The 72,089-nt window shown below is 35.3% G+C and overlaps 1 protein-coding gene and 1 pseudogene across 1 annotated transcript; both read right to left on the reverse strand.

Moving 5' to 3' along the window:
• Positions 1 to 16,772: 16,772 nt before the first annotated feature.
• On the reverse strand, positions 16,773 to 18,190 carry LOC143640933 (arylsulfatase D-like; annotated as a pseudogene).
• Positions 18,191 to 25,937: 7,747 nt separating this feature from the next.
• LOC143640934 (uncharacterized) lies at positions 25,938 to 27,740 on the reverse strand. Its single transcript, XM_077108447.1, is given in 3 exon segments — positions 25,938 to 26,194; positions 26,197 to 26,273; positions 26,275 to 27,740. Coding segments are annotated over 3 exon segments (1,800 nt in total).
• Positions 27,741 to 72,089: the final 44,349 nt, after the last annotated feature.

A 72,089-nucleotide genomic window follows, 5' to 3' on the forward strand; every position in this document is an offset into this window, starting at 1 on the left:
TTCCCTCCACTGGGTATAATGTTGTCTATAAATGTATAAGAAGTCACTCTAAAACTTACTAGTTCACATTTGGATTGAACTGCATTCATCTGCAATATTTTTGCTGCATATGTTTAGCTGTTAGGATTACTGAACTTCAGAGGGTGATCTGGCTGCCAAAAACAAAGCACCTTGAATCTTCTTCACATGATATCTCAGAATCTAATAAATTAAGGTGAGCTTGGTCTCATTGAGGAGACAGTGTTCTAAAAGCAAAAGCAAAAATATTAAAAAAATATTTCCTGACTAGGTACCTGACTAGTACTCTTTCATAGCCACAACTTTATAAAAGCCATAAAAGAAAGAAGAGCCCTGACCCAAAATTTGTAGAATGCATTCTGTATTTGGCTAGAGTAGGAGAAAAATCGCATTACCAAATTTCTGTACACAGATAAGGCTAAAGGACCCATGATATTATGTCACTAATTCTGCCTTTTGTAATAGATGAGATTTATATAGCTGTTCAGTGTCAAAAAATATTTTCAAAATCCCACAAGTACTGTGTGTGTGTGTGTGTGTGTGTGTGTATGTGTGTGTGGGAGTGTGTGTGTTTATATGAGTGTAGTGCTGGTGGTTAAAATGAGAGAATTAATATTCCTGAGCTATATCCTCAATTTTTTTCTTTTTTTTTCTTTTGAAAGAGGATCTTACAAAGATGCTTTGTTGTGTGCCCACAATTTTTAAGTACATATCAAGATCAAATATGCCTGACACAAATGCAAAACTTACCTCCTTCAGAAGCCATGATTCATCAATATTTTTAAGTAGTGACATTTTTAAGTAGTGACATTTATTAAAAAAGGGGAGGGGGGTTACACACATATGTGGCTCATGTCAGCAATCTTAATAATTTGGGAGACTTAAGCAGAAGAATCACAATTTTAAATTCAGCCTAAATAATATGAAAGGGCCCTAAGAAACTAAGCAAGATTTTGTGTGAAAACTAAAAATAAAATAAAATACAATTTAAAAAGCCTGGTGATATAGGGATTTAGGAGAACTACCCTGGGTTAAGTATTCATTCCTCTCCTGTTAAAAAAAGAAAAGAAAGAATAATAAAAAAAGAAAAAGCAAATGTTTACATCTGATGAACTTTTTATTCAATGGGGATAATATGTTTGAGAAAAACGTCTAAAGCTTATAGCAAGGATTTAAAATAAACTTGAGAAACTGCTGAAAATTGAATTGAAAAATCAAGAACAAGCAATATTTTTTAAGTTTCTTATCAGGAGAAATTTGAAAACAGGCATTTTTCATTTCAATCATGATGAAAATGCAGGATGCTATGGAAACTGCAACAAAAAGACTATATCTGTATCACAAAAGTTTTGTAAATGGAGAATATGAAACATTGCATTAAAAAAGTGAGGGTTAGACAACATTAAGGCCATATGTGTAATCTAAAATAAATAATATACTAAATCTCCACTATATGAATTTTTTCTGGGAGTATGTCTACAAAACAACACAATACTCCTTGCATAAAGCAGCAGAGGATTTGTGATAGTCTCAAATTAAAAATGATTTCACATCTGTGGCTGTTGTGCAGGGGCTTATATCAAAAAAGCAAGGTTTGGGGCTCAAGCAGTTGAATGAAGATATGAGGAACTATTGGGATGGTAGGCATCCTACTTTTGAAGGCAGAAATAGCCCATAACCAAACTCTAGCTTCTATCCCTCAGCCCCCCAAATTATTAAATATAACTATTTTTATGCAGGTCAGACAAAGAAGGCATATCAACAACATTTTACTGATGTAAGAGCATGCTTACAAACAAATGTTTTTGACCTTGAGTACATAGATTGAATATGTGTGTTTATGACCTTGGTTACTTGCTAAAAATACAGCCCTCTAGGAGCCTGGCCAGGTACTAACATACTTGGTCTTTTATTGTCCTTAAATGCCTCATGGAATTGAGCATTTTACAACTTCTACTGTAAGGAGCAATGCTAACCTCTCCATTCTTAAGGTACAACACAGAATGCTGTTTATCTCTAATTCTTACAGACAAAAAATAATACTCTTGCTGTCTTGCCACCTGGGTAAATTATTTTTTAAGTCCACCAGTTCTGCTTAACAGGTAAAATGGGGTAAACTTGGATACCTGGGCTGGCCATGCCAGTTGTTCACTGGAGCCATTGGCTGCTGTTGTTTCATTTTATGCATCATCCATTGACGGGACTTGAAGGCCTTTATCCTTCTTCTTCTCCCCAGACTCAATCATCACAATGGAAAAGGTTGATGGGTATTTTCAAAATACAGAGATCTTACTCTACTGGATATATTTTGGATTCCTATACTTCTTGATTATCTTGCAATTTCTCATTCTGGTAGTCTCTCCTACACTTGCATCAGTTTTTGCTGTCAGATCCATAGAAACCATTCATCCCATGACCACAGCAGCTGCACATGACTCATTTGACTAATTCTCCAAATCATCTATGCCATTGCTGACACTTTTTTCTGTGGCCAGGGGCTAGAGCCTGGGCTTCAGCAATTCATTGATAGCTCAACTTCCAAGGTTCATGTTTGCACACAGTGCAGTCAGAATCCTTATTTCTGTTTACAAGGAACTAATCCCATTATGTCACAGCTTTCCACAGGAGTTCACTGTAATTGGACTGAGGCAACAAAGTGTTGTATGCTTCTTCGTGTTCATAGGTGCCCTACTCCCCTAAAAATCTCTATTAATCTATCAGGACTGTGATATCTCTCACCTGCAAATATCCTAAAGACTATGCAAGTTGCTGTGTGTGTGTTGAGACCCAGGATGTAAAATTTTGGTCTCTAGCTATTGAGAGATGTGAGGAAGAGTTGGCATAAGCATAAGTGTAGTCATGCTTATGCAGAGGTGACATTAGCTCCCAGGTAGCCCAGAGCATTCAGCCCTCAGAATCCTGCATCATTCCATAGGTCTTTTCATATATAGGCCAGAAAATGAAGGTGTGTGATAAATATTTTACATAGTGAATACATGCTCAGAAGAAAATGTTTATGACAATGAATGTATACACTGAATCAAGGTATTATTACTTAAATAAATGATAATAATAATAATAATAATAATAATAATAATAATAATAATAGTAACAGTAACTTGTTGGAAGCATCAACAACAGAGTAGTTATAGCCATGTTTGGCCTTTCCAATGATCCACCCTTATAGGTTTCATCATCAAAAAATCTACACACCTGAAGTCTTCTGTAAAGATCTATTAGCAAGGAGGTAAGAGCTCTGCATCCACAGGCCTCAAAAAATGTTCTGTATTGTGATATGACTAGAACATAATCCCCCTGTCTAGCATTACTAAAACCCATCTCCAGATGGTATATAGACAAGCTCATCATTCTTGCAACTTATCATTGATCAACTGCTGTGTGGCTGCATCTAAAGATATCATATGTATTGAAGTCATACTGATATTATTATATGGCAGAAACCCATTCCTATGCTGCTGATAACAAACCAACTGCTCTGTGATTTTGCACCACAACTTTTTGTATTTGATATTTTTCTTTATTAACTAGAGTTAGAGCCTGCTTTGTATGATTTAAGGTTTGGCTGTGTACTCTGTATCTTATTCACCAATGTTACATAAAAATAAAGAAAATACCTCATCTTCATGAGTTTAAAATTTTATCATATAGTCTTCTCTTTAGCTATAACCACACCATTATTTTCCAAAGGCTGTATGGTTTGAACTTAGTATCCTAATAATGCCAAAAGAAAAACCAGAAGTTCAAACATATTGAGTAACATTTTCAAATTAAATCAATGTTTAGGCAGTAAAAAATTGTCTGGATAAAATGGAGATCAACAGACTGTTGACTATAATAGGTAATGTTACCTTCAGTATACATTGAAATATGAGTTTCACTATTTAAACCTTAGGAATTAAGCCAGAATTAATAAAGGGGTGATTATAACAGCTGCTTCTCTTCTTATTATTTCTATTTTGCCTATTCATTAACCAGTAAACAAGAGCCATAATTGTAACGCATGTCTGTAATTTCAGTGACTCAAGAGGCTGAGGAAGAAGGATTTTAAGTTCAAGGCTAGACTCAGCAACTCAGTGGGTACTTAAGCATCTTAGTGAGAACTTGGCTTATCTTCAAAAACAAATGGGCTGGAGATGTGATTTGTGATAAAGTGTTCTGAATCCAGTCCTTGGTACAAAAAAATATTCTGCTTTTTCGTGCCACTATCTAACTTCTAAGAAAATAATGAAAGATTGATAATTCATGTAGTCTAGAGGATGTGAGTTGTGGCTTTAAGGTCACAGAGAATCGATCCTGAATTCCAGTAAAGTTGCTTAATATTCAGGAGACCTTTGAAATATTCTTTCACACTGAACAGCTATGTAAACCTCATCCATTACAAAAAGCAGAATGATACCGAGTGTCAACATATTAGCGATTCTTTAGCCCTATCTGTACACATAAAGTTGGCAATGTGTTTTTATCCCTCCTTTAGCCAAAGTGCAGAGTATATTTCCCAAATTTTGGATCTGAGCTCTTATTTTTTTGTGTGACTTATGTAAATCTGTGACTATGAAAGTGTATTAGTCAGGAAACATTTTGAATATTTGTTTTTACTTTCATAACACTGTCACCTCCATGAGAATGAGCCCACCTTAATTTATTTGATTCTGAGAAGAAGGGTGCTTTTTTTGGCAACCATATCTCCCTCTGAAGTTCAGTAACCTTACCAACTATCACCTAATGCAGTAAAAAGATCCCATATGAACCCAGCCTTAATTGATGATAAGCCCACACTTGAGACAATAATTTTTATATGGTTTCTTTTTATTCAGTGATAGATATCTAATTCATTAAACATGGGCCAAATGCCAGGATTCAATCACATGTGGAACAGAAGTTATGTGAAAAACATATTGTGCCTTATAGGTACTGGTTAAATTTTTATTAATTTAAATTTAAACTTTAATCTCTTGACAGTCTTTATTGAATTATATGGAAATATGTGTATACATCTATGCCTTTAATATTTGATAATATTCTCAGAGTTCCCCATACTAAAGAAGAAAATTGAAATTACAACCCTGCATTAGGCTAAAGACAAAACTCCAAAATATTTTTTTTTAAATGTTTAGACTCTAGTTTTTGGGTTACTGATGATCTGATTACCTAGAGTCTTCTCTCCAGTGATATCAACCTCTTTTGGTTAAAGTATGATATCTAAAATGAAAATGGATCTGTGCCCAGCATCCTTTGAGAAACAGTTTCCACTTTTGTACACTTCTGAGTTGTAAATGGCTTCTCTCTCAAATGTGCAGAGTCTCTCCTGTTCTTTGGCCATAAGAGAATGTTGTTTGGTATGTTTATTCCATAACCTATGGCACAGAACTGAGTTCTCCATTTTTTTTTCAACTTGCTGAGGTCAGGGTATTTATGGATCTCAAACATGGAATAAAGCTTTGGTGAACATAGATATCCCTGAGACGTCAAGAGTGAATTTTAGGATGAAACTTGAAGAATACATTTATTAATTAGTCAAGTTATATTTTCAAAAATAATAATCTTTTGGATATAGTGGTTTTAGTTATTGAATTGATTTAAGCTGTCCTTCTTAATTTTTATTATGAATACTATAAATTTTTAAATTATACTAATGCATTATATTGTTTTTCCCTCTGGGAAAATATTAATACCTTAGGACAGCACAAAAGTTAAATAAAATTTCAAAGTAATTTTGATAAAATTTTTATTCATAAAATATATATTTTGGGTATGTGGGAGACCTTGCCTCTTGGTTTTATTTTCCCAATTGGGTTTCTCCCCACTGAAATTAAGTTTTCATCACATGTGAAGAACATCACATAATCTTTTACCTTTCCCCCTCTCACTAAGGTGTGGCTGTAGAGTTTAAGAGTGGTGAGGATAATACAAATGAGGAAAAGTGATGAGATGTCATCCAAGACCTCATCAGCCTCCCCAGCTCAAGTGCATTTTTTATTGAGCTGGCTGAATATCTGTTCATTTGCTCGAATCTTTATACTAAATTTTGCAGCTTTTTTTTTACCCTTTTTTCAATCCTTGTTAGTTACCACCAGATTTTTCCATGACATCATTTACTCTGGGGCCAGAAACATCTGGTCTGGTGGTCTGCACTTTGGTCTTCTCACCCTTCCCTCTTTTTAGGTGAGGAAAACCTGCCAGAGGCCTCACTCTGTTTATGGTGAGGGGAAGTGATTTGTTTATGTCTGTAGGCAATACTTCAGGGCTTCTTTAGGCATGCCTGGTGAGACCGCATGTTTCAAACTGAAGTTTTTAAAATGGAGTTTTTTAGGCCAGGCCTAAGGCCATCCTCACAATAGTGTAGTTAATTTGTCTAAAGTTAAGGTGTTTTTTTTGTTTTTTTCTTTAATGTATTTGTCCTCAATTGAATTTTTTTCATTTTATTCTTTTTTTTTTTGTAACAGGTATTTAAATCAGGGGCACTGAGATACATCCTCAGTCCTTTTTTTAAAAAAAATTATTTAGACAGAGGGTGTCACTTAGTTGCTTATTGTCTTGTTTTTGCTGATGGTAGCTTTGAACTCATGATACCCATGTATAATTCTTCTGTGCCACAGGGGTTATGGACTGTGCCACCAATTTGCTTTCAACTGAGTTTTTAAATATGTAAAACAACTTTATTAAAGTGACATTTAGAAGCATTCCTAATATTCAAGCAAACTCTTTGTCCTGGTGTGGCAGGAAATAAAAGTGGAACTGGACTTTAATTTAAATATCAAGAAAGTTGAATTGCAAGGGCTTAATTAGAACACAGATAATTAGAAGGTTACAGGCCATAGCACTGTTGTACTTGTTTAAAATATTTTTTCTTAGTTGTGGATGAACAAAATATCATTATTATTATTATTATTATTAATGTGGGTCCAGTATCAAAGAGACTGCCTCATGCATACTGTCCAAGCACTCTACTACTGAGCAACAATCCTAAATCCTTTCCTGGTATTTTTAAAAATATTTATTTATATTTAATTTATTTATATGGGGCACTGAGAATTAGGCTCATGGCCTCATGTATGCTAGGCAAGCACTGTACCACTGAGCCACACCTTCAGCTCTTTCCTGGTACTTTTTAAATACCCATTTTACATAAATTTTAAATAGTAGCTTTAACCATTTTCCAATATCTGTTTGGATTAAATCAATAACCTAGAAATCAGTGAAGCAAACTCTAGTTTTATCTCAAACTCTGATTTTACTTCCTCTTTCTTCCCCAGACCAGACATCTTATCACAGTGTCTGAATTAAGATTCTCCCTTGAAGTATTTACTGTATTTTGTCCACATTCCAAACTCCAAAATGTACCTATTCCTTAATTTTGGAAAGGTCTTAAAGGATTCTTCCAGAGGTACCAAAATTTCTTGGAATACTCAGAAGAAACCATATCTGAGTCTTGCCTTTTCGGGAGCAGTTTGAATTATAAGTATGCAGCCTTTAAGGCAAGTAGATGGATGATCTGCAGCTGGAAGAAAACTTTTCATCAATACCTTGCATCTAAAAGGCATTTCATTTGATTCCCTTTTTTAGATACTGTGAATAAACCTACAATAAAAATGAAAGTGAAGTAATATCTTTAACAAAAGTTTTTCAATTTCTTTAGATATTTATCCAGAATTATAATTACTGGGTTATAGGGCATTTTTAAAGCCAAGAATTGTTATTGTTATTTATTTTTACTTATTTAGGCACTTTACCACTGTGTTACATTCCTATTTTTTTTAATAAGACAGGATATCACTGAGTCACTTAAGCCATTGCCAAGTTTCTGAGGCTGGTCTTGCATTTAAGTTCCTCCTGTTTCATCCTTCCAAGCCACTGAGAGTATAGACATTCACAATGATATCCTGTTTTAAATAAAATTATTATTAGTGGATTATATGGCATTTTTATTTTGAGCTCTTAAGAACCATTATAGGGGCTGGGAATGTGGCTCAAGCAGTAGTGCACTTGCCTGGCATTTGTGTGGCACTGGGTTTTATCCTCAGCACCATGTACAAATAAAGATGTTGTGTCTGCCGAAAACTAAAATGAATGAATAAATATTAAAATTCTCTCTCTCTCTCTCTCTCTCTCTCTCTCTCTCTCTCTCTCTCCCTCTCTCTCTCTCTTTAAAAAAAAGAAACATATTTTTTTTCAAAAGTATCTTTATTAACTTTATATTGTAACCAAAATTTTTATCTATGCATATACACCTGTACTCTGGAGTCTCTACTATCTTTCAGATATTTGTTTAGTTTGGTGTGGTTTTGTCCTATGAATTGAACTCCGTGGGTTCTTACCACTGAGTTATGTCTCCAGCCCTTTTTTTTGAGACAGGTGACATATCACTAATATCTCAATAAGTTGCTTATAGCCTTTCTATGTTGTTAAGGCTGTCTTTCAAGTCACAATCCTCCTGACTTCCCTCTCCATCCTCTAGTATATTTGCCACCACACCTAGCTCATTCATATTATTATAATAACCTTTTCAACAGCACTGCCCAGGCTACAGAAAATCTCTTTGACTGATGCATTTTATCCCTGAGGAAAGTTTATATGAAGTAGCCAATGTAGGACTATTCTGTAAAGATTTGTTGGAATAAACAGGGATCATTGTTTTTTAAGCTACTTTCTGAACAGCTGTTTGGTATCATAGTTCATAAAAGTGCTTTGAAAAAGGATGTAAATTTATTTGTTCAAAATCTACAGAGATTTACATAAGCTCAATCACCTTTTGTTCTAGAGATTGGAACTTCAGGACATAGTAAGGTAAATAAAATATGTTAAGGTTGAGATATTCAGTACACACATCCACACACACACACACACACACAAAAAAAAAAAAACATTGTAGGAGCAATTGTTAGTTCTGGCATTATTACTAGTGTATCAGGGACATAGTTACATAAACAAAATATGTTAAATGTGAAACATTCAATACACACATGCACACACCCCCCCCAAAAAAAATTTTTTTTTTCTCGGAGGAATTGGTAGCTCTGGCCTTATTACTAGTGTATCAGTGTTGGGCAGGATTCAGAAAGTGCTAAAATCTCACTCAGGCTAAGAGTAGTTTACTGGATTCCTCCCTATTTCACCTATAATTCAAGCTACAGTGAACTTCATCTGTCAGAAACAGCAATTGGGAAAATATGCTGGCAGATTTTTTTTTGAGATAAATTGACAGCTTGGATATTTGATATTTTTGTGTCTTGGTCACAGCTGATGAAACACTTGTGAAAAATTTTATGGCTCCTAGATATCACCATTTTTTTGTATCATTTTTTTCATATTTCCTTCTTTTTTTTTTTTTTTTTGGTGCTAGAGATTGAACCCAGGGCCTTGTGCATAGAGGGCAAGCACTCTAATAACTGAGCAACATCCTCAGCCCCTCTCTCACATTTCTGTTCACTAGAGGTGATGATGGTAATTGGAAATTTTGTCCCAAATGTGGTACATTTCTTAAGACCAGACTAATATTCAGTGTATCTAAATCTCTCTACTCATTCATTATATTGCAAAAGAGAAAGTCACAGTAGTTTTTTTCCATAAATTTATCTTTAGATGGAGGGAGAGTGTCTCATTTAATATTCTGCTTTATTTTCAACATCATTCCCTCCTAATATTTGCTTTTTAAAGTGTTGCTAAGTTTGGACCTGACTATCTTGCACATTCTGCACACACACCAGTGAACTTTGCCTCTATGTCCCATTTCTAACTTTAGGTTAGATAGATTCATTCATTCACATCTAATGTTATTTTTCATATGGTCGGTTTTACATATGCCTTTCTATTGCTCTTAACAATACTATTGATCTACATATGGTTTCAGATTTGATTTATATTATGATATATTGGTCTGTATTATTGAAAAATAGTTTCATAATATACATTAAATGTGTCTCATAACAATAACTGTATTATTTGTTTTTTTTATTAAAGGTTTTGGGGTATTTTACATATATTTTATTTCTAAGATAATTTTTTTGGTCCCTTCTTTTCTTTTCTTTTATTTGGTACTTGGAATTAAACTCAGGGGAATTGAGCCACATCCCCAAACATATTTTGTATGACATTTAGACACGGTATCACACTGAATTTCTTAGGGCCTCACTTTTGCTGATGCTGGCTTTGAGCTCACAATACATCTCCCAAGGTACTGAGATTACAATTGTGCACCAACAGGTCAAACTCTCTTCTGGTATTTAAAGAAAAACGTGCTTAAATTTTGATAGGAAAATATTATATGTTAAATTGAGTTAAAATAGTTGTCTTTGTAATGATTAGTTTTATTTACACACATGCTATTTTATGTGCTTTTGTAAACTTTTATTTTGTTTGTGATAAGTTTCACATATTTTCCTTGAAATCCATTATACATGTGATGCATTTAACAGATGAAACTTCAGTATAATACTTATATGGTATTTTGTATTCTAATTAAACCAAAAATCTTTCTGGGCTCCAGAACCATTTTTTCTCAAATTTTATTATCTTTATTTTTCTGAATCACCTCCTCTTTCCTCCGAGGCTGCACATTTCTACTGTATTGACAAGTATAGCTCTAGTCTTATGCTAACACATACTTGTACACTGTCATTGTACACACATATACTATAATTTCTACAGGTCTAATCTGCTTGGTGAGAAATATACATACAGTTTTCATGATGAAATAACAGCAATTTCTACTCCATCTTTAGTTCATGATAATTTGTTCTGTGTCCTCATCAATACATTGTATTTTTTTTGTCATTGTTTCTTACTGAAAATTTAAATCAGGGGCACACAGAGACTGGGTCACACATAGTTGCTTACGGCCTTGCTATGATTCTGAGGCTGGCTTTAAACTCAGGATTATCTTGCCTTAGCCTCACAATCCATTGGGATTAGAGGTGTGTGCCATGGAAACTTGTTCTATTTTATTTTTATATTGAAATATATATTACTTCTGAAAATAATTTATTCTTGATATTAAGAAAGCATAGAATACCATTTCCCCCCACAAATAACTACCCCTTTTTTTTGGAAAAGATGTCAATAGTGCTATATGTATAATTTATTAATGTCTAAATGGCAAGTTTATTATTATTATTATTATTATTATTATTATGCTATGTATTAGTTAAAAAACTTTATCTGTTCATATTATTATAAGGTATATACTCTTTTCTATAACTTTATAGCATACATCATTGTGTATCAAAATGACCTTTTGGGGTTTGGGAGGTGAGGGGGACGGATCATGGGGTTAAAAATGATGGTGGAATATGATGTATATCATTATATAAAGTTTATGTATAAAGAAGTGAATTCATGTAAATATAACTTGTATAAAACCAGAGAAATGAAAAATTGTTCTCTATATGTGTAATAAGAATTGTAATGCATTCGGTTGTCATATATAATTAAAAAATATTTTAAAATTAAAGATAAATGATGGCATTATGTTCTTACTGAAAATAAATACTACTTTTAAAAATTGAAAAAAAAATGTCTGTTGGTGAGTTTTAAACTTTATGAAGTACAAAATGTATCCTAAACATTTGGTAATACATAAACCTAGATGCAGGTATTTATACTGTTGTCAGAAAAATTAAATAAATACCAATGAATTCATTTTTGCAGTGTATACTCATAATTATATGAGATGCATTTTGTACATATACATGTATAGTACCATTATATATAATTAATAAATGATTACTACATCTCACATTAACTACATTTATTTCAAATTAATTTCTCTTTTGAAAGCACTTATATATGACACTCTTTCATATGTACCCTTGGTGTGTCTTCAAATTTGTCAACTTTATATATTATGTTCTTTTCTTTATTCTCCTTTTTATAGAATTTCTTTTTCCAAATTATTGAGATTAATAAATTTTTAAAAAATTCAGTAGAACAGTGCAGTCTGTAGATATTCTTTTTGAACCTAAGACAAAATACATCCCAATTTTAATAGGCTTATTTTTATGTAAATGACTTTTTAAAACCTGCATATATAACATCCTAATCTGACCTTACTCTGGACTATTGATATCTGGGTGGAGGGGATCTCAAAGTGATCCATGGAAAAGGCAAAACAGGGATGGATCAAGATGTGACCTTGGTGGATACTGAGTATGTAGTAGTGAGTATTCATGAAAAAGTATTGGTGGAATAGGTACAGGTAGAGAAAAAAGTGCTGTGAAGGAAGGAGGGAAAGAATGACCAGCTCAAGAGTTCAGATTTAAAAAGACTAATGGTGGATCAATGGTAATATGAGAGTAAAGGGTAGTTTCTTTGAAGGCAGAAATAAGGTAGAAGTGAAAGTAAAAGGTAACTCTGGCACAGTCCCCAAGAGAAAGAGTCAAATGAACACTACCCTCTCTCTCTCTCTGTCTCTCTCTATCTATGTGTGTGTGTGTGTGTGTGTGTAGTGTGTATATATATATATATATATATATATATATATATATATATATATATATATATATATATATATATCATCATCTCTCCTCCTCCTTTTCATCTCTCCTGCTCATTATCATCTCTTCTCCTTCTCCTCCTCATCATAATCATTCTCCTCTTCCCCCTCATCTGTCCTCCTCCCCCTCATCATCATCATCATCATTATCTCTCCTCCTCCTCTTCCATCTCCTTCTCTTCCTCTTCCATCTCCTCTTTCTCCATCTCCTCCTACTCTTCAACCTCCTTGTCCTCCTCCTCCATCTCCTCCTCAACCTCCTCCCTCTCCTTTTCCACCTCCTCATCTCTTCTCCTCCTCATCATCATCATTTCTCCTCCTTTTCCTCCTTCTCTACCTCCTCCTCATTCTCCTCCTCCTCCACCTTCTCTTTCTCCTCTTCCTCCTCTTGATCCCTGACCTCCTCCTACTCCTTCATCTTCTCCTCCTCTTCCTCCTCCTGCTATTTCTCCTCGTCCTTCTTCTATCACCTCTTCCTTATGCCTCTTTCTCTTTCTTCTGCATCTCCTTCTCCTCTTTCTGCTTATTATCCTCCTCCGCCTCCTCTTCCTCATCTCTTTCCTCCTCCTTCTCTTCTTCCTTCTCCTCCTCCATCTCCTCCTCTCCTCATTCTCCATCTTCCCCTACTTCTCCTCCCTATCTCCTTCTCCTCCTCATCATCAATATCATCTCTAATCCATCTCCTTCTCCAAATCCTCTTTCATCTCCTGCTCCTTCCCCTTCCTCTTCTCCTTCTCCACTACTTCTCATCCTCCTCCTTATCTCTCTCCTCCTTCTCCATCTCCTTTTTGTCATGCTCCATATCCTCTTTGTCCATCTCCTCTTCCTTTTCCTCCCTATCTCCTCCTACTCCTTCTCCTCATCTCTTTTCCTTCTCATCATCATCAACATCATCATCTCTACTACATCTCCTCCTCCTCCTCCTCCTCCTCTTCCTACCACTACTTCTCCTCCATCTCCTCTTACTCATCCTCTGTTTCCTCCTTCTTCTCCTCCCTCTCCTCCTCCTCCCTCACCACCTCTTTCTCCTCCCTCTTCTCCTCTTCCTCCTCCATCTCCTCTTACTTCTCCTCATTCTTTTTCCTCCTGCTCATCCTCCTCATCTCTTCTCCTCCTCCTTCTCCTCTTCCTACTCCTTCTCCTAACTCTCCTTCTCCTCCCCCTCCTCCCCCTCCTTCTCCACCCTTTTTTGCTACATCTCTTCCTCTTATGTCTCCCTGTCCTCCTCCTCCTCTTCAACATTATCATTTCTCCTCCATCTCCCTCTCTCTCTCTCTGTCTCTCTCTCTCTGTGTGTGTGTGTAGTGTGTGTGTATATATATCATCATCTCTCCTCCTCCTTTTCATCTCTCCTCCTCATTATCATCTCTTCTCCTTCTCCTCCTCATCATAATCATTCTCCTCTTCCCCCTCATCATCATCATCATTATCTCTCCTCCTCCTCCTTTTCCATCTCCTTCTCTTCCTCTTCCATCTCCTCTTTCTCCATCTCCTCCTACTCTTCAACCTCCTTGTCCTCCTCCTCCATCTCCTCCTCAAGCTCCTCCCTCTCCTTTTCCACCTCCTCATCTCTTCTCCTCCTCATCATCATCATTTCTCCTCCTTTTCATCATCAACATCATCATCTCTCCTCATACTCCTCCTCCTTGTCCTTCTTTTTCATCTTCTTTCCTCTTCTTCATCTCCTCCTTCTCCTCCATCTCCTCCTCCTTCTCCTCCTTCGTCTCCTCTTCCTCCTCCATCTCTTCCTCCTTCTCCTCTTCATCATCATCCTCCCACCCCCTCCTTCATAGTCTCCTTGCTCTGGGACCTCCAATGCAGACTTCTATGGCTCCCTGTCTCTGTTCCTCCCCGTGGCTATCCCCTCACCTCTGTAGAACCCGTTGCACCCACCCCCCGAGCTGCTGGTATTTGTCTGTGGCCTCCAGTAACCCTCCATGATTGGAGGCGAAATAGGTGAGCATGGAGTTCTTCAGACCTTTCTATTCAAGGGCATGGAGGGCTTTACCTGTGGAGAAGGTGGAAGGTGTCAGAGAGAGCACTCACACGGGTCTCAGCTGGGGGCATGTGCTTCCCATTCTATGTACAAGCCACCTGGTTCTGGACAGTCACAGAAAGCATCCCGTGCCCAGAGCCCACAGGGACACGTGTGATCACGGTGCTGAGACTGTCACCTCAAAAACCAGAATAGACTTGCAAAGAAATATCCAGGATGTCACCAGCAGGCATGGTTTCGATGTGTGGTGCCTGTGGGGTCAAGTGCCCTGATAAAAGGGTGAGAAGGTGGCCCGGGGTGGGGAAAAGCAATGACAGATTCCAGCCCACGTGGAAGGAACCACAAGCAACAGCACTAAAATTTATGATGGCCATGATCAGCAGAGCAGGGGACACCTACAAACTCAGCAGTAGCTCCCTGCACCGTGGAGACCAGTGGTCCTTTCCACCGCTGAAGGCACAAAGGCCAATTCACGAGGGCATGTGAGCTGCTGTCCTCATTGGGGATATCTGCCTTTCACGTTGCTCAGATGTCAGGATATTCATGCAAGGACCTGACCTGCGAGGGTTTCCACGTCTCCAAGAAACCCTCGAAGATGGAAGAGTCTGCAAGTTCTTGCTTTTCTTTAGCATGTCCCCAAGCCCTGAAAGCTGAGCCCTTTTCCTCCACGATGCTGAAAGCTAACGTTGTCTCTCTGCTTCCGGTAACCACTAAGGGTGATGCTGAATGACAACTCCTCACAAAACTGATTGCCAATGAAATTATTGGTTTTGTGCAAAATTAGAGTATCACTGGAAATAAATGAACAAACAAGGGACATGAGTGGGGTGTACTCTCCCCCATTCTTGATCTTGACTTACCTAAAAACCAGTCCATCTGTCCACGTTGTTTCTGTATAAACCGTGGTGGCTTCTCCTGAGGAAGGCTTTCAAGGTCACCAGAGGAGTGTGGAAGTGTGGCAGGAACACAAAGAGGAGAAAGGGCCTGTCCTTGTTTGTGAAAGAAGAAAACCACTTGAATTATGGACGGGAGATGATGGCGTTCACAGTGGACCTTAAATGTGCTGCGTCAGTGACCTGGGTTCACCTGCTGGGATTTTACTGTGAGGGGTCCCCCACAAACTCATGGGTGAGACCATGCAAGAAAGTTCAGAGGTAAAATAATTAGATTATGAGAGGTGTGACCTAGAAGTGAATTAATCCACTTGGATGAACTAACTGGGTGGTGACTGTAGCAGGTGGGGTGTGGCAGGAGGAGGTGATCCCTGGGATGTGCCTTTGCGGTCTCTATCCTGTCCCTGGGGAGAAGAGCTCTCTCTGCTTCCTGTTGCCCTGTCCTGAGCTGCTCTCCTCCTCCAGGCCCTTCCACCATTTTGTTGTGCTCCACTTGTGCCAGAGCCAATGTGTTGGCCAACCATGGACTGAACCTTGGAAACCATGAGCCCCAAATAAACTCCTCTAAATGTTCTTCTTGGGAACTTTGGTCACAGTGGCAATTTTGTCTGAGTAAAACAACATCCACTGTCACTATAGTACAGGAAGATATTTTGAGAGGGAGGGACGGGACACCCCGTTGACCCACCCTGTGTTACAGAACATTGCCATAATTATTATTTTATAATTAGGTGCTTCTAATTTCTGACTTTCCCTAATTTATATGTTATATATCTTCATAGGTATGTATGCATAGGTAAATAGGTATATATTATAGTATATATATTTAATTATTACTTATATAAGAATGGTTGGGTACTTTCCAGGGTTTCAGACATTCCCTGGCCTTTGAAAGGATTCCCTGATGCATGACCAGTACTCGGATACTTTCCAATGCAGCCCAGGTAACACAACGCAGAGACCCAAGTGTGGAAACCAATTTATAGAAAAAGGTCAGACCTTTCTTTTTTCTTCTTGTTTTTTTTTAGCACCAGAGATGGAACTCAGGGGTACTTCACCACTGAGTCCCTTCCACAGTCCTTTTGATATTTTATTTACAGACAGAGTCTCACTGTGTCTTTTAGGGCTTCACCAAATTGCTGAGGATAGCCTCCAACTTGCCATCCTCCTGCCTCAGCCTCCCCAGCTGCTAGGATGACAGACATGGGCAAAGTGACTCCATAATGAAATCCTTCATCATATACACTGAGGAATACTATGTAGCCATGAAGAAGGATAGCTTCCTTTCATTTGTGAATGAAGTGTATGGACCTTTTCAATGCACCTGCTGCTATGGAACCCCAGGGTAGCTCATGGCTCAGAACATTCCTCCTCCAGCATAGTGAGGGTCCCCAGTTTGGATGTAGGCCGTGGCTTCCTGCATCAACCATCTGATGGTGCTCCCCACATCCATGGGCTGCTTGGTGACCTGGTGGTTCTGCATGAGCATGCAATTTCCAGCGTCGCAGGAACCAACAGCTGGAGAAGCACATGGTGAAGAAGAGGAAGACGAGGCCGGCTGTGCCCCTCTTCGGTCCAGGGAACCAAGAGGAGGCCGCTGAGCTTGGCGGCTGCGAGAGTCAGGACGCCCAGAGCCAGGACGCAGGTGTAGCGGCTGAACCGGGCAGTCACGGTGACCCACAGCTCTGGGGGCCTGTTGGGGTCACAGTCATTGACCAGGGTGATGGGCAGCCTGTAGAAGTAGTCGAAGCCATGTTTCAGCGGGTGGTGGCAGTGGTCCCCATGGGATGCGCACCTCACACCCTGGTGCCAATTTGCTGCGAGCAGGGGTGGGTAGTAAGCCACACCAAGGGCGCACGCATTGCCTGGGACAAAGAACCCCGGGGGCCATTTGGATGCAGTCAGGGGAAAGAAAACCTTCAAAGAGCAGATCCTGAATCAGCGGAGGCCATGAGTGACCTTAGCCAGGACTTGCTTTTGGTTTTGGGTACCAGGGATTGAACTCAGGGCCACTCGACCCCCAATCCCCATTCCCAGCCCTTTTTGTGTTTTATTTAGTGACAGGGTCTCGCTGAGTTTCTCAGGGCCTCGCTAAACTGCTGAGGTGGGCCTCCAAATTGCGGTCCTCCTGCCTCAGCCTCCTAAGCTACTGGAATTACAGGCAGCGGAGCCAGGCTCTGAAGAGCTTTCTGATTCCTTGCGGCTGAAGAAGATGGACAGGTCCAGAGAAGGAAAGAAGGCAAAATATATATCAAAGAACCCCAAACCTCTGCAATGGGGAGAACTTCTAAACTGGAAACCATTCGAGAGGGCCAGAGCAGGGACAGGTACCAACTTCATCATATACAGGTACCATCCTCCATCATATACACTGAGGAATACTATGTAGCCACGAAGAAGGATAGCTTCCTTTCATTTGTGAATGAAGTGTATGGACCTTTTAAATGCACATGCTTTTATGGAACCCCAGGGTAGCTCATGGCTCAGAACCTGCCTCCCCCAGCATAGTGAGGGTCCCCACCATTGGAAGTAGGCCGTGGCTTCCTGAAGCATCCGTCTGATGGTGAAAGATGAAAGAATATTTTTTTTCTTTTTTCCTCCAGAGGAAAATTGGTCCCTCGAAAATTGGATGGGAGGGCCATCAGGTGTCCGCATACCTACGAGGCCGGTGGTGTAGCCTTGCTGATTTAGGATTTTTGCAAAAGTGGTTTCGTTGGCAGGAAGCTTGCCTGAGCCCGCATTCCAGTAAAGGACCCGGTACTCATCACTGCCCATTTCTGCAGAGCCGACAGCACAGCAATGTTCACGTTCCCTTTGCCAGGAACAGGTCTTAGCAAAGGGATTCTGGGCACCAGGGGACAGTCAGCAGGAATCTGGTTGTCAGCACTTGGGTAAGGTGGGAGGTGATGCTCTAAGTAGGGAGTGGGTGCAGATCAGAGAGGCTGTTAACTGTGCTATTGTGCACAGCATGACCCCACCACTGAGCATCATCCACCCCAATGTCAGCTGTGTAAGTTGGACACATTTTGCCTATCATGAGAACCGACCCAGTATCTATCTATCTATCTATCTATCTATCTATCTATCTATCTATCTATCTATCTATCATTACCTATCATCCAGGTATCATTACATCACAGATATCCCCTTCCTATACACACCTCATTTATCTGTATTATGCAGTGACCCAGCCCCTAGAGCTCAAGGAATTCCCCATGCACTGTCAGATGACAAGTGCTAGTCTCTTCCCTTCTACCTTGGAGGAGGCTGCATCTGGTGGGAGCTAAGCTATAAAAGCTCAGACCTTGTTCTTTATGCTCCTAAAGCTGACCACCTCAGTGGCCCCCCCTAAGAAGAGGTTTGCTCCCCTGAGGACAACTGGGAAAGTGCAGAGACACTGGAGGTATCCCACTTTGGAATGTGGTGCTATTGATGAGCAGCAGGTGGAGACCAGAAATGTTATTCAACATCCTACAATGCACATGATGGGCCCATCACAGAGAGTGATCTGGGTCAGTGTATCAGTAGGACCAAGGCTAAAGAACCTTGTCAGTCCTTCCATCCATCCATCCAGCCAGCCACCCATGCACCCATCCAGCCAACCATCCCTCCACCCATCCATTCATCCATTCATCAATCCACTCACCCACCCACCAAGTCATCCACCATTTAACCATCCATCTATCCATTCATCTATTCACCCATTTGCCCATCCAACCACCCATCTGCCCACCCATTCATCCATCCACCCAGCAAGTCACCCATCGACCTATTCATCAATCCATCCAGGATACCATCCATCCATCCATCCATCTATCCGTCCACCCACCCACCCACCCACCCATCCATCCATCCACTCATCCACCCATCCATCCATCCATCCACCCATCCATCCACCTACCCACCCATCCACCCATCTATCCACCCATCCAGGCAACCATCCATCCATCCATCCATCCATCCATCCATCCATCCATCTATCTATCCATCCACCCATCTATCCACCCACCCACCCATCCACCCATCTATCTATCCATCTATCCATCCAGGCAACTATCTATCCATCTACCCATCTATCCATCCACCCACCCACTCACCCATCTATGTATCTATCCATCCATCTATTCACCCACCCATCCACCTTTCCCCCATCCATCCACCCATCTATCCATCCATCTATCAACCCACCCATCCACCCATCCACCCATCCACCACCTATCCACCCACCCATTCATCTAACCATCCACCATGGGTGGATGGGCAGATAGACCAATGGATGATGCCTGGTTGAAAACACGGACAGATGGGTGGGTGGAGGAATGGCTCATTCATAAATGGATACATAAGATTCATGCTGATGGATTTGGGGTAAAATTCTAGTGAGTTGCTAACCCTGAGAATAATGGGCTCAGAACAGAGTTCATTCTTACAAGCCTGTGTGTAAGTAATCGTCTACACAGTTTAGCCAACATAAGAAAATACCCCACACTCTCTAATATCCTCTGGCCTCCAAAGACCCAAATTCAGACCTTCTCCTTGTTGATTTTAAGTGAATTATTTCACTAAACTGCACACAAGGCACCACCCCACCACCCAAACTGCACTCTACCTTAGTGTAAGGTTCCCATAGCAACCAACATCCCAGATGCCCAGAGCATCTACCATGATCAGCAGGATGTTTGGCTTGGAGGCGTTCAGTGATTTCTGCTCACAGGTCTGCATAAGCCAACATATAAGGAGGAGAAGCAGGGTGGAGTCCCTGCAGAGGAAATAAATGTACAGGATTTGGCATGCAAAGTATAGACCATGCATATGTAGATGTCAGGGGTCTGATGAGGGATTGAACCGAACTCCAATGATGCCAACTGAGCCCCAAGAGAATTATCCAGTTTTGAGAAGCCTCTGGTTTTGCACGGAATCCAACAGCCCAAAAAAAAACCCAGGGAGAAATCCCTATTGCTAATGGCCAATCAAGACCAACGCTGGGAGAGGCCCATTTCCTTCCTGCACCCAAACTGGAGATTCTCAGCAAGCAATCAGAAACTGAGCCATATAATAAGAAAGTTTCCTCCACTTTAACCCCATGCAAACATCACAGAGGTCCCCTCTTTATCCTCTGGGGACACATTTCCAAAATCTCAGAGGATGTTGAAAGTTCAGCTAGTACCTAACCCTATTTTGACTATACTTTTCCAGTATATATAGATGCATGTCATAACTTATAATTTATAATCTAGGCACATCAAAGGATTAACAGCAGCAATCATAACAAAATAGTTGTAACAATGTGCTGTGACAAATACCTGATTTACAAGTTTTTCACTTTCTGTTTATTCTCCCCTTTTTGGACATTGGGCAACTGAATCCTGGGAGATTTCTGAGTGCATTTGTGGTGACCTTTTGTCGCTACCAACACCCCAGGGCGATGCTGGAAACACCCTTTCTTGAGAAGTCATGGTCTCTTTCAGTTTGTTTTTTCACTAAATGGTTCCTCTGTTTTAAGGTCATTTGAGCTCAACTCAGTAAAGCGCTGGCGAATGTGGCAAGATTTGGGGTCCAGAACCGGGGCCTGCCGTTTGGGGTCCTCGGCGGGTCAGGAGGTGGCTGATGGTTGGCAGGCACCTTGGCCCACAGTGCTCAGAGCTCCAAGGCTGTACTAGTGGCAGGCCGGCAGGGACACTAAGATTTTAAACCACAAATGGGGGATTCAAAGCAACCCCAGAGACACAGTGCAGCCAGCAGAGAAGAGAGTCCCTGAGCGTCTGAATAGGGGGCCAGTCGCCCCACCGCCCCAGCGGCTACAAGGAGCGTCACTGCCGGGTCCTGGGCTCCAGCCACCCCAGGACCCAGAGGGACTCAGCTGTCCAGGACGCCCTGGGGGTGGGGCAACCGGGGAGAGCAGGCAGGGCAGAGTCACTGTGATGTCACAGTGTGTGGGGAGGAGGGTAGCCTGAGGGAAGGGACGTGGGCTGCCATAGATCTTGTGCGCCCTGGGGGTGGGGGACCAGAGGGAAAGCAAGGGTGCAGTGGGCGGAGTAGAGGACCCAGAGTGGGACTGTTGTGTCCTAGCACTGGGAGGGGGTACAAAAGGCTCATCTAGAACATGCTTCACTTCATACAAACACTAAAGGATTTTATAAAAAATGCAAAATAACTCAAAAAGAAACACGTGAAATTATAACTAACTGTTCATCATGTGCTCCTTTTAATATTCCTTACTGTCCTCCTGGCGTTAATCCAAGGGGACTCCATCCTATTGCTCTTTAACAAATTGATGTTGTTATAATTCAGTCATTTGGACAACTAAGATATATACATCATACTATTGACACTCATACTCATTTTCAATGGACCACAGTTCATCTTAAAAAAAAAGCTAATGCAGTAATTTCTCATTTATTATCTTGTTTTACTATCATGGGAATTCCTAAAGAAAAACTGACAATGCACCTGCATATACCTCACAAAAATTACATTCTTTTTTTGCAAAAATATGACATTACACATACATTTGGCATACCTTGTAATAGTCAGGGTCAAGCTATTATAAAAATGGCAAATCATACGTTAAGAAAACATATACTAAAAATAGAAAGGGTGGATATAGCTATGGCTTATACACCTCAAAATAGTCTTCATAAAACTTTATGAAGTTTTAGTAAACTTTAAATTTTTTAATGTCTGGTCAACTTCTGAGGTTCCTACATACCAGCAACATTTCTCTACATTTAAATCTCAGCCATTATTTCTAAAATTGGAAATACCTATGTGGTACAGGGTTGAAAATAAAGAATGGATTTCTAGGTTGTTGCACCACATGGGAAGGGGGTTTGTTCTTATTTCTACAGGTAAAACACCTTTCTAGGTACCTTCAAGACTTATCAATTTCAGACAATTTCAGGAGCTGGCAATGCAGAGAACTTCTACGATGGCAACGAGAACAGCAAACCCCCCAACATGAGGACAGATGAAAAACGTGACTCAAGAAGCTAAAAATATCCTCCAAAAGGCAAATCAGCCTTTAAATCCTGTTAATCTTTTTTTAGCTATTCTTACAGTTATTAATTGCCAGGTAAGTTCAGTTGATGCTCATTCTTTTGCTTATTGGGCCTATGTTCCTAACCCTCTGTTGGTGTGCAGTGTTTCCTGGGAGAATCTAAAGTTTGTGTGTGTACTAATAATACTAATTTTCCCCCCTCCTATGTGTGGGGGAATTGAAGATATTTCATTCCATAAAAATCTGTATAATACTTTTAATATAACTGTAGCTTGTAAAGGAGTCCCATTGTGTATAGGGGCTCGTCCTTTCTGTTTGCCTTTTTTCTTAGCACATAATGACTCTCTTTCTTATACTACTTGGGGCGTAAATTATCATAGTTATTCTTCTGCTGTTTTTACTTTCCTGATACCTTCCTGAGGATTTAATACCTCTAGTATGTATGTTAATCAATCAAGGCTCACATCTGAAGAATGTATTGTCAGAACTCATCTTCCTTTATGTTCAGCTAAATATTTTAAAACATTTTTAATTCATTTAAAGTGGAAAAAATGTCATGATCATCACCCTAAAACAGTAGTCAAATATCAAAATATCACTATAGTTGATTGGAGTCTTGATCATTCTGAATTTATAGAAAGTTGGTCAAATCGTACTTTAAGATGGCATCGACATAATGGGACAATAAATGCTTGGAGTAGTGAGACAATTAAAATGCAATATTATGCTTTGGTCCCCCCAATGTTACAGCATATAAAGTTTTCCATATTTAAGGGGATATTATTGTTAAAGCTCGCACAGAATTATGGGTGCTTGTTAACTTGACTCGTCCTTGTTCTGATTCATTGTCTATTACTCATTTGTACAATGCTCCTGAAGTTTTGTTACATTGCTCTCGACGATTAATAGGAATAGTTATAGCTTCAATCCTTGCAGTTGCTTCTATAACTGCCACTGCTGCAGTAGCTGGCATTGCTTTATATCAAGGCATTCAAACTGCGGATTTCATGAGAACATGGAATCAAGATGCTCATATATTATGGCAAGAACAAAAGGACTCAGACTCTCAATTGGCTACAGATGTGATCCATTTACAACATATTGTTTCCTGGCTTGGCGATCAAGTGACTATCTTGGCTACCAGAAGTGTACTGAAGTGTGACTGTAATTCTTATAATATTTGTGTGACTCCTGTGCATACAATACCAGTGATTCCTGGGAAATTGTTAAAAGACGGTTAAATGGACATCATAATTTAACTTTAGAAATTATGAATTTGGAAAAGACTATTATGGACACCTTTAGTAAGATATTACTTGAACTAACAGGATCTGACATTTTACAAAAATTGTCTTCAAGTATTGCTAATTTGAATCTTTTAAGTCATTTCTCTACCTTGCTGTCAGCCTATTTAGGTAACACTGGAATAATTTTTATTTTGTGTTTTGTTTTGTATATAGCCTTCCAACACTGGAAAAAGCAAAGTCAATTGAAACATGTAACCTCTCTTATCATTTCTATTATGGCTCATTTACAAAAACAAAAGGAGGAAGATGTAGAGAATCAGATGTGACTGCATTGCTATTACTGTCCTTGATGGAGTTTACCTGCAAACAGGATATTCTGTCAAAGTATAGAAAGGCAACAGTGGACATGCTTGAAAATGAGGTGTCTGCTGTCCTTGGGAGGGCCTGCTCCTAAACGAGAAGCTCCTTCAAGGTTTAGATAGGTAACAGCGGACATGCTTGAAAACGAGGTGTTTGCTGTCATTGGGAGGACTTGTCTGCAAATGGGATGTTCTTCCAAGTGGGCTAGGAGGGCACTGAGAAAAATTTTATTATCTGTTCTTAACAAAGAGCAGAGCTCAGCATACTCCAGGCCGAGAATAGATTAGCCATGAGAAGTGGGTCACTTCTGCTGAGAGCCATAGCTAAGTAAGAATGACGCATGGCAATTTTCTTGTTAGCCTACCCCATGTTGCTTAGAGGGAGGACTCTGTATTGTGGAAATGGCTTGCCTTGGACCCAGGTCATTTGCAGTGACATTGCATGAAAAGTGACCTTGCTCAAGGACCAGGGCAGATCCGAGTTTAGGGCGGATCTGGGTTTAGGGTGATCCGGGTTTAGGGCGATTCCAGGTTTAAGGTGATTCCTGCTGGGAATAGGGCATATCCTGCTGCCTCAGGCGCCCACCAGCTCCTTGATTTCCTGTTGAGTTCTTACGGGATTCAGAGAGTCTTTTGGGATGCAGAGCCCAGTGGAAGGGTTGATTTCCCCAGAACATGCGTGTAGAATGCCAGTGACGGTTCGGGAATTAATAATTGCTGTTTGAATCTACAAGGCTGTGAGTGGCTCGTGATTTTGTGCCCAGCCAGACTGCGGCACACTTCTGATTAAAAAGTAAAACTTCTGTATGCTATGTTTAATTAGCTGAAAGACCTGATTTATTGCTGTTGGAAGGCTGTCTTCTTTGTTCACAATACTATAAAAAGCTTGCTTGGACACAATAAAGGACTTTTTTTCTGCTGCTGCTTTGCTTGCTCAGGTTTTTCTTTCTTTTCCAAGCTGACCTGCAAGTGAATTACTGCAACAATGTCATTTAACAACAGGAGGCAAAACATGAGTGTTAACATATAAACAAATATTCAGTTATAAAGATATATTGCATAGGTAAGGAAATATATGATATATAATTTAAAATGTTTCTACTTTCTCTACATTTAGATGTCTTCTTTCCAAAATAAGTAGCTTAGTGGTGAAAAGAATTGATTTCTTAATAAAAGCTTTGCTGCATTGTTTCAATTTGTAGGGGTTGTTTTCTGTATAAATTCTGTTGTTAATAAGGTTTAGTCTTTCTTTTTTTAATGTTTATTTTGTAGTTGTAGTTGGACACAATACCTTTATTTAATTTATTTATTTCTATGTGGTGCTGAGGATAGAACCCAGGATCTCACACATGCGAGGCTAGCACTCTACCACTGAACGACGCCCCAGCCAGAAGGTTTAGTCTTGCTTTAAAAGTATTATCACTTTATTCACATTTCACATTCACCAGGATGTCTTCTGCTGTGGTGAATAAAGTTTTATTTTTTATTAAAAGCTTTTCCACATTATTCACATTTGTATGTCTATTCTCCAGTATGAGTTCTGTTGTGGTGAATAAGGCCTGTTTTATTGCTAAAAGCTTTGCCAAATTCCTTATATTTGCAAGGCTTCTCTCTAGTGTAAATTCTTCTGTGGCAAAAAAGGGGTAAAATTTGAGTAAAAACTTTGCATTTGTGAGGTTTCTCTCCAGTGGGAGTTCTGTTGTGGCAAATAAGGTGTGATTTTTGACTTAACGCTTTGCCACATTCTTTACATTTGTAAGGCTTCTCTCTAGAGAGAGTTCTTCTGTGGCAAATAAAGCCTGTTCTTTGAGTAAAAGCTTTGCACATTGTTTGCATTTGTAGGGCTTCTCTCCAGTGAGTTCTGCTGTGGTGAATAAGGTCTATTTTTGACTAAAAGCTTTGCCACATTCTTTATATTTTTAGGGCTTCTCTTCACTGTGATTTCTCCTGTGGCGAATAAGGCTTGATTTGTGACCAAAAGATTTCCAACATTCTGTAGAGTTGTAGGGCTTCTCTCCAGTGTGAGTTCTTCTCTGGCAAATAAGGTTTGATTTTTCATGAAAAGTTTTGTCGCAATCTTTACATTTGTAGGGCTTCTCTCCAGTGAGAGTTCTGCTGTGGCAAATAAGGTGTGATTTTTGACCAAAACCTTTGCCACAATCTTTACACTTGTAGGCTTCTCTCCAGTGTGATATCTGCTATGGTAAATAAGGTCTGATTTTTGATGAAGAGTTTTGCCAAAATTGTTACATTTGTTGGCCTCCAGTGTGACTTCTCCAGTGGCAAATAAGGTTTGATTTTTCACAAAAGTTTTTGTCGCTATCTTTACATTTGTAGGGATTCTCTCCAGTGTGAGTTCTCCTGTGGCAAATAAGGTGTGATTTTTGACCAAAAGCTTTGCCACAATCTTTACATTTGTAGGGCTTCTCTCCAGTGTGAGTTCTCCTGTGGCAAATAAGGTGTGATTTTCGACCAAAAGCTTTGCCACAATCTTTACATTTGTAGGGCTTCTCTCCAGTGTGAGTTCTTCTGTTGCAAATAAGGTCTGATTTTTGACCAAAAGCTTTGCCACAATCTTTACATTTGTAGGGCTTCTCTCCAGTGTGAGTTCTTCTGTGGTAAATAAGGTGTGATTTTTGACCAAAAGCGTTACCACAATCTTTACATTTGTAGGGCTTTTCTCCAGTGTGAGTTCTACTGTGGCAAATAAGGTGTGATTTTTGACCAAAAGCTTTGCCACAATCTTTACACTTGTAGGGCTTCTCTCCAGTGTGATATCTGCTATGGTAAATAAGGCTTGATTTGTGACAAAAAGCTTTGCCACATTCTGTACATTTGTAGGGCTTCTCTCCAGTGTGAGTTCTCCTGTGGCAAATAAGGTTTGATTTTTGACCAAAAGCTTTGCCACAATCTTTACATTTGTAGGGCTTCTCTCCAGTGTGAGTTCTGCTGTGGCAAATAAGGTGTGATTTTCGACCAAAATCTTTGCCACAATCTTTACATTTGTAGGGCTTCTCACCAGTGTGAGTTCTTCTGTGGTAAATAAGGTGTGATTTTTTACCAAAAGCTTTGCCACAATCTTTACACTTGTAGGGCTTCTCTCCAGTGTGATATCTGCTATGGTAAATAAGGCTTGATTTGTGACCAAAAGCTTTGCCACATTCTGTACATTTGTAGGGCTTCTCTCCAGTGTGAGTTCTCCTGTGACAAATAAGGCTTGATTTTTTACCAAAAGCTTTGTCACAATCTTTACATTTGTAGGGCTTCTCTCTAGTGTGAGTCCTTCTGTGGCAAATAAGGTGTGATTTTTCACCAAAAGCTTTGCCACATTCTGTACATTTGTAGGGCTTTTCTCCAGTGTGAGTTCTGCTGTGGCAAGTAAGGTATGATTTTTGACTGAAAGCTTTGCCACATTCTGTACATTTGTATGGTTTCTCTCTAGTTTGAGTTCTGCTGTGGCAAATAAGGTGTGTTTTTTGACCAAAAACTTTGCCACAATCTTTACATATGTAGGGCTTCTCTCCAGTATACATTCTTTGGTGATGAACAAGGCCTGATTTTTTATATGATTTCTGGTGTTCACTATCACTTGTAGTTTTCCATGTTTTCTTTTGTGATAAAAAGTCAATATTACAACTTCTGTATTTTGCATTTATCACTTCATGAAATATATGTTTTAGGCACGTTTCTGATGAATATTCTTGGATATGATTAGGATTCATGGCTGAAATAAACAAAAATTTAAAAAAATAATCATACCTATTAGACTGGGATAAATATATCTTGCACACATGAAATTAAGGTAAAATAAGTACATCAGGATTGTAGCAGATTAGTAAATCCAAAGTCACCATAAAGCCAAAAAAATATATCAGTTCAAAAAAAAAGGAAAGAAAAAATTTCGTTGAGAATATTATCCAAATTCGTGTAGAGACCACAGTATCCAAGAGGAGTACATCATTAAGAAGAGTAATATAATACAGAGTAGAAAAGTATCATTATTAGCCTTTGGTGCTTCATATGATAGTATTGTGTATTTAGGAAATATCTACCAGCTACCTTCACTGTCAGTAGAATATGAGAAATGTAAAACATATACAAACATTTCTGGCTTTTTCAAAGAGTGTCTAAAAATGGTTTTTGTCTACCATGACATAGAAACATGAAAATAACTAGTAGATTTTGCATGATAATACCATAAATATACAACAAGGGTAAAGACGCAATGGACTCTTAAAAAGAAATATGAACAAAAAATTTACTAAGAAATATGCACATATATGTCTATAGAATTTTTTATAAAAACATTTTAAAGGACTACAAAAACCTTGCATATAGCCTATGGCCATAATATTTGGATGAATTCAACACATGACAATCAAGTATAATAAATTGATTTTTATTTTTTTACATTCGTGTGATGAGAATTTCCTTTATTGACAAATACAATTTTGTTGATTTATAAATATGTCATGGTATTTTATACTAAATATACAAGGTAAAATTACTAAGTAGAATGAATAAACAAAATAATTATTTAATATAATTATCAATTTTGTTCTTACAAGGTATTATATTCCTTCTACTAGTATTTATGAAGAACATAATACACTCACTTATGTGGTAATATAAAACTTTTGGCCCTATTACGCTCAATAAAATAAAAATATGGAGATTTTTACTATAATATCAACCCTACACAAAACACAATACCTGGTGAGCAAAATTTTGCTCACTAAATTTCTTTCTTCCACATGTGAATCAAATGCTCCTACAACTTAATATCTGCCTGCCACCTTTCACTTAATTCAAAGTCCTGCATAAATTTCTTATATCACTTTAACAGACAAAATATTTTATAACTAAATAATAATAGTATATAAGAGTATATTTTTAAACATATGACTTTGATGTGCATACACATTGAGTCCCTAGCTTTAATACTGAGAAAAATGTTGGCACTAAACACAAAAGCAGAGGAATCTCTTCAATTTTCTGATTGAATTGTTCATGTATACATATTTAGTACTGGCAATTCTGGATCTTTAGGTCATCCAACTTTTAATGTTTCATGTGTAATGCTTGAGATTACCCCAAAAATTCTATATCATGAACTAAAACACAAGTCTTTTTAAAATAGTTTGAGCCATGCTGTTTCTAAATTTCTGTGACTTCTGTAAAACATGGTGTACTTTTGCATGGCCTCCCAATTAGCAAATATTACAAGGATGCAGCACTGTTCATGCCTATTTTTATTTATTTAAAAGTTTTTATATTTTCTCCCCAAAATGGACTATATAATCTATTGAGGGCTCCTTTAATGAACAAATAAAAAATAGTTCAGCAAATATAAACAAAGAGAAGCGTGGCTAAATCCAAGTGACCAAAAAAAGAAAAATAAAACATTAAGAATTTAACATTAGGACACTGACAGTTACGAATTACTCCAAGAACACTAAATAACTATTTTTAAAAGTTTAGAGACTGAAATTGAAAAATATTAACATCAATTAGCACAATGTTTTGGAATAATTCTTTACAAAAAAATAAGAGGGGCATTTCTAGTATGCATATCTGAAATTCTACAAATATGGGAGAGGCTTTTCAAGCAGTACCAAGTTTAAGACAAGTCTAAGCAACTTGTAAAATACTGTAAAAATTAAAAATCTATAGGATATATAAAGAGAAGTGGGATATATATATATATATTTACATACACACACACACACACACTCACACACACTGTGTTTTGTGTAGGGTTGATATTATAGTTAAAGACTCTCTCTCTCTCTCTCTCTCTCTCTCTCTCTCTATATATATATATATATATATATATATATATATATATATATATATATATATATAGTGTGTGTGTGTGAAAATATGGCAAGCATGCCACAATAAAAAAATGATCCAGAAATTAAAACACTAATCAAAATAAAAAAATATTAAAAATTACAAAGTAGAAGTATAATGATTTATTCACTCCAAAATTTTTATGATTACTAATGCATTATTGCAAAATACAAAACAAAAGAAAAAAATTTACTAACAGTATTGAATCTGAAAAAGAAAATGTCAAGTAAGTTCAGCAGAGAGCATGGAAAGAAGCCAAGCATTATCTGCTTCTAGCGGCCCTGTTTGTTTAAAGATGAATAATGCTCCTTTCTTTACATCTCATCTTTTTGCAAAATTTTTAATCAATGAGATGTGGTTTTAAATTATGAAATTTCTCACGATTCTTTTAGACAAGCTTTTGTTGAGTGAGCAAATTGTATCCTAATACTTGCCTTTTAAAACAGAAACAAAGATCTTGCCTCTCTTAAATTAATATGCATTAAATCCTGTTTTACTTACAGTTAATGTGCTCAAAATACAACATAAAGTTAATACTCAAAATTGGTCATCTGCATTGAATAGACATTTTATTCTCAAACAAACATTACTTAAAAAAATTATGTAATATATGAAGTTCCACCTGAGCAGCATTACAAGATCCTATGCCTTTGATCATGTGGGGAAAAGCATAGATTGCTACACTTATGCCAACATGTCTTGTTTGGACTCTAGCTTCATGCATGAAAAATAGCAATTATAAATGTATACCAGGGACTTCACAAGCTGATTTCTAAGTTTCATTTAACCCTGGAAGATAAGAGCTCATCCAAACAAGAGAATAATCATTCTTCTCAAAAGAGGAGAATCATTAAAATAGGACCCCAAGATACATGAATTATAGTTACTGTGGGGGGATATAAAACCATTAACAGCCTCAGCACAACAGGTGTTTGCTAAAATGGGGTTAGAATGTACTCTAGATAACATTGTTACTGCTTTGATTGCTAAACTCACACAAAACTCTGTAAATCCTTTGGTCTTATTAACAATTTTGCTTTCTTTCTGTACACCAGCTCTGGGAAATTCAGTACTGTTACATCCTGGACATCTAGAACCCATTACAATATCTTGACTCACTTGCATAAAATTGTTATATACCTGCAAAAATGTCTCATGGTATTAATTGTTGTCTTAGAAGAATAATGTGTCCTTACCATCCACATAATATTTAGTAGGTCACAATCCTGTGCAATTTATTCATATAAGGTCTATTCCTCTTGATAAAAACTGTGATGATTCAGTGAAGCTTCTCTCTAAGGCAGAATTTAATGCTTTGACATTCTCCTTAGTGGGTTTACCTAGACTATATCTATGGGCTTATAAAACTTCTATGAAACTCGCCTATGCTATCATTAACAGTATTAATCATGCCTCCATGGATGTAAATATGCTTAATGAATAACAAAAACAACATTGTCAAGCCATACTTGACAATCATGCTGCAATTGATGTCTGTAATTGTTACATCATAAAGGATATCAGAAGTTTAATACCATGTGTTCCTTCAATTTAAGTTATAATAGTAATTTTATTTCAAAAGACTTAGATTACCTTAAAGATATCATTAATAAAGTTTAACAAGATGATTGATTTTGGACTTGTTGGATTGGTTAACTTCATGTTTACTCAATTTCATCTGGGTAAAAAATATTCATAGGTGGATGTTTACTGATGTTGGAACTTGCTGTTGTCTATGCCTGCCCTATTTTTTGCCCCCACCAGCAAGTTAAGTAATATTATTAATTAAAAAGGCCTTTAAAAAGAGGGGTAGTATTAGGTATTCTGACCTGGGAATAGACAGGAAAGTGTTGGAGTGATTGTAACTGGCACTGTGAGTCTTAAATTTGTAATGCCCAGCAGTTTCTCCCTGAATCTATTAAGACAACTCTACAGGTGCACTATCTAGTTTCTGTGGTAATGTCCTTAGGGAGAAGGGGCTCTATATTTGTATTAACTGTTCCTAATCTTGGTTAGCTAGTACTTGGGGTTAAAGAAACACTGGGTTAGAATGTATTCATGGTATAAGAAGCTATGTAATTTTGGAGCATTATAGGTGCAGCTGTTAAGAGGGGTGGCCAGTTATTTTTTTTTCACTTTGTGTGTGTGTCTCTCTCTTCTGTTTGCTTCTTGAAAGGTTTCCTTACAAGAAGATTTGAAACAGATCATGCTGGCCCTCACAACAAAAGGTAAGTTTTGATGGTTAATTTGAATAAACTGGGACATCACTAAAGAAGAAAACAGAGAACAACAAGGAATTTGAAAATGTGATAAATATAGGGCAGTATGTGTTCAATGATTACAATTAAAATAAATAAACCTAAGCTTCTGAAAATTTCTTCTGCTGGATAACTACTCTTTCAACATTTTTCAGTTTGGTTTTCTCCTTGAAATTTGAATGACTCAACTGTGTCTTCTGCTATGTGTAGTCTACAATAGTTTACATCACTAAATTATACTAGGTACTACTTATCTAAAGTGAAGGATGTGTAACACACAAAGAAAGAAACAGATTAAAGAGTAAAATTATATATTTATGAGAGAGAGAGAGAGAGAGAGAGAGAGAGAGAGAGAGAGAGATCTGTACTAAAAATTCCCTTTTTCTTTGAAACACAAATCTGAAACTCATTCCTATAGAGAAATTCCCAGAAGATACTCTGCAACAGAAGTAAATGAAATAATAATTAGTATTTAAAAATTTTAAAGGGAAATTAAACTTACCCAGGAAGGCAAAGTTTCTATAATTCTCTAGCATCACATCTCTATATAAATTTTTCTGAGCAGGCTGAAGGCATTCCCACTCCTCTTCAGTAAAATCAATGGCTATATCCATAAATGTTAACAGTTCCTAAAATAAGAATAGGTAAATAAATAACACATAGACCACATGAACATTTGCACAGTCTGTAATGTAATTAAAGTTGAAATGAGTGTTAGCAGACTATCATGTACGTAGTGTTTTGGAACACAATGATACTATTATCTACTTCTGCAGAAAAAGTGATTGAAGTTCAAAATTATACATACTCCACATTTATAAAACACAATATAAAACTCAGGCATTATCACAAAAATATATATTTTTTAATTTTTTATATCTTGATCTAAATTATGCATATTTTTCAGATGAGAAAATCATGGTAATTAAGAAAGGAAATCCTCAAATTTTAATTGTATAACCACTAATCAGAGATTTAATAATGTGTAGAATATTATTTGTTATTTCTCAGATAGAGCTGGCTATTCCGAATGTGTAGTGAGATTTCTAATAACTCCAACATGAATGGTATAAGAGAAATTTTGAAATGTAACAAGGTAACAACTTATTGGAAATATTTAATAGTTTATTTATGTTCAAACATTTTATGGTTTTATGTATGTTATTAATATAAAAAATAGCAACAACAATCCTGTTTGAATTTTCTTTTTATAATTTTAACATACAAAATTATATATATATATAAACTTTGATCGATGTTTATATTGTATGATATTTATAATAGAATATACGTATAGCTCTTAAAACAAATATAATTTTTTTTTTAAATTTTATTTGCTTTCTAGTTCTACCTGACAGTAAAATCGAGTTTTATGGTATTATGCAAGCATGGGATATATCTTATCCTAATTAAAATACTGTTCTTGTTGGTGGTTATGATGGTAGAATTCACTTACAGATATGTATCTTTTATATTTTTATTCTTGTCACTTTTATTTATTTATTTATTCATTTATTTATTTTTTGTTTACCATGTGCAATCTACTGATCTTTTCTTACCCTTACCCACTTAATGAGCTTTAGATTTTACATATGAGCAATAACTTTCAACTTTTAGTCTTAAAAAGATGGTTTGTTTTACTTAGCATAAAATCTCCAGATTCATCCATTTCCTTGCAAATGTCATAAAGTCATTCTTCTTTATGACTAATTAATTGTTTATTGTGTACATAAGCAACAGTTTTTTATCCTGTCATCATTGAATGGACCCATTCATCATTGAATGGTTGGTTTTATACCTTAGCTATTGTGAATTGTGCTGCTATAAACATGAATGTCGCTATGTCAATGTAGTATGCTGATTTTATGTCCTTTGGGCATATACAGTGCAGTAAAAAAATGGGTAAAATTGTGGTTCCATTTCTTTAACAATATCCATACAGGTTATTATGTTTCACTTAGACCTCCATACAGATGGAAAAAATGGAATTCATCTATACCTGAGGTGAAAATAAAACATACAAAAAAATTTGTAAGTCATAAAATGACTAGAATTTATTATCAAATCATCCATCCCAATAAAAAGTAAAATTTAAAATATAAAAGTAAAGAAAGTCTAAGCAAAAGAGAAAAATTAGAAGCTATTAAAGATAAATATAACACAGAGCTTCCAGTATCAATGTAGGTGCTATTAAAAAGCAAATGAGCCCAGTCTAGTGATGGACAACTGTAGTTCCAGTGACTGAGTAGGATAAAAAAAAATCATAAATTCTAAGACAATATTATATATAATATTGTCTTACATTTACTGTATTGAGCAACTTAGTGAGGCACTTAGCAACTCAGCAATACTCTGTCTCTAAATAAAATATAAAGAAAAGACTAAAGATGTGGCTTCATTGTTAAGCACCCCTGGGTTTAATCTTCAGTACAAATAAAAAAAAAAGCAGATACAATTTAAAAAGCACTACCCAAATTTGAAAATTCAAAAATAAAAATATATATTAATTATACAATAAGTAATTGCAAATATAGGCATATATAATGATTTCTCACTTTATGGAAATACACTCTGGAAAATTTATTCTAAGAATCTTCTGCAATTTTCCAATTCTCTGAGTGCAATGACGAAATCTATATGGTATAGACTAGTACATGGCTAAGATATTTGCTGGATCCATGGTTGTACATAAAGTATACTGCTGACCAAAATACCATGATGCCACATGATTGAGGTTATGAAGTAAAATCAATCAGGGTAAACCCCATAATAAAATAAATTGTGGAACTACAGAAAACACCACCAACAAAACTCTTAAAACATGCTAGGATATTGGGAAAAGAGTGTGAAAATAAAATGCTATTTTATCCCTTCACTCATGAAACATAACATATTTTGACACATTAAATGCAGAATATGTTATTAATAAATAATACTTAAATATATAAGAATGTACAAAGCTCAAAAGTTTACATACAAAAGATAGGGTTTATATGGTGGTGCACACCTGAAATATCCACTATTCTGGAGTCTAAGGCATGAAGTTCAAAATTGAAGGCCAACTGAAGAAATTGAGCAAACCCCATATGGAAATAAAATTCAAAAGAGAGCTGGGAATATGCTCAACATTAAGACATTTTGGTTGAATTCCTAATATCACAAAAGAAAAAAAAATAGGTTTTTTTTGTTTTCACAATTATACAATATAATAGACTTAAACTCATAAATTACAAAATATTAATTCAAAAAAATCTATTCATCAAATGATTACATTAAAAGCTGAAAAAATGACAAGGTAGAAAAAGCCCCTAATTTCCTCACATATAATCAAATGCTTATAAGAAGAAGAAGAAATACAACAGATTGCATATGAAAAACAAAAAAATTTTTAAGACTCACTTTAAAAAGGATATATCTAAGTGTTCACTAATCATTAAAACTCAAAATCTTTATAAATTAGGTAACATTGAATAAAATCACATCATATAGATGAATTAAATAGTATTGATGAATATGTGGAATAAATGCATTCACAAGAAAAGGAAAATAATAAGTTAAGCTTTTATTATCCATTTAAAAAAACTGTTTTGTAATCATATGTATATAATACACCCACACAAAAATACAGAGACTAAAATTACAGCAACTGTACAAGAGAATACAGCCACATTCTTCCAGAGTTGAAACCAAGGGGCATGGCTAAAGAGAAAGAAATAATTATTAAATTTTGTAAAATATAAATTCTAGGAGCTGGAATATTTGTTGATGTATTATATCCAGTTTGACAAATACAATAAAATACCATGTATATTTTATGCTGACGTCACGTGAATGTTGCATTTCATATGCAAGTATGTTTACAAAAAGAATATGCAGTATTTGAGAAAATAAAAATATAGAAAAAAACATAAAAGACTCAAATATTCAACGTATTTACAAAAGATAAAACTATTATAAAAATAATCATTTTTCCCAAGGTACACTTTAACAATAACTGGTCATAATTTTACCATTCTTTACTTTTTGTTAAAAAAGAAATCAAAGCAAAAACTTCTAAAATTTTCCTGGAAAGTTGAATGTATACAAAATTAGACAAGAACTCTCTCATGTATAAGAGCAAACGTACTAGTGATCCTTACCTGACACTAATGCATGTTATAATATTACAACAGTGTAGTAATTTTAAGATAAAGAAATCACAATACAGAAAACTACTTAGGACCATTCTTATGTATCTTTTTATTTCTCATGTATCTTTTTATTGTTAATTATTATAAGTATATAAATCAAAACATATCAATAAAATATTTAATGTGAGTGAATGCTACAATCCAACCTCAAGGTAGATGTTAGAATAAAAGGCATAGATTACAAAAGCAACTTGTTTGCAGAATGTGTGTGACACTGGAATTATACACAAGCATCCACCAAACAGCAGATATAAATAGAGATAATTTTAAAAATAATAAAAGCAGAATATATGCCTCCCTCCATTTATGGATACACCAAATAAATATATACTCATGTTTTGAGTCCTTCTAAAAACTCTAAAGGAATTAGAGGCACACAAATTGGAAAACTGAAAAAAAATAATATCGACCAAGAGGAGATAAGTAGAATGCACTTGAAGATTTTTCTGGTTTGAGCAATACGCAAAATTACTGGAACACAATGCCCAAATCCAGTGTTAATTAATATAAAAAAGGAAGATTGATTTTGGTTTGAAATATATTATTTAACTCTAAATTGCCTGTAGTTTAAATGCTAATTTATCTGTACACACAGAGGAAGGAATAAGATATACATGAGAATTTATTCCAGGAAGCTAAAAAATAAGTGGTTTTCTATGGCCATGCAAGATCCATGGGCTTTATTCCATTAGACCAGAGTGGAAAAGGTATTAAATCTTAAGGGAACCCCTTAATACCTTAGAGGGATTTGCCAACATTCTCTACAAATGCAAATAGCTGTTGCTGACAGTTAAACTTTTATCTAGACAGTACCAAAAAATTAACAGGGAAATACAGACCACCACTGAAAGCCAAAGTGGCAGTTTAGCACTTCCTGAGCTCTCTCACGCAGCTCACTTAACTAATAACACCAGACCTAACAAATTTTTTTCTGTAAGTAATTTGTCCCGATATTAACTTTTTCCATTCAATGGACTACATCTGAAACCTCAAAGCATTGAAAGCACTGGTAACTGTGCAGGTGCAAATCTCCCTAGAACAAAAAGGAGTGTTTTCACATTGGTGTGCAAACATTGTAATGGGCTAAAATCTTGAATATTAGTGAAGAAAAATGGTTACAATAACAGATTCCTCTTTAATTCTAAAAGAGGTGCATGTCAAATTTTTTTCCATTGAACATAAGGCACCCTGGAAACTAAAAATCTTGCATCAGAATTTTAGAGCACCATTCAACTATAAGAACTTCTGCATGAGCACAGCTGTTAGAATGGCTACTCTCAAAAATGGAACAGTAAGTAGTACTCCAATTATATGAATACGGAAGAAAGAAACACCATGCTAGACTATTAAAATTAGTGAAGACATTTTAAAAAAAAATGGAAGTTGAGAGTTCTATAAGGTATTTCTTTGAGAAACTAAGCTCGCTACATTTATACTGCTCTTAACAAGAAAAGCCCCAAGTACTGGTCTGGACTTATGAGAGGCATTAGATGTGACAGCTGTGGAATCCTCATATTACATAGTTCAGAAACAGAGTTCTAGGAAAATACCAGAGTAGGGAATGAGAATGCTTTCATATACATTCCACAAAAGGAAATCTGAGCCTAAAGACACTCTGATAGGTTGTCTGCCTTTGGAGACAAAAAGGAAGAATAGAAACACATGATTTTTCCAAGATCAAGTGATTCTTCTTTATTTTTCAGTCATGTAAAATGCTCATCAACAACAACAACAACAAAATTTTGCTTTTGATTTCTTTCTATGGTACTGGTGATTTGAAACAGCAGCATGTTATTTCTGAGCTACATACCAAGCCATGTTTTAAAATTTTGAGACAGTTTTTTTCTAACTGTCTAATTAGTCTACCTAAGTTCTTGATGTTTACCTTGAAATTGCAATCTTACTGACTTAGCCACATGCATCTCTGGAATTAATATGCATGTATCATTGCACCCAGAGATAAAAATATACTTTAAAGTCTCATCCAGTTTTTTGTATAACAATTTAAAATACCATATTCATTTGAAATATAATATGGGTAAAGTAATTGATAATACTGCAAAAATGTAACTGATAATACTGGGAAAGGGGGAAGTTGTCATTGAACAGGAAGCTAAAATTTTATATATAAATACAACTCACAATACTGGTGCACAAATTTAAAATCACACTCAGCAACTGTCTGAAGATAAAAAAAAATTAAAAAGTACCAGGTATGTAGCAAAGTGGTACAGTACCTCTGGATCAATCCACAATACCACAATCTCCAAAAAGAAGAATGAGTTCAGGAGGAAAGAAAAATTGAGATACCTATAGAGTATCTCACCACCCTCCTGGAGGAAAAAAACACATGGATTTGTGATTATGACGATCTCCTCACTCCAGAATCCACAACACAACCTGAGAAGATTTGGAAATATTGCCACAAATGTTCTCACACAGAATTTAAGGTAGGGGCTGAAGATATTCTATGTGATACTATAGGACTTCCAGTGTCCACTGTTAATATATGGTTCAGTTGACTGCCCAGTCGACATTAATGGCTGACCTTTCTCAGAACAAGACACAGGACTGCAGAAATCAAAGATTATACCAGGGATTCTAGCCAACCATTGCCAGTTCCCACCATAGTCAGTGCAGCCACTTTCAACCAGACTCACCATCCAGTCTCAGGAATTCACTGCACACTCATCATTTACTGTATTTTTAGGAACCACGTGTCCTCTCTATAAATCACAAAGTATCTATACAGGAGAAAAAAGCAGGTTCACTTGACATAAGTGAGGAAGCCTACAAATGGATACCCACTCTGGCAGACTTCACACCAGATGTTCAAAACTTCTCTTTACTGAATATGTGTAGATTAGACAATGCTTATATAAGGGGTCCTGATTAGGCAAACTTATGTCTTCATATGCTCAATCTGAGCCTAGTGAGTTTTTTAAAAGTCAGGAGATAACCTCAAATCCAGAAATAAATGATGTCACAATTGTAGGGTCTTGTCTGTACATTTATTTATTTATTTATTTTTCTTTTGAGGCTCTGGGAATTGAGATCCAGATTCTCAGGCTGCATCAAATTTAAGGCAAGGTATCTTTGAAAAAGTAAAATCCAGCCAACCAAGAAAAGCATTTGCATTTAAACTTGCATATGAGGCCTTTTGAATTTGTAGATTATATATGTAAATATATAGTTTATTGATGGGAATAATACAGTGACAATCCTGTAAAATTTCAGTTAACTTCTCTTGTATGGAAAGAGATTGAACATTAAAATTATATGAGGTGGAAAGATAATTATTTTTTAGAATTTATATCAAATTAGGAAAACTGAATTTATAGTATAACCCATAATTTCCACTATGTAAAAATTACCATTATGCATTTAAAATATTACTAATAAAGTATATGTATTTTTGGAACAGCACCCTCAAAACTATGTCAAGACTCCAGAAAATCTCAGTTCACAGAACCATATTTGAGAGTTATGATTGTCCTGAGTTCAGAAAGATGAAAGACAGGATCACTTCTTTTTATGCTACAGGTGAAAGATACATTTATTTTTCTTTACCAATATTTCCACTAAGATATAAAAAACAAAAGAGAAACTGCCCTGAGTCAGGGCAAGGAGATTTCACCAGAAAGTGCATCATGTGTGCGTGTCTGTGTGTGTATAATATATATATTTTTATAGTATATATTTCCCCATATCCAAAGATTTGAGTCTATATTTAAATTGATTAATGGTATATATTTTATTTTATGACATGACCTTAGACCCAATGGCCTGTCTATAACATTTTCTTTTTCTTCCTAGGATGAAATCCCCTTAAGATAGTGGGCTTGAAATGAAGATGAATTGTGTTGCTATCATGATGTCATACACCTGTAATCCCAGGTAGGGGATTTGTAATTTTGCTTCTTTAAGAATACTACTAAAGGGGGCTGGGGCTGTGGCTCAAGCGGTAGCGCGCTCGCCTGGCATGCGTGCGGCCCGGGTTCGATCCTCAGCACCACGTACAAAGAAAGATGTTGTGTCCTCCAATAACTAAAAAATAAATAATAAAAAATTCTCTCTCTCTCTCTCTCTCTCTCTCTCTCTCTCTTAAAAAAAAATCTTAAAAAAAAAGAATACTACTAAAGCACAAGAAATAGAAACAAGAGTCACTAGATTGGATGAATTCAAACTGAAAAGATTCTTCTCAGCAAAGAAAAAAAAAATCAGTGAGGCGAAAAGTCATACCAGAGAATAGGAGCAAATTTTTACCACATGTACATCAAATAGAAAACTAGATTCCAGGAAATATAAAGAACTTAAAAAACTTAATACCAAAAAACAAATTTCCCAATCATTAAATGAAATGGGCTAAGGAACTGAAGAGACACACTTCTTAGAAGATAATCAATCAATCAAAAAAAAGTTCAACATCTCTAGCAATTAAAGAATTGCAAATCAAAACTACTCCAAAATTTAATCTTACTCCAATCAGAGTGGCAGTTATTAAGAATACAAGCAAAAATATATGTTGGTGAGGATTTGAGGAAAAAGGTCCACTGTTACACTGTTGGTAGGACTCAAAATTTGTGACACCAATCTGGAAAAGAATAAGGAGATTCCTTAGAAAACTTAGAAAGAAACCAAAAATTTCCCAGCAACCCAACTCCTCAGTTTAGAACAACAAGAGCTAAAAACCGCATAATACAGAGGCATGTCCACATCAGTGTTCATAGTTAAACAATTCACAATAGGTAAACTATAGAACCAATCTATATGTTCTTCAATAGATGAATGGAGAAAAAAAATATGGTCTATTTACACAGTGGAATAATATTGAGAATTAAAAGAGAATAAAATTATGGAATTGGGAAGTAAATGGATGGAGTTGGAGAATATCATGTTAAGGTAAGTAAGCCAACCCTCCTAAACCAAAGACCTAAGGTTTTCTCTGCTAAGTGGATGGTGATCCACAAAGAGGGAAGAGGAAGGTAGCATGGAAGAAATGAAGAAACTTTGAATAAGACAAAGGGGAGGGAGGTGATGGGAGATAGTATAGAGGTAGGTAAGATGGTGGAATGAGATGAAAATCTTGTTGTACACAAAGTAGAGTTATATGGGTTTGTATCTATACTTTCTGTACAACAAAGGAAATATAATTCTGTGCTCCATTTGTGTACTGTGAAGTGAAATGCATTCTGCTCTATTAGTAAGTTTGAACAAATTAATAAATTAATTGATTTAAAAAAATTCAGAAAAGAGACTTGCCTTTCCCTAGATCAATAAACATGAACATATTTAATGTAAATAATTTATGAACAATTTTTTTTCATATTTCTATCAATTTTTTTAAAGAAATGACAACAGAAGCATTACAATTCTTTTTCATGTATAGAACACAATTTTTCATATCTCTGGTTGTATATAAACTATGGTGATACAAATTTGTGTCTTCATACATGTACTTTTGATTGTGGTCTCTATCACCTTCCAACATTCTTGCTAATCCCCTGCCCTTTTTCTTTTCCTCCCACCCTCTTCTTTATTGAAAATCATCTAATTCTCTCATGCTGCCACTCCCTATCCCATTATGAGTCAGCCTCCTTATATATGGCATTTTTCTTTTTAGGAATTGGCTAACATCACTAAGGATTATCTTCTCCAATGCTATCCATTTACCTGCAAATGCCAGATATGATTATATACCTACAAGACTCAAAAAGCTCCACCAGAAAACTTTTATATCTAGTAAATAAATTTTGCAAAGTAGCAGGATATAAAATCAACATCCATAAATCAAAGGCATTTCTGTATATCAGTGAAAAATCTTCTGAGAAAGAAATGAAAAAAACTACCACATTTACAATAACTTCAAAAAAAAAGATACTTGGGAATCAACTTAATGAAAGAGGTGAAGGGTCTATACAAGGAAAACTACAGAAACCTTAAGAAAAAAATCAAAAAAGACCTTAAAACATGGAAAGATCTACTTTGATCATCAATAGGCACAATTAATATTATCAAAATGACAATGCTACCAAAGCACTATACAAATTTACTGCAATTCTGATCAAAACCCTAATGGAATTCCTCATAGAAATAGAAAAATCAAAATGAAATTTATCTGGAAAAATAAGAGACCAAGAATAGATAAAGTAATTCTTAGCAGAAAGAGTGAAGCAGGTGGCATTACTATACCAGACCTTAAACCATACTACAGAGCAATGGCAACAAACACAGCATTGCATTTGCAAAAAAACAGACTGCACATGAATGGTACAGAATAGAGGTCACAGAGACGAACCCACAAAATTATTATTATTACATATTAGATAAATGTATCAAAACATGCACTGGAGACAAGATAGCCTCTTTAACAAACCACTATCTCTCACCATGCACAAAAATCAACTCCAAGTGTATCAAGAACCTAGGAATTAAATGAGATACTCTGTGTCTAATGGAATAAAATACAGGCTCTAATCTTTATCATGTGGGATTAGGCCCCAAATTCTTTAATAAGTCACTGATAGCACAAGAATTAAAACAATCAATAAATGGGATGAAATCAAACTAAAAAGTTTATTCTCAACAAAAGAAACAATCTGTGAGGTGAAGACAGAGCCTACATTTTAGGAGGAATATTTTACCCCTCACATATCAGATTGAGCACTAATCTCTAGGGTATATAAAGAACTCAAAAAACTAAGCAAATAATAATAATAGTGATGATGATGATGATGATGATGATGATAATCATAATAATGATAATTCAATCAAGAAATGGGCCAAGGATCTGAACAGAGAGTTCTTAGAAGAGAATATACAATTAATCAACATTTTTTAAAATATATCTGATTGGTTTGGTCATCCCTTTTCAGGACCAAGAACAGTTCTGGTTCAGTTTCTAAGGAGGGGAAACACGAGCAAAAATTATTCTCAACTCTCCTTTATAAATTATCAAATACAATTATCTATGTCATTTTCTAAACATAGCTGGGCATGGGAAATATAGGTTTAGAGCAGAGAACATTTTTATTGGAAACACAGTGTAGTGTAAAAGAAAGAAAAAAAAATAATTATTTGTACCACATTGAACCACAAGAGAAATGGAACCTGGAATTCAGAAAAGAAAGATTCAAACTTTTATACTTTGGAATGTGGATGACATGGATGCCTAAAGTGAAAAGGTTATTATAAGCTTTTGAAAGAAAATTCATGTGAGTGCTAGATATTCGTTAACCAAATAGAATCTGCACAATGTCTTCCAGGGGTCAGCTGTGCACTACAGAACACACAGGTATTCATCACCTCATGAAGAGCATTATTCATCTGTGCCCTCTAAAATTATTCCCATAGTACATGGGTGTCTGGATACTAAATGGCAATTCAGCAGCCCACAGAAAACGACCCAGAGACAGAACTGTATGAAATTTCTTCAAAGACCATCAATGTATTGTTAGCTCCTGACACAGGGATGTCAGTCTGGGGAAATATTATTTTCTCTCCATTTTGAAGAGAGTGCATTAAGAATACATTTCAGGGGCAACATAAATACTTTTTTTTTCTTTCATGTTAGGAAACTCTTTCAGAAACAGAGCTCACAAGACAGATTTCTTAGAAATGTAAATGCCTAGAGATTACAAAATAAAACATTAAAAAAAAAAAAAAAAACACACATTAGTGGCCCTGAGTGACTCAGGAAATAAATCTAAAAGGCTTCTAAGAAACTGAATATAAAAATAGTAACTATTTCTAAAAATAAATATGTTCATTACTTGCTATCTCCACAACTTGTCATTAGGTAAACAACAAATTATATATGAATATTTCTAGCATTGGCCAAATTTTATTCCATATGATTTTATATTAAATTCCAAAGTCCAGATAATAGAATTCATGATTTACTGCCAAAAATATTACAGAAATAAAAATTTAAGGAGTGCATGATTAGTAAATATGTCATTTAACAATTTTATTACCATATGATTTTAAAGTAATTTATTCATTTTTCTGCAGCCATCGTGTAGAGAAATTTCTTATTTTTTTCCTGTAGTAATTAACAAAGATAAGCCCTAGAATCCACTTTAAATAACCTATCCTTACAATCATACAAGAAACCTATAATAAATGATGAGTAAAGAAAAAAAGTCAATTTTAAAAAATAATTTAAATTTTTTTATTTTTTTAAAATCAATCTCTAGCTGCATTTTAGGATTTTTTTCTCATCTTTTAAGCCAAAAATATATAAAAGACAGAAGACTGAACTTCAAATTTATACATGAGATATGTTTATTAACTACAAAAATTCAAAAATCTTTAGAAATTTAAGAAACAAAAAATAAAATGCCATCATGGGAAAAATTAAGTAATATTGATGAACATTTAAAACAAATTAATAACCATTAACTCAAAAGGAGTTTAAATTAATATCTAATTTTGGAAACTATTTTGCTATTGAATATACATGATACTCCCCATCACAGAAACTTACTGTAATTAGAGCATATGCAATCATGATAACAGGTAAGTATGCAATGGTACTCATCCAAACACTTAATGCCCAAGGGCATGGCTCAATACAATACACATCTTGGAAGAGATAAATAATAATCTGTAGAAAAATTGGTCACTAGGGCCAGTAACATTTTATAATATATCCAGTTTAAAAAAGAGCATAAAACACTATGTATAAATTTTACATAGGTGCCTTATGCAAGTGGTATTTCACACATGTACATTTTTAGAAATAAAATATGTAGAACTTATGAGAAAATAAAAGTCACAAAAACCACATAAAAGACTGAATTATACATCCCATGTAAATAATAAAACTCATCATTACAAAGGTGATAATTTTCCACCAATTAACCGACAATATATCTCACCAAAACTTCTATGTACAAATATGAATATATCACAGTGAAGTCTACTTTTATGTGTATTCTATAAAGCAATAATTCAAAAAACTGTGAATGAATATATGATAGAAGAAAATAGGAGAATAGGGAAAGGGGAACTACTGGATACTGAAGAGGAGCAAATTATATTTCATGTTTTATGGTTATGTCAAAATAAATCTGACTATTAAATACAAGTATAATGCAATAATAAAAAATCATCAAGCTTTATTTTAAATAAAGTAAGAAACCAAAGCATAAATTTTTAAAATTCATCTACAAAGTTATATGTAACTTTAGCCAAATACCTTTTCAATTATAAGAGCAAAAAAAAAGGACTTATCATGGCCTACTATTCATATATATTTTGAAATTATAATATTACAATAATAAAGAATCACAATATAAATATGATCCCCATATGAATACATATGTATGTAAAAACAGTATGCTTTATTGCAATAGCAAATTCTAGATAAATCAAACCATAACAAAAATAATCTCAGCAACTTAGCTAGGAGCTCAAAATAAATTTAAACCTGTTAGGGCTGTTTACTGATGAAGAGTCCTTGCTTCCCCAATGCTGAAGTATTACACAAGAGAAGTGTGCCAAGGCACGTTTATAGTGGAAAGTAGAAGCTTTATTATAGAACAGTAGAAAAGACTTCTCCCCAGGAGAAAGAGGGGACCAAAGAGGTAAAATCCATGAAAGGGATTTTTTTTTTAAACTAAGGTCTTTTTACTTTTTTTATAGCTAAGTTCTTCCTTCAGCTATCCCACATTCCTGTCACATTCCTGTCCTTTGTTCTGTTATCTTGCAGTGTTGGAATGTAGGTGGGAAGACCCAAAGTGTGGAGGATAGGTGGGGTGAAGGACTAATCTGGACTGGAAGGGCTTTTGGATTAGCATCTCCATGTTTGCTGTGAGCTGCTTCATTAAAATTTCCTAGGGATGGGCTCAGGGCCTTGGGGACATTTTCAATTCCCCTTATCCTGGACTCCATTCTCAATATGGTGTACATTCTTGAGTTTACTGGGTATTAGACCCAATTTACCTAACTTCACTAACTACCTATCTATAAATCTGGCTTCACTACCAAGGATATGGCTAAGTAGTACAGTATCCCTGAGTTCACCTAACTTCAACAAAATAATAATAATGAACAAATTAAAAATAAAAGAATGTCAAAATGAAAAATAGCTAGCTCAAAAAGAAATTAGGTACCCCAAAATGACAGCTCCTGTCCTGCAGGAAAATGGACCTTGGAGATTTGATTTTGATAATTATTCCACCTGTCAGTCTCTAGCATCTGGTAAGACATTGGGCTGCAGGAACACACCTGCCACTTAGTATTTATGCAGATTCTGAGGATGCCCTTTGAGCATAAGGAAGGCAGCAAAGAGTCTCTGCCACTGACATGTTCCCCACATAGTTGGTCAGTAGGACTGAGGAAATAGTGGCCCAATGGAGGAGTTAAGCCTGCAGAATCCAGAGACTGATCAGAGTGCCAATCTGATAGCTCATGTTTTGAACACAGCCAGTCTTGTGGTTCCAATAGTCTTCCTCCCCCAGCCTCCCTTGCTAGGCCAATGAACACTCACCATTTCCTGGTTCTCAGGAGTAGGGCTACTTGGGATCCTCAGTTCCTGCAAAGCAGAACAACATGTGACTCTGAAGTGTGAGACTACAGATGGCAAAATTGGAGGACTCACAAGATAAGAAGTGAAAAGAACACCCTCCCTGATGACACAAGATTTGACAGTTCCCACAAAATGCTCTTGATTGAAAGGGGCTTCAGATCATGAACATTGAATCTGAGAGAAGTGAACCCTGTTTTGAGTGACAGGGAAAATTATCCAATCCAGGCATGAATAAGGGCTAGAATTTCAGGTCTTTGAGTTTTTTTTTTTTTTTTTTTTATTCTGACAAATGTACCCCAGAGTCTCAGGCTGCTGTTATTTAAGGCAAGTTTGTTTCTCATAAGTGGGAACTAACCCAACCAACAGAACATTTTCATTTAAACTTACATATAAAGTAATTTGAGTTTTTGGACTATATATGCTTGTAAATTATTCAGGAATTAATATAAAATAATGACAATAATTATCAAATTTTATTTATTTAATTTTTGATATCTGTTCTTTTTTGGTGACAGGTTGAACTTTGAACTGGGAAGAAAACCCCTAAAGTAAAAATGCCCAATAAAAACAAAACATAAAAAGCTGGGATTGTGGCTGAGCAGCAGAGTGCTCACCTCCCATGTGCAAGATCCTGGGTTTGATCTTTAGAATTATATAAAAATAAATAAGTGAAATAATGGTTTTGTGTCCAGCTGCAGGTAAAAAGAAAACGTAAGGTACAAGGTGAGAAACCAGCCTCTACCTCAGAGCAAAGCCTGTTCAAGAAAGGGGGCATGAATCTTGACCTTGGAAAGAAACACCAAGCACTCCTATGCTCATACCCACCCTGCTGAGTTGTTTGTCTACAAATAACAGGAGAGATCTGCTGTGCCTGGTGTCCCTGACTCAGTCAGGCTAAGTGGGGATCCATTGCAACCCCCTAGCAGCCACCAATCAGCATAAGACAGGGAAATTTCCTGGGATTCCAAATGACCCTTCCAGTAGTTAATGGTGGTTGATAACATTTTGGGAAACCATATAGTTCAGAATATACTCCCCTCATGGCCTAAGCCAATCTGTTCAAGCGAATCCCCATCTTGTACTAACCAATCATGCTTACCTAATTTCTTCCCACCAGTGAATGTTCTAATCATATTTTAGAGTTGTTTATGATTTTCCCAAGGTGTGTGATGATTTGCTAAGAGATGTTATGATGTATGTGGGGTACCTGCCTTCACCAAAGAGTTATAAAACTGCTGCAAACCCCAGTCTCAGTTCCTCTAAGCCACCAGTTGCTGTGTGTGTGGAGGACTGACCTAGCTTGCAATAAAAAACTCTTTGGTTCTTACATCGATCTTGGTCTCTGGTGGTCTTTTCGGGGTCCTGCATTTGAGCATATAAATCTCTCCTGAATCCCATGGGAAAAGAATTCAGCACTCCAGTTCTCTAGGACTGTAGTTCTATAGCACAAAAAGTTACAAAAAGGGGTGACTTGAGAACTTACAGGAACAACAGGATTTTCACAAGCATAATACAAAGACATGTAGTAGGTTAATGGTCTAAATGGTTTAGCACTTAGAGAGTAAATTTAGATCACAACATCAGAATTTTTATGCACCACCAAAGTTTCAGAGTGAGTTGTTATTTGGTCAGGGAAAGCTGGAATTTATGAGTCATCACTAAAGTTTCAGGGAGAGTTGTTATCTCATCAGGGAAAACCAGACATGGGTGAGTTCAAGGCACTGGTAGGGATTTCAAGCAAGTTTACAAATAACAGTAATTTATAATGAAGCAGAAATTAACTTTTCATGCCTTTATAATGAGATGGCTCCCAATCTTAAAAGGAAATTAGGCAGGGCTGGGGATGTGGCTCAAGTGGTAGCGCGCTCGCCTGCCATGCGTGTGGCCCGGGTTTGATCCTCAGCACCACATACAAACAGAGATGTTGTGTCTGCCGAATACTAAAAAATAAATATTAAAATTCTCTCTCTTTCTCTCTCTCTCTCCCTCTCTCACTCTCTCTTTAAAAAAAAAAAAAAAGGAAATTAGGCTGGATTTTTCACTTGCTATGGCCGTAGCTTTTAAAGCATATGTTGCATACTTTAACAAGTATGAGAATTAAAATATTAATATTAATTAATACTAATTTTTTAAAAGACTAAATAAAATAGGAAATTAGATATTTGTTATTGAATGCACAAAAATTTTTATTGATACATTGATAATATAAACATGGAAAATTTTGACAATGATAAAAAGACATTTAATATAAAGGATTCAATATTATAAGTCCCTCATGTTTAGTGTGTCAGTCCTTCAATGATTTTTTTTCATTTTTTTAGGTAATTTTGAATTACACTTCTGCAAATGTTTGTTAAGTATAATTTAAGATTTTGTATTTTGTAAAGTAGAAAAATGGCAGTTTTGATCTCCTGTTGGGATTTTAAAACTTAAAAGCCATGTGGGGCATCCTAGCACTTTTTTTCATATTTGCACACAGTCCAATTCTAGAGAAGAATGAATTGGTGACACAGTCTACAGTTCTGAGCAAAAGAGAAATTGCCTTAGAATATTTCTAAAGCTTTTAACTTTTCTAACATTTCAGAATTTTTGGTTATTTGAAAAACAAATATTTATTTTAAAAAATGAATTGTTTGAAATTAATTATTTATCTTTCCTGCATTATTTTTCACTTTCATTGATTTTTTTAGAAGAAGTAACAGAACAGAATTCCAAAAGTGTTCCATGTAAATTTAAAGGTATGTTTCTAGTAATCAAGATAGAAAGAAGAAGCAAAACATCATCTAGTTTGGTGGTTCTGCCTCAAACTAGAGAGTTACATATTTATTTCTGCACTAGGTTCCTGAGGTTGCAGAAATCACCAACCAACACAGAGAAATGTCTTTTTAGTTTGTTTCTCACAACCAAATTCAAGCTAAAATACATTAGTATCACTGTAGTTTCAGACCAAAGTGTGTTTCTAAATAATAAAAATATGTATACATAAACATATAAGTAAGTATAAAATAAAATATAATATTAGATAGACATTTTCCCCTGGATAATCATTTTGTACATATTTCCCTTTAGACACAGTTCTGGGAACAAAGTTTCACAAATAAGACATAAATCCTACATCGCTACACAGATTAATTAAAGCACATATTAAGAACTTGGTATAAAACTTGGCATAGAGACATAAATAAATAACTAGATAACATTATAGAAAATTATACCTAAGTGCTAAGCAGCAAATTCATAGTCTTTAAGTATATGAAGAGACAAGTTATCATAGCAAATTTTATAACACAGTTGCTCTAATATATATATAGAGAGATATTTATTAAGAGATGGTTTTATGCAGATTTTTGGTTTAAAAAGGGAAAGATCAAATAATGGAGGTGACTTCAACATGATCAATAATATTTTTCTGCATTCAGTACCTTTTTTGCATATATATGAATTATAATTAATTCCAACCAGTAAAATGCAGAAATAGTGTAAAGATTATTCACTAGGAGTAAAAATACTTAAAAAGAGAATGAAAACTTCAATTCTTGTCCAAATGTTAATTCCTGACAAAAAGACTGCTTTTTTGAACCATTTCTGTAGATATGACTTTTTTTGTAATAAATATTTTGGTGATTTTTTTCACATATCACTTAATATATTTATGCTTCACATTTTCTCTTTTGTCCTATTTTACTACCTATATTCTGAAAGAAAAAAATTCTAACTCCTAAACTCCCTTGATATTTGAGATATCTTTTAATTTTTAAGCTTATATCATTTCTATAATGAATACTGTGCTTTCAGTAAAGAATGACTATTTTTATGCACCTGGATATTTTACAAGAGTTTTGTTGTGTTCTTTGGTTTTATTTACAGTGAAGTTAAAAAAAAGGTTAATGTTAAACCAAAACACAAAGAAAAGACCACCAACTCAAATTTTAAATCAAATTAAATCAAGATTGTATTGTGTACACAAAAGCTGGCCAGGACTGTCTCTTACAAGAATCTATGCTAGTGATCATACTCCCTAACCTTCAGGAAAAAGTTTTTACAGCACAAAAAGTTACAAAGGAGGTGGGTGTCTAAGGTACTTATAGGTAACAAGATTTTGACAATCATAGTACAAAGGCAAATAGCAGGTTAAGGATCTACATGGCTAACATTTCAAGGTAGAAAATAAATTCAGCTCCAGACATTAGAATTTATGAGCTGCCACTGAGATTTAGAGAGAATTGTTATTTGGTCAGTGGGAACCAGAATTTATGAGGCACCAGTAAGGTTTTAGAGAAGGTTGTTATCTGGTAAGGGATAGCCAGGCATAGGTGAATTCAAAACACAGGTAGAAATTGCAAGCAAGTTTAAAACATCAAAATATTGTCAGGCAAAAGAGAAATTTTAGTTTTCTTACACAAAACAGAAATAAACTTTTTACCTCTAAAAGCTCTATTAGAAGATTTTTTTTTGGTATTTTCTCATTTCTAATGGCTTCTGGCATTCCTTTGTTTGTAACCATAAATGCTTCTCTCCTGTTTTTATGGGGCTTTCAAAACAAAAAATATAGATAAGCCCTTCTCATAGGGAAGATGTTTCTAACATAGCAAGTAACTACCCTTTCACCCACAGGGTCTGACAACAATACTATAGAATATGAAGACCCTCCAATATGATTGTTCTTCCAACAATTGTTTGCAAACATTGACAAATGCCAATTCCTTGCACAGAATGAGTGAGGTGAGTCTCTGCTCTGCAGTCCAGAACAGGAGGTAAAAGAGCCCACAAAGTGAGTTTAAGACAGGTCTTTACATGACATAGCTGACAGAATCCTAAAAACAAAAGAAAACATAAATTCAGAGAGAACCATACCCACATAATCTCATTTGACAGAATCAAATTCATAAGAGGAACAGAGGACTTAGGCAATTCTAAAGGGATTTGACTGTATTTTCTTTTTCTAAATTGCAATTAATGTCTCCCACTATTACAGATTTCTGGATCTCCTCAGTTACTACTTTATCATTACCTTTAACCTACAATGCATGAGGCACACTGAATTTACCCTCAAACTCACGTACTTATCACTTATTTTTTCTATAGAAATGCATATGTATATGAATATATTTTTCCCACATTTCCAAGATTTTACCCTGAAAATTTCTGTGATATCACTTCTCTAAAATGCATTTTCATTATTTCAAGTCAGTTCATCTAAGTATTCCATATCATGTGATGCAAAAGATAAGACAGCTCTAAGGCCCTTCTTATATGACTATTTATAAACTATAATTAAATGTCAACCTCAGTACCTCCACAGAACTTAAGTCTCACTCACCTTTCTCATTCATAGTGCTTTATTTTTTAAGTAGGTAGCAGAAATTTTATTTTGAAGAAGAGTAAGTGCTTCAAAGCCATTCAGTGTACTTTAGAGGATCTCAAAAACCTATAGTTGTAGTTCTTAAACAACCTTACCACTGAAAGATCTGGATTACACTCCAGATTCTACACTGATACTATGCTTCCATGGAAAATGGTTTCTTGGTTGTGAATATTGTCTTTCCCTTTCCCCTATAGTCTTGGAAATGTGTAGATTGTGTGAACTTTTAGAATCACTATTTTCAACACACTTAGCATGGACCCATTTGATAATAGAAGACATCTATATTCTGAAAAAAAAAAGACCCTTCACCAAGCCCTAAAGAAGTGATAAAATAATCTCTGGAAAAAAAAGTCATCCATTATATTATTTTTTTAAAATACTAAGAATAAGTTTAGTTAGTAATACATTACTGTACTAGGAAAAGTGATATAAAAGCAATTTTAATATTTAACGTTTCTGATTACTACAAAGAGAGTATTAAAAGCTGGGTACATGGGCTAGAGTTGTGTCTGAGTTGTAGACTACTTTTCTAGAATGTGCAAAGCACTGAGTTTGATTCTTAGCAAAACATATAAAGAGTTTTTTTTGTTTTATTTTTTAAATACATGATAGTGGAATGCATCACAATTCTTATTACACATATAGAACAATTTTTCATACCTCTGTTTATATATAAACTATGTTCATATCAATTTCTGTCTTAATATATGTACTTTATCTTTTTTAAAGAGAGAGAGAGAATTTTAAATTTTTTATTTTTAAGTGTTCGGCGGACACAACATCTTTGTATGTATGTAGTGCTGAGGATCGAATCCCAGCCGCACGCATGCCACGCAAGCGCATTACCACATGATTCACATCCCCAGCCCCATATATGTGCTTAAAATAATAATGTCTATCACATTCCACAATCCTTGCTAATCTTTACGCAACACTCCTACAGTGGCTACTTCACATAAACTTGCCTCAGGGATTTAATGCATTAATCAAATGGATTTAATTCAGCATATGCAGTGCTGTTGGAATGGCTATTATAAAAATCTAAAATTGTCATGTATGGTGGCATATGCCTGAAATTCTAGAATCTATGGAAAATGACACAGGAGAATTGTTAGTACAAAGACAGCCTCAGTAACATAACAAGGCTACAATCAACTTAATGAGAGCCTATCTCAAAATATAACATAAAAAAAAATGGGGATGTATCTCAGTGTTATGCACCTCTGAATTCAATACTCAGCACCAAACCATACAAAACCAAGCAAATATGTCAAAATTAATAGAGATTCAAGGGTACACACATATGTAAATATTTTGGTGACAATATAAATTTAATAAATATATTTTTATAAAAGTGTTAAGGTTCTGTAAAAGCCCAAAATAAAAATGCCACATAATTCACTAGTAATAATTTGGTGTAGCAGTGAAAAATCATACATGTCTGTACTCCCAGTGGCTTAGGAGAATAAGAGGTAGAAAACTAGGGATTCATTCTCAAGTTAAAGTCCAGTCCTCAACAACTTGGCAAGGTCCTAAGAAACTCAGTAAACCCTCTCTCAAAAATAAATAAATAAATAAAAGTGTTGGAGACTGGGTATGTAGCACACTGGTAAAGTTCCCTGAGGTTAATCTCCAGTATTTAAATAAATAAAAAAAATATAAATAATAATTCTCGGTTAAAAAATGCCATACAATCCAGTAATAATAACTCTGGGTATATATGTAAAAAATTTAGAATCCTTTTGCTAAATATATTGCCACACATATATTTTTATTGTACCTTTATTCACAGTATCTAATAAAAGGAAACAAATAAAGTATCTTTTAGATTGAAAGTATATCAGAAAATATCTTTCCACTGCAAAGCATCCAATTAGTCCATCCCTTCAGAAGCTACACACTTAAAATTCAAACTGGTACCTAGAAGGCAAGACTCAGAGAGTGGTGTTTTATAAATACTTCAAAAAATTTGGAATCCCTGGGAACCTTGTTTCAGATATTCTAAAACTCAGAACTAGGTCTTTTGGGAGGTCAGAATGAGAACACAAGACATAGTAAATTCTTTAATGGAGAATCTTAACTCAGAACTGACATAATCAAAAGCAGTGTTTGAGATAAAAAATAGATTCTGTTTCACTGATTTCTGGGTTATGGATTCAAATCAAATATATATTAGAAAAAAAAGTTAAGGCTACTGGTTAAAATCTACATAAAACAGGTATTATAAATAAATCAGGGGCTTGATGTGTTGGTGAAAGTCTGTAATCCAAGTTGCTGAAGAGGCTGAGAAAGAATTATCAAAAGTTCAAAGCCAGCCTTAGCAAAAGTGAGGTGCTAAAAAATTCAGTGAGATCCTGTCTCTAAATAAAGTAAAAAAAAAAAAAAATCCTGGGGATTTGTCTAAGTAGTCAAGTGTTCGTGAGTTCAATCTCCAATATCCCCCATAAAAAATGTACCAGGGGGCTGGGGCTGGGGCTTAGTGGAGCTCACTTTTCTGGCACATGTGAGGCACTGGAATCAATTCTCAGCTCAACATATAGGTAAATTAAATAGAAGGTCGATCAACAACTTTATATATATAGTACCAAGATATTGACATGGACTTTGATCTAATTTTCATGTACTGTAGCCCTTAAGATTGATGTTGGTTGGGGCTGGGGATTTGGCTCAAGGGGTGGCGTGCTTGCCTTGCATGCATGTGGCCTGGATTCAATTCTCAACACCACATACAAACAAAGATGTTGTGTCCACTGAAAAATGAAAAATAAATATTAAAAAAAATTCTCTGTCTCCCTCTCTCTCTCACACACTCTCTCTTAAAAAAAAAGATTGAAGTTGGCCAGGCATGCTGATGCATTCCTGTAATAACTGCTTACAAGACTGAGACATAAGGATCATGAATTGAAAACCAGTCTCATCAATGGTGAGGCACTAAGCAACTCAGTGAAACCCTATCTCTAAGTAAAATACAAAATAGGGGTAGGGATGTGGCTCAGTGGTAGAGTGCCCCTGACTTCAATCCCTGGTCTCCCACTTCCAAAAAATGGGGCTGAGTAAATAGCTCAGCTTGTAGAGTGCTTGCCTTCTAAGCATGAGGCCCTGGGGTCAATCCCCAGTACAGAGAGAGAGAGAGAGAGAGAGAGAGAGAGAGAGAGAGAGAGAGAGATTGAAATTGTATGTTATTTAAATTCAAGTTAGTCCCACTTTTATTTTTTCCAGCCACACCAGAATAAAAGAGTTTCCTGAAATGTTTGGAATGTTTCTGTAGGTTATTTATTTATTTATTTATAATTTACTTATTTTTATGTGGTGCTGAGGACCAAACCCAGAACCTTGCACATGCTATGTGAGTGCTCTATCACTGAGCCACAACCCCAGATTGTCTGACCATAAATAAATAAACAAACAAACAAATTAATAAATAAATAAACCCTCAATTGATGACCCATTACAGTTTTTAAAAATCCTTAATTGGGACACATAAACCTCATTTAGGAGAGATTCATTCTTTATAATATCACCTAATTTTATTCTGCTTTCTTCCCATGAGAAAAATCTCAGAATGATAAATTAAAATCTTTTAAAAATGCCCTCCGGTTCTTGAAGAAAAACATTATAAATGATGCATACCTTTGAAATAAAACATGGGGAAATAATGATCAATAATGCTGAAAGTAAAGTTTTGAGATGAACCAAAATTTCTCAGTTTGCCAATTGAATCTGGGTGCTTGTCTCATAAATTTTGAAGAAAAAAAAATCTATTTAAGCAAGAAAAATTGGAACTCCCACCATGTGGTATGAGGAATGATACCAGAAAAAAAAAAAACTCATTTTTGTGTACCATCTTAGAAGTTTACAGATGGTTTTGGGCAGAACACGGAGCATAATGCATTTAGAATAGGCTTTGGAAAAGGCATCCTGACTACCATAAGGGTACACTTTCATTCTTTCTATGACCCATCCTTTTTTCTTCAAATTCAATCAGGAATCACCCCTGGGACAAAGTACTTTGTTGAAGGTGTTCCCACAAGTGGGCTTCCAAGTCTTTTACATTTCAAATAGGCCTTAATGTTGCTCATTAACATCTTTCAGTTAGCCACCAGGTGTGTTTGAGTGAGGCCCATTATCCACATTACATGGTCATTATACTATCTATTCTATTTTACATGTATTCTCAGTGAACAGAGACCCCTAGTTTTGGATATGTGAACAGAGAGCTAGAAAACTAGGAGTTTATTCTGAGACCTATGGAGAGCTAAACTGAAGTTCTGGATTTCAGATTTTTGTTTTGGATTTGAGGTACTGCTTCTGCTACATTTAAAAATCTCAGGACTCATGAAGTGAATGAGTTAAAAGCCAGCATCATCAAACTTGTGAGGCCCTAAGAAATTCAAAGGGACCCTGTCTCTAAATAAAAATATTAAAAAAGGGGTGGGAATGTGAATCTGTGGATGAACACCTCTGGGTTGAATTTCTGGTACCAAAAAGAAAACAACATACACACAAAAAATAATAATAATAAACAAACAAACAAAACCTCATGAGTAACAAGCCCTAAAATTAACAGCCTCTCTCATACATGAATTCAATAAATGGATTTGTAGTTCTCTCCTGGTAATTATCTCAGTTTTCACTATGAAATCTGGAGACATGCTGGACTCATGGCACATGGAAGCCCTAAAAGGGCTTTAGAAAGAAGGTGAAAACACCAAACAATTATGGAACAAAATGCCCAGGTTTTCAACTGCTGATCTAAGCCTCACTAGACTAGTCAGAGGGAAGTGAAGGCTAATCTACCACAGAGAGACCCTCTGGCCACAAGACTCTGGAGAGGACCATGAGGAGTCCCTAGCCATGACTGCCAGTTTCCACAATTGCCATTCATGTCAGCTTTAAGCCACCTTTCTACACAGTCTCAATATAGCAAGGCACACTTACCATTTCATGGCTCTCAGGGTTCTCAGTGTTCTCCCTGTGGTTTGTTTTCAGATTCTGCATAGCACAGACACTTGGGCTCCGGATCCAGGATAGAAGCCTACAAAACGATTGAAAAAATGGCGGGTTCCAGACACCAAGGGAACAGAAGATTATGGAAGCCCTCCCCCTCATCACTCCTTGCGTGAGGATTGGACAGTTCTCATCTTAGAAATTGATTGGTCAAGGCTTCAGGCACTGCCTCCAACCTGAGCCAAGTGGGGGCAGAATCAAAGTCTGAATGACAGGCTGCTCCATTGTCATTGGTAACTGATCAGGGCTGAGAATATAGCTTACTCAGTAGAGTGCTTGTTTTGCTGATACAAGGTCGTGGATTCAATCCCTGCACTACACGCACACACTCCACCCAAAAAACAAACAAACAAACAAAAAGATTAAGTAAAGGACTTTGGGGACTAGGGTTATGGATCAGTGGTAGAGAACTTCCCTAGCATGTGTGAGGTACTGGGTTGAACACCCAGCACCACATTAAAAAGCCACCCAAGAGGGGATGTTGCTCAAGTGGTAGCACACTCGCCTGGCATGCGAGTGGCCCAGGTTCAATCCTCAGCACCACATACAAACAAAGATGTTGTGTCCGACAAAACTAAATATAAATATTTAAAAAAAGCCAACAAACAAACTACTAATGATACTGTGTCCATCTACAAAAAAAAAATTTCAAGAAAAAAAAGACTTTGTATTGGACTTGTGCACCCTCACTATAGAACTCATAAACACTTTTTATAAATAATATATACATATATGTCTTCAGACAATGTATAAAATTCTTCTGTGACATCTTTTCAAGAAACTTATATTACAGGTATGCTTCACAACCTGAAATCCTCCCCATCTCAATTATTATTATTATTATTAATATTATTATTATTATTATTATTATTATTATTATTATTATTATTATTATTTTAGGCCTGTTAATTGCATTAAATGCCTCTGTATGGGGTTATTTTAAGGCAAAGTTTTCTTCCAATAATTGGACCTATCCCAGAGAGAAATGTATTGACACTTATAACTGTTTATAAGGTTAAAGCAATTTGTGAATAAATATGTATATATATTTTTATGAAAATGATATCACAATTACTTCAATATTTTTTTTAATTTTTCTATTCTTTGTCTCATAAAAAAAAAAACAGTTTGAACTTTAAACTCAGTAGCAATGTCCTTATATCTCTTCCCCCCAAAAAGTGACTCACAAGTATAATTCAAATTATTGAGACTTATAAAATTTTGATCCTTTATTTTAACTAGTGAAGTCTAAAGATTTTCTTTTTATTTTCACCTTTAAATGAAGCCCACTTTTTATAGCTTTCTTGTTGTGTAACTGACCTTTAATATTCTACAATTTTTACCTCCATTCTGATCACTTTGGATTATTGATGTTTTCATGGAGGGGATCTCAAAGTGGTCATGCACAAGGTAGGAAATGGATATAGTAAGATATAAGACAGGTGATTGCTGAGTATGTAGATTTTGCTATACAAAATAAGTATTGGTGGATGATATGGGGGTAGGGTGAAAAAGAGCAATGAAAAAAGAAGAAAAACGTAAACAGTAGAGGGGTTCACATGCTACAAGTCTACAATGATAGCGTGAGTATAGAGGGCAATGTTCTTGGAAGCAGCAATAAAATTTGAGGGAAAGAAACTGGTAATTTTTTGCACAGTTCCCAAGTGAGAGAGCCAGGTGAATGGGTTCTGAGTTCAACTCTTCTCACCTAGGAGTAAAATTTATAGTTCATAGGGTAGGTCTCAGTAAGTAGTAAAACACCATTTATATGTACCTTTACACTTTTTCATGGCTACAAGCTGACTTAGAATATTCCAGTCACATTACATATCTGCACTTGTTACCTATTCGTTAATTAATTTATTCATTACATTATTTATTTATTTTTTATTAATTCACTTTTTCTTTAGTTGTCATTGTTTTTACATTACTGGTGATTACATAATTGCATAGATATTCTGAATGTTGGCTTTTGGTTAAATATTGTTTTGTGTGTTTATTCATACATTTACTTTTCATTGAAATGTTTTTCGTTTGCCAAGCCTGATTTATATTAGACCTCAATCTTCATTTATGAAGACTATATAAAATCACATTATTCCAAATAACTCAAGGATTTATCATCTTTGCAGAACCCTAATCACTCGCTAAATTTGACCCAGTCTGGGTCAACTAAAAGCTGTGTTAAAAGTCCTTTTTTTTTTAAATACACTTTAATAAAGAATTCCTCTCTCACTTTTATATTTTGGAGAGTAGACTAACTTCCCAAGCAGTAGTTAATAACCTAGATGAGTTTTCCAACTAGCTCACTATTACTTTTAAATTATTTACATCCTTGACACTAACAGTATCACTGATTACATTTTTTTTATTTTTTGCAAGATCTTTCTCTCTCTCTCTCTCTCTCTCTCTCTCTCTCTCTCTTATATGACCAATTGAAATCAGATATGGTTTTTTACTAAGAAACACTCTCAGCGTTTAATAAAATATTCTGTAAAGAAAAAGGGTTTTGCTGATTTTCTTAGAGCCTCACTAACTTGCTGAGGCTGGCTGACATTAATCTAATGTTATAGAAGTTTGCAATATATATATATATATATATATATATATATATGTATATATATATATATATATATATACATATATATATATATATATATATATATATATATATATAGAGAGAGAGAGAGAGAGAGAGAGAGAGAGAGAGAGGGGGGGGGGTACTGTTCATTTGACTCTTTTTCTTGGTTACTGTGCCAGAGTTACCTTCTTCTTTCACTTCAACCTTATTTCTGCCTCCAAATAAACTATCCTTTACCCTCATACTACCATTGATCCACCACTAGACTTTTTAAATCTGAACTCTTGAGCTGGTCACTCTTTCCCTCTTTCCTTCACAGCATTTTTTTCTCTACCTGTACCTAATCCACCAATACTTTTTCATGAATACTCACTACTACATTCTCAGTATCCACCAATCTCACATCCTGACCCATCCCTGTTCTGCCTTTTCCATGGATCACTTTGAGATACCCTCCACTCAGATATCAATAGTCCAGAGTAAGGTCAGGTAAGGGTGTTATATATGCAGGTTTTTTAAAGTCATTTACATAACAATAAGCCTATTAAAATTGGGATATATTTTGTCTTAGGTTAAAAAAGAAAATCTACAGACTTCACTGTTATCCTGAATTGTTTAAAATTTAATAATCTCAATAATTTGGAAAAAGAAATTCTATAAAAAGGAGAATAAAGAAAAGAACATAATACATAAAATTGACAAATTTGAAGACACACCAAGTGTACATATCAAAGAGTGTCATATATCAGTGCTTTGAAAACACAAATTAATTTGAAATAAATGTAGTTAATGTGACATGTAGTAATCATTTATTAATTATATATAATGGTAGTATACATGCATACGGACAAAATTCATCTCATATAATTATGAGTATACATTGCAAAAAAATGACTCTACAGTATTTTATTTTTATTTTTCTGACAACACTATAAATACCTACATCTAGGTTTACGTACTACCAAATGTTCAGGATACATTTTGTACTTTAAAAAGTTTACAACTGACCAACAGACTTTTTTTTCCCATTTTTAAAAGGAGTAGTATTTATTTTCAGTTAGAACATAATGCCATCATTTATCTTTAATTTTTAATATTTTTAATATATATGACAACAGAATGCATTACAATTCTTTTTAAACATATAGAGCACAATTTTTCATTTCTCTGGTTTTATACAAATTATATTTACATGAATTCACTTCTTTATATATATACTTTATATTACAATATACATCAAATTCCACCATCATTTTTAACCCCATGATCCCTCCCCTCACCTCCCAACCCCCAAAAGGTCATTTTGATACACCCTGATGTATGCTATAAAGTTATAGAAAAGACTATATACCTTATAATAATATGAACAGATAAATTTTTGTAACTAATACATAGCATCATCATCATCATAATAATAATTTATTATTATTATGTACTTATTTATTGCCATTTAGACATTAATAAATTATATATCTAGCACTATTGACATCTTTTCCAAAAAAAATTGACATCTTTTCCAAAAAAAGAGGGGGTTCTTTGTGGGGGAAATTGGTAGTCTATGCTTTCTTAATATCAAGAATAAATTATTTTCAGAAGTAATATATATTTCAATATAAAAATAAAATATAACCAGGTTCCATGGCACACACCTCTAATCCCAATGGATTCTGAGGCTAAGGCAAGATAATCCTGATTTTAAAGCCAGCCTCAGAAACATAGAAAGGCCCTAAGCAACTATGTGTTACCCAGTCTCTGTGTGCCCCTGATTTAAATTTCCAGTAGAAACAACAATAACAAAAAGAATAAAATGTATTGATGAGCACACAGAACAAATTATCATGAACTTAAGATGGAGTAGAAATTGCTGTTATTTCATCATGAAAACTGTATATATATATATATATATATATATATATATATATATATATATATATATATATGAAATACTCCTCACCAAGCAGCTTAGACCTGTAGAAATTATAGTATGTGTGTACAATGACAGTGTACAAGTATGTCATAGTATAAGACTAGAGCTATACTTGTCAATACATTAGAAATCTGCAGCCTAGGAGGAAAGAGGAGGTGATTCAGAAAAATAAAAACAATAAAGTTTGAGAAAAAATGGTTTGTGGAACCCAGAAATATTTTTGGATTAATTAGAGTACAAAATACCACATAAGGATTATACTGAAGTTATATCTGTTAAATACATCACATATATAATGGATTTCAAGGAAAATATGTGAAACTTATCACAAACTAAATAAAAATTTACAAAAGCACAAAAAATAGCATGTGTGTAAATAAAACTAATCATTACAAAGACAACTATTTTAACTCAATTTAATATATAATATATTCCTATCAAAATTTTAGCATGTTTTTCTTTAAATAAAAGAAGAGAGCTGGACCTGTTGGTGCACAATTGTAATCCCAGTACCTTGGGAAGCAGAGAGAGGTGTATTGGTAGCTCAAAGCCAGTATAAGCAAAAGTGAGACCCTAAGCAACTCAGTGAGACACCGTCTCTAAAAGTCATACAAAATAGAATTGGGGATGTGGCTCAATTTTCCTGAGTTTAATTCCAAGTACCATATAAAAGAAAAGAAAAGTAGGGACCAAAAAAATTATCTTAGAAATAATATATATGTAAAATACCCCAAAACCTTTAATAAAAAAACAATATAGTTATTGTTATGAGACACATTTAATGTATATTATGAAACTATATTGCAATAATACAGACAATATATCATAACATAAACCAAATCTGAAACCATATGTAGATCAATAGTATTGTTAAAAGCAATAGAAAGGCATATGTAAAACCAACCATATGAAAAATAACATTAGACATGAATGAATGAATCTATCCAACCTAAAGTTAGAATTGGGACATAGAGGGAAAGTTCACTGTTACAGTGTGTGTGCAGAATGTGCAAGATAGTCAGTCACAAACTTAGCAACACTATAAAAAGCAAATATTAAAAGGGAATGATGTTGAAAATAAAGCAGAATATTAAATGAGATAATCTCCCTCCATCTATAAATAAATTTAATAAAAAAACTACTGTGAGTATCTCTTTGGCAAAATCATGAATGAGTAGAGAGATTTAGATACACTGGATATTAGTCCGGTCTTAAGAAATGTACCACATTTGGGACAAAATTCCCAATTACCATCATCACCTCTAGTGAACAGAAATGTGAGAGAGGGGCTGAGGATGTAACTCAGTTTTTAGAGTGCTTGCCTTGTATGCACAAGGCCCTGGGTTCAATCTCTAGCACCACAAAAAAAAAGAAAAAAAGAAAAAAGGAAATATGAAAGAAATTATACAAAAAAACGGTGATATCTACGAGCCATAAAATTTTTCACAAGTGTTTCATCAGCTGTGACGAAGATAAAAAAATACCCAAATATCAAAGGTGTCAATTTATCTCAAAAAAAAAAAAATCTGCAAATCAGGCAAATATACTAGAGGCTGGAGAGGCAAGTCAGGAGGATTGTGATTTGAAAGACAGCCTTAACAACATAGAAAGGCTATAAGCAACTTATTGAGATATTAGTGATATATCACCTGTCTCCAAAAACAAACAAACAAAAAAAGAACTGGAGACATAACTCAGTGGTAAGCACCCCTGGAGTTCAATTCCTAGCACCAAACCACCCCAAACTAAACAAATATCTGAAAGATAGTAGGAAATCCAAAGTATAGGTGTATATGCATATATAAAAATTTTGGTTACAATATAAAGTTAATAAATACAGTTTTGAAAAAAAAATTATGGTTCTTTTTCTTAAAGAGGGAGAGAATTTTTATTTATTTTAGGTTTCGGCAGACACAACATCTTTATTTGTATGTGGTACTGAGGATAAAAACCCAGCACCACATGCATGCCAGGCAAGTGCACTACCACTTGAGCCACTTTCCCAGCCCCTATCATGGTTCCTAAGAGCTCAAAATAAAAATGCCATATAATTCACTAATAATAAAAAATAGGGATGTAACACAGTCGTAAAGTACCTAAATAAGTAAAAATAAATAACATTTCTTTGTTTAAAAAATGCCCTATAACCCAGTAATTATAATTCTGGAAAAGTATCTAAAGAAATTAAAACACTTTTGTTAAAGAAATTACTTCACTTCCATTTTCATTGTAGGTTTATTCACAGTATCTAATAAAAGGAATCAAATGAAGTGCCTTTTAGATGCAAGATATTGATGAAAAGGTTCCTTCCAGCTGAAGATTGTCCATCTACTTGCCTTAAAGTTTGCATACTTATAATTCAAAATGCTCCCTAAAAGGCAAGACTCAGATATGGATTCTTCTGAGTACTCCAAGAAATTTTGGTACCTCTGGACAAATTCTGTAAGACTTTTCCAAAACTAAGGAATAGTTAAATTTTGGAGTTTGGAATGTGGACAACATACAGTAAATTCCTCAAGGAAGAATCTTAATTCAGACACTGTGATAAGGTGTCTGGTCTGGGGAAGAAAGAGAAAGTAAAACCAGAGTTTGAGATAAAACTGGACTTTGTTTCACCAATTTCTAGGTTATTGATTTACTCCAAACAGATATTGGAAAAGGGGTAATGCTACTAATTAAAATTTATGTAAAACAGGTATTTAAAAAGTACCATAAAAGAGCTGAAGGTGTGGCTCAGTGTTAGAGTGCTTGCCTAGCATATAGGAGGCCCTGAGCTTAATTCTCAGCACCACATATAAATAAATAAAATATAAATAAATATTAAAAAAAATTCCAGGTAAGGATTTAGGGTTGTTGCTCAGTAGTAGAGTGCTTGGCTAGTATGCATGAGACAGTCTGTTTGATACTGGACCCATAATAATAATAATAATAATAATAATAATAATAATAATAATAATAATTATAATTATAATAATAATAATAAATATTTTGTTCATCTACAACTAAGAAAAAAATATTTTAAACAAGTTCAAGAGTGCTTCATGGCCTGTTACCTTCTAATTATCTGTGTTCTAATTAAGCCCTTGCAATTGAACTTTCTTGTTATTTAAATTAATGTTCAGTTTCACTTTTATTTCCTGCCACACCAGGACAAAGGAGTTTTCTTGAATATTATGAATGCTTCTAAATGTCATTTTAATAAAGTTGTTTTACATATTTAAAAACTCAGTTGAAACAAACTTGGTGGCAAAAGCCATAACCCCTGTGGCACAGAAGAATTATACATGGATATCATGAGTTCAAAGCTACCATTAGCAAAAGAAAGGCACTAAGCAACTAAGTGAGACCCTCTCTCTAAATAAATACAAAAAAGGACTGAGGAAGTATGTGAGTGCCCCTGAGATAAATACCTGGTACAAAAAAAAGAAAAAAGTAAAATCAATTGAGGACAAATACAATAAAGAAACAAACAAACAAACAAACAAAAAACCTTAATTTTGGACAAATTAACTACACTATTGTGAGGATGGTCTTAGGCCTGGCCTAAAAAAACTCCATTTAAAAAACTTCAGTTTGAAACATGCAGTCTCACCAGGCATGCCTAAAGAAGCCCTGCAATATTGCCCTCAGACATAAACAAATCACTTCCCCTCACCTTGATAATCAGAGTGAGGCCTCTGTCAGATTGTCCTCACCTAATAAGAGGGAAGGGTGAGAAGACCAAGGTGCAGACCACCAGAGCAGATGTTTCTGGCCCTAGAGTAAATGATGTCATGGAAAAATCTGGTGGTAACTAACCAGGATTGAAAAAAAGGGTAAAAACCTGCAAAATTTAGTATAAAGAGTAGAGCAAATAAACAGATGTTCAGCCAGCTCAATAAAAAATGCACTTAAGCTTGGGAGGATGATGAGGACTTGGAATGACATCTCATCACTTCTCATCACTTGTATTATCCTCACCACTCTTAAAGTCTACAGCCACACCTTAGTGAGAAGGAGAAAATTAAATGATTATGTGATTTTATTCTCATGTGATGAAAAATTAATTTCAGTGGGGAGAAACCCAATGGGGAAAATAGAACCAAGAGGCAAGATCTCCCACACACCCAAAATATGTACTTTTATGAATAAAAATTTTTGTCAAAATTACTTTAAAATTTCATTTAACTTTTGTGCTGTCCGGTCTTATGAGAAAGCAAATTTTATTTTAAACTTCTAAGCATTGTCCTAAGGCATTAATATTTTCCCAGAGGGAAAAACAATATAATGCATTAGTATAATTTAAAAATTTCTAGTATTCATAATAAAAAATAAGAAGGACAGCTTAAATCAATTTAATAACTTAAACCACTATATTCAAAATATTCTTATTTTTGAAAATATAAATTTACAAATAAATAAATGTATTTTTCAAGCTTCATCCTAAAATTCACTCTTGACCTCTCAGGGATATCTATGTTCACCACAGCTATATTCCATGTTTTAGATCTATAAATACCCTGAGCTCAGCAAGGTGAAAAAAAAAATGGACAACTCAGTTGTGTGTCATAGGTTATGGAATAAACATACCAAACAACACTCTCTCAGGGCCAAATAACAGGAGAAACTCTGCACTTTGAGAAAGCAGCCATCTACAACTCAGAAGTGTACAAAAGTGGACACTATTTCTCACAGGATTCTGGGCACAGATTCATATTCATTTTAGATTCATACATTAACCAAAAGAGATTGGTATCACTGGAGAGGAAACTCTAGGTCATCAGATCATCAGTAACCCAGAAATTAGAGACTAAACATTTTAAAAAATTATTTTTCAGTTTTGTCTTTAGCCTAATGCAGGGTTGTGATTTCAATTTTCTTCTTTAGTATGGGGTACTCTGAGAATATCATCAAACATCAAAGGCATAGAAGTCTACACATACTACCATATAATTAAATAAATCCTATCAAGAGATTAAAGTTTATATTTAAATTAATAAAAATTTCACCAGTACCTATAAGGCACAATATGTTTTTCACATAACTTCTGTTCCACATGTGATTGAATCCTGGCTTTCAGCCTATGTTTAGTGAATTAGATATCTATCACTGAATAAGAAGAAACCATATAAAAATTATTGTCTCAAGTGTGGGCTTATCATCAATTAAGCATGGGATTATATGGAATCTTTTTACTGCATTAGGTGATAGTTGGTAAGGTTACTGAACTTCAGAGGGAGATATGGTTGCCAAAAAAGCACCCTTCTTCTCAGAATCAAATAAATTAAGGTGGGCTCATTCTCATGGAGATGACAGTGTTATGAAAGCAAAAACAAAGTATTCAAAATGTTTCCTGACTAATACACTTTCATAGTCACAGATTTACATAAGTCACACACAAAAAATAAGAGCTCAGATCCAAAGTTTGGGAAACATACTCTGAACTTTGGATACAAGAGGAGTAAAAACACATTGTCAACTTTATATCTACAGATATTGCTAAAGAATTGCTAATATGTTGACTCTCGTATCATTCTGCTTTTTGTAATGAATGAGGTTTACATAGCTGTTAAGTGTGAAAGAATATTTAAAAGGTCTCATGAATATTAAGCTACTTTTCTGAAATTCAGGATGAATTCTATCTGACCCCAAAGCCACAACTCACATCCTCTAGACTACATGAATTATAAATCTTTCATTATTGTCTTAGAAGTTAGATAGTGGCACATAAAAGCAGAATTTTTTTTTGTACCAAGGACTGGAATCAGAACACTTTATCACAAATCACATCTCCAGCCTATTTGTTTTTAAAGACAAGCCAAGTTCTCACTAAGATGCTTAAGGCCCCACTGAGTTGCTGAGTCTAGCCTTGAATTTAAAATTCTTCTTCCTCAGCCTCTTGAGTCACTGAAATTACAGACATGCATTACAATATTGGCTCTTGTTTCCTGGCTTATGAACAGGCAAAATTGAAATGCTAAGCATAGAAACAGCTGTTAAAATTACCCCTTTGTTAATTATAGCTCATTTCCTATGGTTTAAATATTGAAACCAATATTTCAATGCATATTGAAAGTAACATTATCTATTATAGTCAACAGTCTGTTGATCTCCATTCCATTCAGACATTTTTCACTGCCTAAACTTTTATTTAATTTTAAAAGATTACTCAATATATTTGAACTTCTGGTTTTTCTGATGGCATTATTAGGATACTAGCTTCAAACCTTACAACCTATGGAAAATTAAGGTGTGGTTATAGCTAAAGAAAAGACTATATGATAAATAAAATTTTAAATTAATGAGGATGAGGTATTTTCTTTGTTATTTTTTTATGTATCCTTGGTGAATAAGATGGAGTACACAGTCAAATCTTAAATCATACAAAGCATGCTCTATCTCTAGTTAATAAAGAAAAATATCAAATACAAAAAGTTGTGTTGCAAAATCACATGGCACTTGGTTTGTTAACAGCAGCACAGGAATGGATTTCTGCCATCTTAAGTTGTATTCATATTCTAGATCACCAAAATAATATCAGTATTACTTCAATATATATTACAACTTTAGTTGCAGCCACACAGCAGTTGATCAATGATAAGTTGAAAGAACGATGAGCTTGTCAGGATACTATGAGTAGAATGCTTTTAGTAATCCTAGGCAGGGGGATTGTGTTCTAGTCGTATCACAATACAGTGTATTTTTTGTGGCCTGTGGATGCAGAGCTCTTACTTTCTTGCAAATAGATCACTGCAGAAGACTTCAGGTGTTTAGATTTTTAGATGATGAATCCTAAAAGGCTGAATCATTGGAAAGGCCAAATATGGCTATAGCTACTCCGTTGTTGATGCTTCCAACAGGTTATTGTTGTTGTTGTTGTTATTATTATTATTCATTGAAGTAATAAATACCCTGATTTAGTGTATTCATTTATTGTCATAAACATTTTCTTTTGAGCATGTGTTCATTATGTAAAATATTGACCATTCACCTTTGTTTTCTGTCCTATATATAAAAAGGCCTATGGAATGATGCAGGAATCTAAGGGCTGAAGGCTCTGGGCTGTCTGGGAGCTATTGTGCTATTTTTTGCATAAGCATGACTACACTGCCAACTCTGCCTCACATCTCTCAATTGCTAGAGACCCAAATTTTACATCCTGGGTCTCAACATAAACACAGCAATTGGAAAAGTCTTTAGGATATTTGTTGGTGAGAGATATCTCAGTCCTGATAGATTAATAGAGGTTGTTAGGGGAGTGGTGGCACCTATGGACACCTAAAAGCTTACAACACCTAGTTGCCTCAGTCCTATTACAGTGGACTCCTGTGGAGAGTTGTGATATAATGGGATTAGTTCCTTGTAAGCAGAAATAAGGATTCTGACTGCATTGTGGTCAAACATGAACCCTGCAAGTTGAAGTGTCAATAAAGTGTTGAAGCCTAGGCCCCAGCCCCTGGCCAAAGAAAAAAGTGGCAGCAGTGGCATAGATGATTTGGGGAAGTAGTCAAATGAGTCATGTGCAGCTGCTCTGGTCATGGGATGAATGGTTTCTATAGATCTGAGAGCAAAAACTGATGCAAGTGTACGAGAGACTACCAGAATGAGGAATTGTAAGAGAGTCAGGAGGTCTAGGAATCCAAAATACATCCAGTAGAGTAAGATCTCTGTATTTTGAAAATACCTATCAACCTTCCCCATTGTGATTTTGAGTCTCTAGAGAAGAAGAAGAATAAAGGCCTTCAAGTCCAGTCATTGGATGATGCATGAAAAGAAACAACAGTAGCCAATGGCTCCAGTAAACAACTGACATCGCCAGCCCGCGTATTCAAGTTTAACCTATTTTACCTGCTAACCAGAACTGAAGGACTTAAAAAAAATTTACCCAGGTGTCAAGAGAGCAAGATTATTATTTTTTGTATGTTAGAATTAGAGATAAACAGCATTTTGTGTTGCACCCTAAAAATGGTGGGGTTAGCTTTTCTCCTTACAGTAGAAGTTGTAAAGTGCTCAATTCCATGAGACATTTAGGGCCAAAAAGACCAAAAAGACCAACTGTGTTAGTACAGCTTCCAGAGGGCTATATTTTTAGCAAGTAGCCAAGGTCATAAACACTCAGATTCAATGTATGTACTCAAGGTTAAAAACATTTGTTTGTGAGCATGCTCTTACATCAGTCAAATGTTGTTGATGTGCCTTCTTTGTCTGACCTGCATAAAAAAAATTCTATTTAACAACTTTGGGGGCTGAGGGATAGAAGCTAGAGGCTGGTTATGGGCTATTGCTTCCTTCAGAAGCAGCAAGCCCACTATCTGAAAAGTTCCTCACATCTGGTGAATAGGGAGCCTACACCCTCGAAACAAATTTTTACCCCTCAAACATCAGATAAAGCTCTAATCTCTAGAGTATAGAAATAACTTAAAAAGTTAAACAACAAAAAAGCAAATAATCCATTCAACAAATGGGCCAAGGACTTGAACAGAAACTACTCAGAAGAGGATATAGAATCAATCAACAAATATATGAAAAAATGCTCACCATCTCTAGCAATCAGAGAAATGCAAAACTACTCTAAGATACCATCCCACTCCAATAAGAATGGCAGCCATTATGAAGTCAAACAACAATAATTGCTGGGGAGGATGGGGGGGGAGGTACACTCATACATTGCTGGTGGGACTGCAAATTGGTGCAGCCAATTTGGAAATCAGTATGAAGATTCCTTGGAAGGCTGGAAATGGAACCACCATTTGACCCAGCTATTCCCCTTCTCGTACTATACCCAAAAGACCTAAAAAGAGCATACTACAGGGACACAGCCACATCAATGTTTATAGCATCACAATTCACAATAGCAAGAATGTGTAACCAACCTAGATGCCCTTCAATTGATGAATGGATTAAAAAATGTGGCATTTGTACACAATGGAATATTACAAAGCACTAAAAAAATAACAAGATCATGGATTTTGCAGGCAAATGGATGGAATTAGAACAGATTATGCTAAGTGAAGTTAGCCAATCCTAAAAAATAAATGCCAAATGTCTTCTCTAATATAAGAGGGGTGACTCAAAATGGGATAGGGAAGAAGAGCAAGAGAAGAAGACTAACACTAAATAGGAAGAGAGGTGGGAGGGAAAAAGAATGAGAAGGGGAGTTGCATGGAAGATGGAAGGAGGACCTCATTGTTATACAGAATACAAATATGATGTTGTGATGAGAAAAAGAAAAAAAAGTGTGTTGTTGAGAGCCACAGTTTACTTGGAATGACACCTGGCATTTTGCTAGAGGGAATGGTTGAAAGGTGACCCTGCTCCGGGAATAGGGCAGCTCCAGGATTAAGCAGATCCTGCTGCCTTGGGCACCCGCTACTTTGGAGTTCCAGTTGAGTTCTCACGGGGGGTGGGGTTTTCAGGAAGAATTGGCATGCGGAGCCCAGTGGAGGGAGTGTGTTGTGTGTTTCCAAGAAGTGTTCCGAGAAGTGTGTGTAGAGAGCCGGTGAGAGTTCAGGAATAAAGACTTGCTGTTTGAACCTACAAGGCTTTTGTGGTGGCTTGGTTATTTGTGCCCATATAGACTGTGGCAGTGTGTCACATTAGACTTAATAAAGAGAAAGGATGGAACAGGAGGGCAGGAGTAGAAAAATAGAAAGGGCAGCCAAATAGAATAGACAATATGATTGATGTATGTACATTCCATGTATGTATTATATGTCAAAATACATTCTACTGTCATGTATGACTAAAAAAAAATTTAAAGAAAATCACATGGTAAAAAAGAAAAAAAAAGTTTCTCACATCTTCTTTCAACTGCTTGAGCCCCAAACATTGCTTTTTTGATATGAGCCCCTACACAGCAGCCACAGATATGAAACTATTTTTAATTTGAGACTATCAAAAAGCCTCTGCTTTGTGCAAGGAATATTGTTTTGTTTTGTAGACATGCTCCCAGATAATATTTATGTAGTGGATATTTAGTGTATTATTTATTTTAGATTACATATATTGCATTAATGTTGTCTCCCCGTCACTTTTTAATGTAGTTTTTTATGTTTCATATTCTCCATTTATAAAACTTTTGTGATACAAATACAGTGGCTTTGTCGCATTTTTCATACCATCCTGCATTTTTATCATGACTGTAATGAAATATATCTGTTTTTAAGTTTCTCCTGATAAGAATTTTTAAAATGTTGCTTGTCCTTGATTTTTCAATTCAGTTCTCAGCCATTTCCCAAGTTTATTTTAAATCCTTGCTATAAGCTTCAGAAGTTTTTCTCAAACATATTATCCCCATTTAATAGAAAGTTCACCTGATGTAATTTTTTTTATTCTTTTCTTTTTTTTCCTTTTAAGGGTAGAGGAATGAGTACT

This window comes from Callospermophilus lateralis, unplaced genomic scaffold, assembly GCF_048772815.1.
Source record: "Callospermophilus lateralis isolate mCalLat2 unplaced genomic scaffold, mCalLat2.hap1 Scaffold_79, whole genome shotgun sequence".
Classification (NCBI taxonomy): domain Eukaryota; kingdom Metazoa; phylum Chordata; class Mammalia; order Rodentia; family Sciuridae; genus Callospermophilus; species Callospermophilus lateralis.